General features: G+C 39.4%; 1 protein-coding gene across 1 annotated transcript; it reads right to left on the reverse strand.

The window, feature by feature from the left end:
- Positions 1–12406: 12406 nt before the first annotated feature.
- On the reverse strand, positions 12407–56169 carry hk2 (hexokinase 2). The gene is made up of 18 exons (XM_080895119.1): positions 55890–56169; positions 50622–50784; positions 49088–49236; positions 44442–44561; positions 39941–40036; positions 36724–36823; positions 36038–36221; positions 33595–33756; positions 30436–30669; positions 27512–27816; positions 27249–27397; positions 26931–27050; positions 22896–22991; positions 21276–21375; positions 20944–21127; positions 17205–17360; positions 14004–14240; positions 12407–13632 (listed from the first exon to the last, which is right to left on the reverse strand). Exons 1-18 carry the CDS (start codon positions 55950–55952, stop codon positions 13488–13490), a joined length of 2763 nt encoding a protein of 920 aa, XP_080751245.1. The 5' UTR covers positions 55953–56169; the 3' UTR covers positions 12407–13487.
- Between the last annotated feature and the right edge of the window lie 4779 nt (positions 56170–60948).

Consider the following 60948-nt stretch of genomic DNA (forward strand, 5'->3'; position numbering starts at 1 on the left):
CCAGTCAATTTCTTGTGTAATTTGGCACACCTCAGCCTTATTTTTCTCTGTTCTCCTTCCTTAAGAATGGCTTATTAACAGCCACCCTTCCAACTCAGATAACTTTTGATGAGGTTTCATGAAATGTTTACAGCACTTGAGTTACTCGCCACGGCCATCCTAAATGCTAAAAACACTAAACTTTAATTCTAAATTACGTAATTAACGTTAACCAGAAAAAACAAGCCAAAGTCGAAATGTTGCTGAGCTGACCTGTGGTATGCTATGTCTTCTAAAGCACGTATAATGTAAACAGAACTGGTCTTTGCACAGAAGCCTGTGGAGCTTCATAATTAACCTCAGTGTGTGAAGAGGACTCTCCATTTAATAATAGCTGTAATAAAATGTTATGGCCGACGGTGTTAAACGCTGCACTTGGGTCTAGCAGGGAAGATTTCAACTTTTCAATATGAATGAAGGCTGAAAACTGATTAGATTAATGTCTGATGATCTTTTCTGTGCTTCTTCAAGTTTGTAACACCAAACATATTAAAGGATGATGTAAGGCTCACAGGAAGAGTTTAATTAGACACACATTTACTATTTTTCTTTATACTCTTTCTTTCTTGACATGTTTAATATGATTACTATCAGAGGAGAAAATGAACCTTGTGTAGTCTAAAAACTTTTTTATTTAATCAAACTGTAATGTTGTTGAACTCTGACGGACGTGTCTTTTAATCTTGTCAACAAATCCTTAATCATCTAAATCTGCCATTTATCATCCTGTAAAATGTTCCCTCTGCTTCTGTTGCACATCTCCCCCCGGACACTCTCTGCTTCACCTGTCCTGTGCAGGTGGTCCAACCCCTGCCTGCCTGCCTCCTTAAACTGGGGTGTTTAAATCTCTTTACCTCTGTTGTGAACTTCACACAAAGTTTGTGGTAACAAAATCAAACTGACGAGGATCTCGTTTGAAAAACACACACACACTCACGAGACAAAATAAAAACAGACTGCTCAAAGCAAAAGCAGAGCCCTCACAGCTGGTAGTACAAACACAGTGACAACATGCGTATTAGATACGCTCAGTGCCAAAAGCATAAATATGAAAAAATGTGATCACCAAGAATATCCTAAAAATGGCATTGAGGTGGGTGTTACAGTAAAGAAAAAAAAAAGTAGCCAAATTTTCATCGGAAAATGTTGAATTTTAGTAAAAACAATGCTCTGTAGTTTGATACTGTCGTTACAGACAAAGCAGATGTTTAAAGCCTTTGGACGCACATTTGAAACGCACTCATTCTCCTTATCAGCTGGAAACATTAAAACCGTAAAATGACTTTTTCAAACGGATAAAAACTATTGAACAGCAGCAATGTTGAGCCTGTTCCAAAATCTGAATGTACATGTGTTGAAGGTGAGGGTCTTGTTGAATTATTAAACATACTTTCTTTAATTTTTCGAGCCACAAAAACAACAACTTTTAATTTTCTTCTGCTTGAGTCTCGGCCTCGGGTAGCTCTACTTATCATTGCTCAGTCAGTCGTCTGTTTGCGCTACTTTTTTTCAAGGAGCAGCGGATTATTGGTAAGGGTGACTTTATGTGTTTAGCTACTTAAGTGGAAGTACTGTGGAAAGTTTTACCTTACATACATAGATCTACCAGTACAGCTTCTGAGGTAACTGTTTACAAAATGTTATAATCTATTCAAAGGTTCTTTGCAATTTTACATTGATAAACATTATCCTTAACACATTTGGCCCACATAAAGTACTATGGCCATCACACTGTCATTTAGAATTGTTTAAATAACTCGTGTCTTAAGTCCTTCCATCAAACAGAAAATTAAAAAAAAAAAAAAAACATGGTTCACTTTTATATCACAAAATGTTAGAAATATAAGTCGTTCATAACAAACTGAAAGGCCGGGAGTTTAAAATGCAAACCGATGGAAGCAGAAGTAGAAGACTATAATGTCTCAGAGCACACGGTGTCTATTAATGTGTAGACATGTATAAATAAGAGCTTAATAAAGATGCTTAATTTCTTAAGAAATAAACAGGTGGAGTGATCTTTATCAAAAGTGGATGTTGCATCTGTGGCTAAACCACTGTACCCAAAAAAAAACTTTAAAAATCTACTGTGTGTGAGGCTGTGTAAGTAAAGCTTGCCCTTCACACCTGCGTGTAATAAACCATTTGTTTGGGGTTGTGGATTTGGCACCTCAGCATTGTGAAAGTGGGGAAACATGTTTCTGGCTGTGCATAAGATTCCTCCTTACAACTTAGAATCTCAGTTCTAAATGAAATTCAGATGTTTTTTTAAGTACGGCTAATGTATTATTTGACTTCTAAGGCACACACACACACACACACACACACACACACACACACACACACACACACACACACACACACACACACACACACAAGAACAACACAGAGAAGAAGAAGAGGGGGTCGTTTTACTACACATCATAAAAACGCAATCATTCATCTTCCAACTGTATCTTTCTGTTCTGTCTTTAGAATCATAGGTTGTTTACTGAGCCGTACTTTGGGAGTCATACTATTGTGATACTGGGGAGAAAAGGGTAAGGTTTGATAGACTAAACCCTTACACACACATAACTTGAAAAACCTAAAGAGTGTGTGAGACTGCTAGCTGTGTTGTTCAGCATTAAACTCATCTACAAATGTGTTAGTAAAGAGCGACTTGTACTTCTGTCCCATTAAGCAACGGTTTAACAAATTTCACTCCAAACTATAAAAGGAATCTGGATTTATATAGAACATAGTAGTGATGGATTAAGTGCAGGAAACACTAGTATAAGGTGTCTATTGAACAAATCTCCTTCAGCGTTCAAAATGACCAAAGTGAGGCCTACAGGCGTTTCTCTCGATTGGTTGTGTTCAGGGAAAAAGCAGCTAAATACACTGAGACTGCTCCCCATTGTTAGTGAGTTAACTCTGGATATCTGTAGGTTTTGTCAAACTTGGAGTGAACAAAAGCAGAAAAACAGTAAAAGAAGCAGACGGTGAAAGTCTGGTTTATTTCATGAACACAATGAAACATTTTACAGTCCACAGAGCAAAGTAGCATACATGATAAATAGATACACATAACATGAGAAGTAAAACTCGTCGTCTTACCACATGTTATATTCTGTAAACTTAAAATAACCACAGAAATTAGAGTTTAGTGTTTTAAGTCATCTATTAAAAAACATGAGTCAACATTACTGAAGTGACGCTTTAACGATGCGTCTTATCATCGTGTTTATGATGATAAAACATGTTCTCTCGTTAGTAGATGTCAGCGCTGTCACTTGTCATGAAAATGTCCAGAGCCAGGGTTCCTCTTCAATTACCATTGATCATTAATAGGGTCACAAAAGATTTGTCACATTATCCCCATAAACAAAATGCTTTTATAGAAATCATTGTGATACAAATATTTAGATTCTTGATTCACAATGTGCACGAACTCAAAATCTTTAGAGGTTCATATTTATAAAGTATCGCAAATAATACATTTATACCATTGTATGAGCTACTTCTTGTAAAAACTGATTGAAAAAAGCTCCTGTCGTGACCTTCCTTCTGTGAGGACACACACACACACACACACACACACACACACACACACACACACACACACACACACACACACACACACACACACACACACACACACACACACACACACACAGAGAGAGAGAGAGAGGGGGAGATCATTAGGATTGGAGGCGTTTTTGGATTTTCACTTATTGTTGGCTTTACAGTCACATAAAATTCATTCCAATTTTTTTTTTGCCTTTGCTTCAATTAAGATGTTTCTTTAAATCTACAGCAGCTTCCTTTTCAAAAAGTTTACTGACACAGTAAGGAAGTAGCTAGGGAACTCAGTAAGTATGAGCAACAACAGCTTAGGGACTGTTTCTACAATAAAGAGGAATTCATCATCATCCGCAGTTCATCAAAAAAAAAAAAAGTGCCATTAAAAACAATTCAGCAGATCCTCAAAGTATGGATACAATCTGTTTTCAGCTGTAGAGGTACGCTTCATGTACTTATCAACATGCAGTTTAGAGGCTTGCATTAGAGTGCTTTGGTACTTGGGCCTCTTTTATTTAGCACGGTTATACCATTGTGTATTTAGCTATATAAATATGCTCAAGAGTCTATTGTATGTTTGTCATGCAATTAAAAATTCAAAAATATAATTTTTAAATCAGTAACTTTGCAAATTTAGAGGAAATGTTTTTGGATAACAAATGTGTCACATTTTCAACAGGGTTTGAATAATCAGCGTTAACACAGAGACATTTATGCACTGGGTATAACAGACATCCTTACCTTGGAGCAGAGAAACACGGTGTATTGTTGCTTTTCTCTATTGTATAAGCAGCGCCCGACTGTCAGAAACGCTCTGTGTGGGTAGCAAAGTCGGATCCGACGCACATCCAGGAATCCGTGTGAAAGAAAGGTCTCGCTGCAGCTAGGCTCTCAGGATAGTCAGGCTTTTATTTATATTTGCATTCTGGTGCGTTAAAGCAGTCTCTGTGTCCCGCTTGGATCCTCATTCCGAAAATTCAGATGGTGAATTGGCTAGTGATGAGGAGCCACTTAGATCCGTAAAATGAGGTTTGATTAAATTAAACTCTTATGAACAGCTATGAACTCTACCTCTCTGCTGATGTGTTCCAAACAAGCAATGTTTTCTACACGTCCAAACTGTGTGCTAACTACCTCACACCGCTGTGTCTGGGATCCGAAAAAATAAAAAGTTAAAACGCTATACCTTGCGGCAGTTGTGAAGTGCTGAGGAAACTACTGTGTGTCTGATGGGGTGTTTTTATATAGGTGGACTTGGTTTCAGTTGGCCTCTGACATGATAAGATAAAATAAAGGAAACTGATTGTAATGGAACTACAGTGCTGGGATGCTCTTGATAAGGGAGCCTCTTTTATTGTTTTATGACTTGTTTTGCTGACTGTTGAGGGCCTAACTGTAACCAACTCTGTCTAACTGTTGCAGAGTTAAGAATCTGTAGTTTTTAGAAGTAACACAAGAAAAGTTTATTTCTAAAGGAATACCTGTTGTTTGTGGTGCTCTATTTAAAACTATTAGTGTCATGAACCAAAGTTCAACGCACAAGCTGGACCCAGAAGCAGAGCCAACACACACAGGAGTACGAGAAAATAAACTTTATTTTAACTGAAGGTGTCCCGGGAGGGTAGAAGGAAAACACGCGTGAAACTCGAGAAACCAAGGGACCGGGAGATGAGTCGCGCAGGAACGCCGAAAACGGGACTGTGGGAGGCTGCAACAGAAAAAGGACAAGAATTATTGGGGCGCGGGGAAATAGCAGCATACGTGGGGGAAGAGTATGAGTCTTACGGTGACAGCGGGGCCGTGGGAGCCGGAGGGAGGGGTGAGGGTCCGCGCTAAATTTGCAAAGTTACTGATTTAAAAATTATATTTTTGAATTTTTAATTGCATGACAAACATACAATAGACTCTTGAGCATATTTATATAGCTAAATACACAATGGTATAACCGTGCTAAATAAAAGAGGCCCAAGTACCAAAGCACTCTAATGCAAGCCTCTAAACTGCATGTTGATAAGTACATGAAGCGTACCTCTACAGCTGAAAACAGATTGTATCCATACTTTGAGGATCTGCTGAATTGTTTTTAATGGCACTTTTTTTTTTTTTGATGAACTGCGGATGATGATGAATTCCTCTTTATTGTAGAAACAGTCCCTAAGCTGTTGTTGCTCATACTTACTGAGTTCCCTAGCTACTTCCTTACTGTGTCAGTAAACTTTTTGAAAAGGAAGCTGCTGTAGATTTAAAGAAACATCTTAATTGAAGCAAAGGCAAAAAAAAAATTGGAATGAATTTTATGTGACTGTAAAGCCAACAATAAGTGAAAATCCAAAAACGCCTCCAATCCTAATGATCTCCCCCTCTCTCTCTCTCTCTCTGTGTGTGTGTGTGTGTGTGTGTGTGTGTGTGTGTGTGTGTGTGTGTGTGTGTGTGTGTGTGTGTGTGTGTGTGTGTGTGTGTCCTCACAGAAGGAAGGTCACGACAGGAGCTTTTTTCAATCAGTTTTTACAAGAAGTAGCTCATACAATGGTATAAATGTATTATTTGCGATACTTTATAAATATGAACCTCTAAAGATTTTGAGTTCGTGCACATTGTGAATCAAGAATCTAAATATTTGTATCACAATGATTTCTATAAAAGCATTTTGTTTATGGGGATAATGTGACAAATCTTTTGTGACCCTATTAATGATCAATGGTAATTGAAGAGGAACCCTGGCTCTGGACATTTTCATGACAAGTGACAGCGCTGACATCTACTAACGAGAGAACATGTTTTATCATCATAAACACGATGATAAGACGCATCGTTAAAGCGTCACTTCAGTAATGTTGACTCATGTTTTTTAATAGATGACTTAAAACACTAAACTCTAATTTCTGTGGTTATTTTAAGTTTACAGAATATAACATGTGGTAAGACGACGAGTTTTACTTCTCATGTTATGTGTATCTATTTATCATGTATGCTACTTTGCTCTGTGGACTGTAAAATGTTTCATTGTGTTCATGAAATAAACCAGACTTTCACCGTCTGCTTCTTTTACTGTTTTTCTGCTTTTGTTCACTCCAAGTTTGACAAAACCTACAGATATCCAGAGTTAACTCACTAACAATGGGGAGCAGTCTCAGTGTATTTAGCTGCTTTTTCCCTGAACACAACCAATCGAGAGAAACGCCTGTAGGCCTCACTTTGGTCATTTTGAACGCTGAAGGAGATTTGTTCAATAGACACCTTATACTAGTGTTTCCTGCACTTAATCCATCACTACTATGTTCTATATAAATCCAGATTCCTTTTATAGTTTGGAGTGAAATTTGTTAAACCGTTGCTTAATGGGACAGAAGTACAAGTCGCTCTTTACTAACACATTTGTAGATGAGTTTAATGCTGAACAACACAGCTAGCAGTCTCACACACTCTTTAGGTTTTTCAAGTTATGTGTGTGTAAGGGTTTAGTCTATCAAACCTTACCCTTTTCTCCCCAGTATCACAATAGTATGACTCCCAAAGTACGGCTCAGTAAACAACCTATGATTCTAAAGACAGAACAGAAAGATACAGTTGGAAGATGAATGATTGCGTTTTTATGATGTGTAGTAAAACGACCCCCTCTTCTTCTTCTCTGTGTTGTTCTTGTGTGTGTGTGTGTGTGTGTGTGTGTGTGTGTGTGTGTGTGTGTGTGTGTGTGTGTGTGTGTGTGTGTGTGTGTGTGTGTGCCTTAGAAGTCAAATAATACATTAGCCGTACTTAAAAAAACATCTGAATTTCATTTAGAACTGAGATTCTAAGTTGTAAGGAGGAATCTTATGCACAGCCAGAAACATGTTTCCCCACTTTCACAATGCTGAGGTGCCAAATCCACAACCCCAAACAAATGGTTTATTACACGCAGGTGTGAAGGGCAAGCTTTACTTACACAGCCTCACACACAGTAGATTTTTAAAGTTTTTTTTTGGGTACAGTGGTTTAGCCACAGATGCAACATCCACTTTTGATAAAGATCACTCCACCTGTTTATTTCTTAAGAAATTAAGCATCTTTATTAAGCTCTTATTTATACATGTCTACACATTAATAGACACCGTGTGCTCTGAGACATTATAGTCTTCTACTTCTGCTTCCATCGGTTTGCATTTTAAACTCCCGGCCTTTCAGTTTGTTATGAACGACTTATATTTCTAACATTTTGTGATATAAAAGTGAACCATGTTTTTTTTTTTTTTTTAATTTTCTGTTTGATGGAAGGACTTAAGACACGAGTTATTTAAACAATTCTAAATGACAGTGTGATGGCCATAGTACTTTATGTGGGCCAAATGTGTTAAGGATAATGTTTATCAATGTAAAATTGCAAAGAACCTTTGAATAGATTATAACATTTTGTAAACAGTTACCTCAGAAGCTGTACTGGTAGATCTATGTATGTAAGGTAAAACTTTCCACAGTACTTCCACTTAAGTAGCTAAACACATAAAGTCACCCTTACCAATAATCCGCTGCTCCTTGAAAAAAAGTAGCGCAAACAGACGACTGACTGAGCAATGATAAGTAGAGCTACCCGAGGCCGAGACTCAAGCAGAAGAAAATTAAAAGTTGTTGTTTTTGTGGCTCGAAAAATTAAAGAAAGTATGTTTAATAATTCAACAAGACCCTCACCTTCAACACATGTACATTCAGATTTTGGAACAGGCTCAACATTGCTGCTGTTCAATAGTTTTTATCCGTTTGAAAAAGTCATTTTACGGTTTTAATGTTTCCAGCTGATAAGGAGAATGAGTGCGTTTCAAATGTGCGTCCAAAGGCTTTAAACATCTGCTTTGTCTGTAACGACAGTATCAAACTACAGAGCATTGTTTTTACTAAAATTCAACATTTTCCGATGAAAATTTGGCTACTTTTTTTTTTCTTTACTGTAACACCCACCTCAATGCCATTTTTAGGATATTCTTGGTGATCACATTTTTTCATATTTATGCTTTTGGCACTGAGCGTATCTAATACGCATGTTGTCACTGTGTTTGTACTACCAGCTGTGAGGGCTCTGCTTTTGCTTTGAGCAGTCTGTTTTTATTTTGTCTCGTGAGTGTGTGTGTGTTTTTCAAACGAGATCCTCGTCAGTTTGATTTTGTTACCACAAACTTTGTGTGAAGTTCACAACAGAGGTAAAGAGATTTAAACACCCCAGTTTAAGGAGGCAGGCAGGCAGGGGTTGGACCACCTGCACAGGACAGGTGAAGCAGAGAGTGTCCGGGGGGAGATGTGCAACAGAAGCAGAGGGAACATTTTACAGGATGATAAATGGCAGATTTAGATGATTAAGGATTTGTTGACAAGATTAAAAGACACGTCCGTCAGAGTTCAACAACATTACAGTTTGATTAAATAAAAAAGTTTTTAGACTACACAAGGTTCATTTTCTCCTCTGATAGTAATCATATTAAACATGTCAAGAAAGAAAGAGTATAAAGAAAAATAGTAAATGTGTGTCTAATTAAACTCTTCCTGTGAGCCTTACATCATCCTTTAATATGTTTGGTGTTACAAACTTGAAGAAGCACAGAAAAGATCATCAGACATTAATCTAATCAGTTTTCAGCCTTCATTCATATTGAAAAGTTGAAATCTTCCCTGCTAGACCCAAGTGCAGCGTTTAACACCGTCGGCCATAACATTTTATTACAGCTATTATTAAATGGAGAGTCCTCTTCACACACTGAGGTTAATTATGAAGCTCCACAGGCTTCTGTGCAAAGACCAGTTCTGTTTACATTATACGTGCTTTAGAAGACATAGCATACCACAGGTCAGCTCAGCAACATTTCGACTTTGGCTTGTTTTTTCTGGTTAACGTTAATTACGTAATTTAGAATTAAAGTTTAGTGTTTTTAGCATTTAGGATGGCCGTGGCGAGTAACTCAAGTGCTGTAAACATTTCATGAAACCTCATCAAAAGTTATCTGAGTTGGAAGGGTGGCTGTTAATAAGCCATTCTTAAGGAAGGAGAACAGAGAAAAATAAGGCTGAGGTGTGCCAAATTACACAAGAAATTGACTGGAAAAAGAAATCAGCTGTAATATGTCTTATGGAGTAATGAATCCAAATTTGAAATATGCACGGAAGAGGTCCGAAGAGAGATACAACAGTGAATGTCTATAGCCGTCTTTAACACAGCGTGGATACTCTACCGTGCTTTGAGGCTGGATTTCAGCCAGTGTTGTTGGAGCTCTTATCCAAATTAATCAAATTATGAATGTAGAAAAGTTCCACCAGATTTTGATCGACCATGTAATACCACGTAGTGTCTGATTGGCTTCAACTTCATTTTTCAGTGCGACAATGATCGCAAACATACTGCCAATGTAGTCAAAGTATGCCTGGATGAAACAACGCATCAGTCATGGATTGATCTCTCCAGGGTTAGAACCTCAAGATAATCGAAGCAGTGTGGGATCATCTTGACAGAAAACAAAACAAAAGGCAGCCAGCATCCAAAGAAGAGTCTCGGATGTCTTTCAAGAAGCCTGCAGAACTAAGAAATTACAAGAAAGCTTACCTATTAGAGTTTAAGCTGTGTTGAAGAATGAAAGGCAGCTTTAACTGGACAAAAGGGGGAAAAAAATCCCACATTGACAGCTAACTCAAGAGACAAAAAGCATTAGAACTCAAGTCATTACCTTACTTAAGGATAAATAAGTTAATTAATTACATTAATGCATAAGCAGAAAATAACCTACAGTAACTGCTTTGCGATATGGAAGTGCAAAAGACAACTGAAAGGGAGGATAGTTTCTATATATGTGGTTTCTATTAAGGGACAGAGGAACGATAAGAAATCAAGGACAAGGAGTGTGGTGTAGATAAGTGAGGAAATCCGATCATTACTACAAATTTAGTTGAAATTTAAATATTTTAACTATGGTGCCTCCTGTGAGGGCTGTCTGTTTTCCACATTCTGCAACGGTAAAATACGACTTAGAGGCGGATATTTGTTTTACTTTATGGGCAACAGTTGTTCTTGCTGTTGACAAAACTCGCCTCATGGTTGACTCTGAGAAAAAAACTCTTTCCCACAGAGGGGAATAAACTTATTCGAATATGAGCTTTTTTCCACTAAGACTTGTTTTATGGGGAGATGTACGAAATTATTTACCGGGTTACAAGCAATGATAATATCGGATGTTGACTCCTCAGCGTCATCATTTTCTATCTATTGAGAAACCCCATTGTAAAAGTAATGAAGAAAAAAACTATTCTGCCGTCTCACTCCTCCTTGACCCGCGGTGTGTGTGTGTGTGTGTGTGTGTGTGTGTGTGTGTGTGTGTGTGTGTGTGTGTGTGTGTGTGTGTGTGGGCCTTCTTGCGAACGCCGTCTGTTTTCTGCAACGGTAAAATACGGCTTTGAGACGGATATTTGTTTTGCCAAATGGACAATTGCTGTTGACAAAACTCTCATGGTTGACTCTTTCCCACAGAGGTGTGTGTGTGTGTGTGTGTGTGTGTGTGTGTGTGTGTGTGTGTGTGTGTGTGTGTGTGTGAAACAAGATCGCCTGTCGCTGGTTTGTTTTTTCAGTCTCTTGTAAAAAAAGGACTCTCAAAAGGAAAAGTAGTATTCACTAAGCGATATTTATTCAATTTTTTTTACACATAGGCAGCCTGTAGGTTACAAGCGGATAGAAAGTTCTTCTTTTCATCACAAGCTATGGTGTATCTTAAAGGTTACAAGCGGATAGAAAGTTCTTCTTTTCATCACAGAATCATCTGCTGCATCACCGCTGTGGTTAGGGAACATGATGCAACAGGTCTGAAAATGACTAGACACTTCCGGAGTATTTCCGGTAGGGTCATAAGGTCCGGATCGATGCCTTCCATAGTAAATATGCTGTATTTGAATATGTCATATTCAAAACCTTCTTCTTAGGGAGAGCAGATCTCATCGGACACAGGACCGCTGCGGGGCTGCAGAAGGAAATCCATCTTGTGTCTGTGCCTTAGAAATTGTGATGGACTCCTCTCTCTGCTTTTTTATTCCCCTCCAACAGATGGCGCGCTTCTGGAGGTTTCCCCCTCTCTAAAAACTTTTTTTCCCAACAACAGATGACGCGCTTCCGGAGGTTTTCCCCCTCCCTCTAAAAACTTTTTTTCCCCCAACAACAGATGACGCGCTTCCGGGGGTTCACCCCTCCTTTCTCGGGGTGCAATTCGTTACGGTTAGCAACAGATGGCGCGCTTCCGGGGTCCGCCCCCCTTTCTCAGGATACGATTCGTCACGCGGGGGGTTTCCCACCCCCCTTTCTCCGGATACGATTCGTCACGCTGGGGGTTTCCCACGGAGGGGAGGGGCGGGGGGTCAAAAGGTCGTGATTAGGGCCATCAATCACTTCGGATCAAATTTTGTCATAAGCTGTATGGGATTAACTCTCTCACATTCTTTAAGGTTTAGAGGGATCTTGTGATCTCCTCTTTCACGAACACTAAACTGTGTATATGTATATCCTATTGTTGACCTTTGAGTTTGAAAAGGACGCAACATGGAGGCTGCGTAACAAGAATAATGGAATAAAGGACAATGGAGGAAGAAATGAGAGTGTAAATGCACAATTGTGTACTGATTGTTTCCTGAACTCATCCACAGGCACATTACACGTGCACGTGGCTAAGCTTAAAACTATGAAGCCTGCATGAGCCATGCTGTGATTCACCTGCACCCTCACTGCGACTACAGTATCTGTTTGCTTGAAAGTTGCTCCCAAATGGATCTATTTTAGTACCCATCTGAATAAAAGAAAGAGCAAACGAATACATCAATTGTAATGTGACGGTCTTTAATGGCAGTAAAACCGCAGGATGAATTATGATCTGCCAGACAATCTTAGCAGACAGATTATGAATGAAAAAGCAAAGTGCTGTGGTTCTAAAAATTCACTAAAGCTTGATTTTAGTGATGTTGCTGCTGAATGTTGGGAATTCTGATTTTTTTTTAAAAAAGATTCTTTTTTGCTGAGTTTCGGCTTGACGGGCATTTTCAGAAACATGACTTTTTAACCTTTTTGGTAGCAAAATGAAATATTTAAACATGCAAATAAAGTTAATACAAATAAAAAAGAAAAATAAATTAAAAACATTTTCCCACCAGTGCTGGATTTCAACTTTTTGTCTTTTCTCCTTTATTTTCTGACCTCTATTGTTTGGTAAGAGTCCCTGGGGATGGGTGCAGTGAGAATATTTAATGTTGGTACTTTTCCTACAGCATCAGAATAACCTAATGGTAATCATTAGCCCTCTGCTAGCACTACAAATACAAACACAGTATGAATAAAAATACAGAATGAATAAGATTTGGTTTTCAGCATGTCCAGCAGAACAGAACAGTTCACTTATATAAACGCTGTGTTTAAATATTGGTAAATTCAGTACAACAACCGGCATTTCATTTTTGGTTTCATAACACAGGAGTTACAGTTTAATCTCCCACGTGTTCAGCAATTTTCCAAATAAAGGCAATGGAAATGTTTTTGTGACGGAGGCACTTTGTGACACGTGCTGCCTAAACAAGTTTTTCCAACATTTCTTTTTTCAATCAGTGTATAAACTTATACACACGAGCTGGAAGGCAGCCTGGGATATTCAATATTAAAGACAAAGATGGAGTGTATACAAAACAAGCCCATCAGCTTGTAACAGTCACATTTCACAGGAGGTGCAATTCTTGTAACGCGCTGTCTGAACTTCATTTAAAGACTCCCCCCTTCTCAATATCAGCTACAAAGATTACAAACACAAATCTTAAAACACATTCTTACACACCTTTACACTGGGGGTGGAAAAAAAACATTAAAAATATATATATATAACTATTCATGACATCACAGCAGCCTTTGGGATTTACTGCTGTCCTTCATTTTTGACCCTGCAGGCCACTGCGGTGATCAGTGCTGCTCCCTTTCCACTTCCATCCTCCGACTTCAGGAACGTCACCTCACACTGTGGCGCCAAATCCCGCAGTGTTTCTTGCATAATGGCAGAGAAACTTAATAAGCAAAGGAAAGAGAGAGAGAGGAGAAATAAGTGTCAAAAAGCTGCAAGAAACTCTCTTCCTCTACTATGCAAATAAGAGTATTTTTGCAGCTGATGACTACGTTGTCTTAAATGTAATACACCCAGATGGTCTTTTCTTTCAAGTCCTCAAAGGACTAAAAAGATACATTTCTGCAGCTCTTTGTACAAATCATGAATAGTTTATCCAAAAATCTACAATTCAGAAAAAAATATAATAAATTTGTGAATATAAAAGTGTGCAGTGTAGCTCTGTATCCCAACCACTCAGGGCTTAATAGTGCAGGCTTGTCTGATTCTTACGAACTGAATAAAATGCTGTTTTAGGAGATAACTGCTTCTTACTGAGGATGCGTTTTATAAAGCGTGCCATCCACTCCCACGGTGATGGAGAGTTGATTCAAGTTGCGATTCTGCCGTATCTTGTCGACAACAGCGGCTAAACCAGCGCCAGAGAGCTGAGCGGCACGGCGGGCGACCACGCTGCACACCTCCTTCACCAGCACGCTGTCATCGCACGTGGAGCCGGTGAGGCCCAGGTGCTGCAGGATGGAGCGAACCTGACGCATGGCGAGGCGGTCGCTGCGGGTCGGAGAGAAGAAAGTGTTATGCACGCGCAAAGAGAGTCCACTTATTAGACACACAATCATACAGAGCATTTATAATCAGAAAGAAACGCGGAACTTTAAAGCAGACAAAGTCTTACACGTGCAAATTTAAACCCTATAAAGACTCAGAGAGATTCATGGTTGGATTTTAGAAAGATTGCAGACTCCACATGTTGGTGGATGCAGCAAACATGGACCTGCAGCATTGTGACCTACAGAGAAGCACTATTTTTTTGTTTCATCCATTTTTCTATTTCCACATCCTTTCCTCTAAATGAGATTTGCCACATGATGTTTTCTATCTCGCTTCATAAAAAGCCTTATGGATGATGAGCCGCTGCGAGCTCTCACTCCTCTGCAGAGGACATCTGCAGCTATGGGAAAGTGACAGATGGAGCCCTTTCTGACCAAAGACCTTCTTCCTTCTCAGTCCGTTGCAACGTGCAGCTAAAAGGATCTTAATCACTTCACAATTATTTCAGTTTGTGAACTTTAGTTGATAAGTATCAACATATTTTAATGTTCTCATTCTAAATGACTTTGTGTAGAATCATTAGAATAAATGTCATTTTACCCATTTAAAATATTGTAATTCCACATCAAATGTGCTGAAAGTAAAGAGCACCATTTATGAACACAAAGTAACAGCCTTTCTCTGAAACATCTCTGATCTCACCCATTTCTTTGTACTTTTGCATTGATCTGCTTCTATCAATCTCTTTAAAATCACCCAGCGCGATTTATGTTTCTTTAGATTAATCTGTAATAACACATCTTGGCTCTTTCATGTGCACTGTAGCAGGGGAGGTAAATCCAGGATGATTCAATCAGAATGCTAAACTAAGCTTTCGATAAGACAGAGCCCTCAGGCCCTTAACTGATGCTACTAGCATACAGAACATTTAGAAATCCTGCCATCATCACACAGGTTGCAAAGCCTACTTCAAATACGGTCAAAGGTCTGCTTGTCATTGGTCTGTCACGTCCTCCTTATCACATGCAAACGACACCTTGGTATTATTTGTTCACACTGGATGAGCTGAACTTCTTAGCATGCAGTGTTAATGATGCATACAGTAGATGGACTGGTTCTTAGTAGAGCAGGGCGATATGACCAAAAGTATTTATCACGATATACATTTGAAAATTTGCGATAACGATATAACTGACGATATAATTGACAATAGACAAAACACTTTACAACTCCACAACTTTATTAGTGCAAAAAACCCCATCAATGTATTTTCACTTAAACAAGCAGCTGTTTTTTATGTGCATTAAAGTTATATAAAAATTTAACAGTGCAAATTTCTTGCTGACAGTTTAACCAAAAGGCATTTCCAGTGGAAACTGGCCGACATATCCTCAGCATAACCATGTATAATATCCACAAAACTTAAAAAGAGGTTATACACACACAATACGGTAACATTATGTTGAAGCACAGTACGTATCACTCCGTGAGGCTCCTGCCTACGATAGTCGTAATGATCCGACAATCCATCAAGCGGTGCGGCTTCGTAGCTTAGCAAAGTCACACTAAAACATTTGACAGATTTTCGAGCGCCGTGTACATAAAATCGTTTCGAGGTCAGTAAACACAACTAGAATTCATACATAAGGCACACGGGATTATAAGGCGCACTGTCGATTTTCAGAAAAATCGAAGGATTGATTTTAAGTGTGCCGTATTTTCCACAAACACGGTAATAACGACGGCCTGCTAGCATGCTCTACCAAAAATAGTGCTTTGTTGTGTATCTGACAGACGAAAGCTAAACCAGTTCCACACCACTGAAGTTGCAGCATTTTTACAAACCAATTCTGGTTCATCCGTTTCATTCAACGGTCCGCTTTTGCCTTCTCATTCTCTGCTATGCTTTTTCCGCCATGTGCGTATGAAAACAAAGGCACTGCGCATGCGCGTTTTACCCATATTCTATCGCGAGATTTCATTTTCTTATCGTTGCCCAACATTACCGTGAACGGTATGATATGGCCCAGCCCTAGTTCTTAGGCAGCACTTTTCTGCTCTACTACTCAAGTAGAGTTCTTTGAGTGATACTTGAGCACTCAGCTTTATCCAACATGTTTCATTCACTTTTTCTTTCTTCTAAGTAGAACATCCAAACTCTGATGAATGCACTGGGAGCAACTCCGGGCTCTGGAGCGACTAGGGATCGAACCCCCAAGCCTCTCCGTCCTAAGCCTGATCCTTCCTGATCCTGAGCCACAGCTGCCGCATTCAGGAATATTAAACCCAAGCTAGGATTTTCTGTGAAAACACAAAGCTCCCTAACAAAAAACAAACTGCAGTTTTCCAACTGACAAACGTTCGACCCACTGCCTCCCCTCAAACCTCCAAATATCGGCTTAACTGTTTTTGCTCTGTTTCTTTTCTGTCTTACCTTCTGCACTCGGCTTGACCAGGACACTGGCAGTGCATCTCTATGATACCAGCAGGATCTTACACAATGGCAGCATTTAACACCCTGGGATAACAAGTGGCTTTACTATAGTCTGAGCAGCACATGTATTGGAGAAGCATCGCAGCAGAACAGACTGTGGTGTAAAGTCGAGCTTCCTTTTTGGGCTGCTAACTATCATTGAAAAGGAAAAATGGTTAACTCTGTTAACTTTGTATTATATTTCACTAACATACTTAAATAAATATAAAAATATAAAAGGATAACTGGAAAGTATAAAGGATGGCAACATATTCAGACACTGTGATTTTATGTTATCACATCTAAATAGTCTGTGTTGGTTTCAAAGAACAAAAATGAGTCAGTGATACAAAAAGTATTGACATGCTGCTCATCATTTTATACATAATCATTACACACCTCAGGCTTTAGTATAACAAATGCCAAACATGTGACCAAGATGGTGTGAGCTCAACAGACATGTTGAGACTAGAGCAGTTTGTAATACTCACCTTTCAATCTGCGACAGGAACTTTGTCTCAAAGATGCCTCGCGTCTTCAGTCGTTCTGACACTTTGCCCCTGAACAGCAGGCCCTTAGCGGTAAAATCCAGTAACACGTTCCGCACGATCTCCCCCAGGTACATCCCACTGATCATCTTTTCATACCTTCGAGAGAACACACAAACTTCAAACTTTCCAGATCCATGCACACAGACAACACAGTAGCCACAGTATTTACATTATCACCATTTACAATTTCAGTCCCAAATGTTACTAAAAAGCAATTTAGTGAGCAAGCACCAATTTACTTTGAGAAAGAGGAGACAGAAACATTAATTAAGAGAAGTCAGATAAGTTATTTGTTCCATTAACAAAAACAAATGTCATTACTAAAGCAGATTTTAATGGAATAGTTACCAGAATGTGTAACAGGGACTGAAATGAATTCTGTCTAATGTTATATGCTCGGCATGTACAGGACACACACTGCATGAACTCCCTGACGTGACACTGAGACTTCTTTTTACAGATATTCCAAAAGGCTTCTTTAAAAGAAGAAAAAATAACTTAATAAAGCACTTCTTCTTTTGAAATAATCAATGTATAGTATGCCTGTATAGGTATAGCTCTGCTGTCTTACTCACAGCTACATCTTAATGTTCTCTCATGAATAAGTCAAGAGGAAACCAATGATGTTGCCCGACTTGTCTTTAAAACAACAATGTGTCTTTCATTTCATTTCATCTCCCGGTCAAAGGTGTGACCTCCCTCTTCGGTGGCTTGGTATTTTGTATTTTCTCAGAACAAAGACCACAAAGTGCTTTAAGCCAACAAATTAAATGTTTTGTCTGGATGTGTTCAGATAAACAGAATAAACAAGAGAAAAATGTGATGTGGTGGCAGGCCTGAGCTCCTGTGGACTTGAATACAGAATATATAGATTTCAGGAAAAAAGGCTGAACTTGGATGGTTCTGGGACAGCTTTGAACCCTTTATCTCATTCTCACAGGCAGATGCTCTCAAAGTCAATCAGACTGGATCGACAACTCTCCACAGAGGTCTGGGCTTTTCCTGGAACACTCAAATACAGTCAAGACTCATTTTCAAACATATTCAGACTCACTTGCTCTGGGCTTTTTGAATCTGCCTGTATATATTCTAATTCCACTACAAGCTAAACTAAAGTGCAGCTTTTGCTTTATTGTTGAAATAAAGAAACAACCAATCAACACCATGACTGCTCAGATCTCCAAAGAACTGCAGTAAAGTGATCATAATCACACAAACTCATTTTCACAGATAGTACTGAAACTGAAAAGTAAAGGGAAAACTTTGCTTTTCAGTTTTTTCCATCTTAAGATACATGCAAGTGTGTATGTGTGACTAGTTACTCTGGTAAAATGTCCACCTATCATCTTATATCTATATTAATTAAATAATATATAATGTTATATTGCTTAAATAGTTGCATGCTGATGAGTTTGCATGTGTAGCACATGCACAACATAGAAAACAAAAATACTTTTGCAGTTTTGTGTTGTTTTGTATGCTCTGGGTATTCAGTTCATTGGTATTGTTTTTTGTTATTGTTAGTTTGTTCTTGATGGAGTCTGCTGTTTTTGTTTTGGTAATTAGAAACTGTTAAAAACATGTTGCTAACAAACTGTATTTAACCACCAAGTTAAACTATCCAAAGATTGCACATTTACAGAGATGCTCATCAAATGACCCCAGATTACTTTAGCTCTTCTTCTGTTTGATGTGTTTTTAACATTTGATCTGATGAAGCTGATGAATTTATTTTTCCTTAATCTAATTCTATTTATAAGAACAAAATGAAACCTGAACCCCAAGTGGAAATCACTCTGCATCGTTTTAGTTTAAGAGTGTCTCTGTAACAGATGTTCCTGCAGACACAATTCTGCTGTTTTGTAGTCCATCCAGTAGTTTGATAAACAATCATACAAGAACTGTGCTTTTAAAAAAAGATAAAACATGTATCTTATCCAGACAGCTGTATAAACAGCTCTTTAGGTGAATAAAATAGCTGGCAGCTATGCTGAGTCTCTATCATTCAGCCAAAGGTACTGAGTGATCGACTGTGTGCAAAGAGCCAAGAGACAAATGTGATCAGACTTAATTCTCAGCATTTAGACTTATAATCCACGGCCCCCTCACATCTGCAGGGAGAGCAGGACAGGCTACATTCTTCAGTAGTCTTTCTACAGCATCGAACTGCATTTTTCAGTTCTTTTAATGTTCTTAGATATATTTGATCACATAGAAATATTTTACATTTTATCATTGGAATAGGTGACACTCATAGGGATCATTCTGTGGGGGAAAACAAGAGTTATAAGATTGGTGAAATGCCCCTTTTGGATTGGTAAGATGCTGCCAGCACCACCACTTTAATGTGAACACACAGGGTAGCCCCCTGGGTTAACTTAGCGAGTTGATAACCTGCTTTATGCAATCACTTATCCTGATCACTGATGCTAGGATAAGTGAATCCAGATAACAGGAAGGTAATTTGGGTGCACTGAAGGTCATAGTACAGGGCGCTGAGGTCTAAGCCTACAAATATAATAACAGTCACCAACATAGTTGTTTAAAGAATATACATTTGTTATTCAGATTAACTCTTGCTTTTGACTTGTTGGATTTTAAATGATGTGTACTTTCAAAAGGGCCTGATGTGAAGTTTAAGAATTTGGTGAATAATGGCCTGTTTGTTATGAAGTGCAGAATGCTGCAGCGGCAATGTTTTTTTGTAGGCCAACTTGAAAGTTAGCATCACTCTGGCTCACTAGACAAAAAGCCACTGCCAGTTTGTTGGTAAACATTTGGACTATACAGAAATTAAGCTTTGTGAGAATTAAAGATTCATAAATTGTTCAGCAAGATAATCATCACAAACCAACATCAACCATAACACCTAACCATAAACCTTATCTTAGGCATTAAAGAAAAAAAAAAAAATACTGACGTCGATGCAGAGAAACTCATGTCTGGGTATCAGGACAGAGTGTTGCAGTGTCACATTACAGAGGGAAAGAAACGTGAAATTTTAAGAAATAAAATAGTGCAAATTGAGTTTAAAGCACAACAGGGTTAAATTTATTCTCAACATGTTTGTCTGTAGTCTAAAAATGCTGAGTAAGACAAACTTGTTCCTCCTTTTGTAACAAATGTTTCCGATTATTCCTTCATAGTTTTTGTTTACAGAATTCGGATTGAGTATTTGACAATGGTAAGATTATCTGACTTGTGACCATAAATATCTTAAAGGTCTAGTTTATACGGAGCACTTCTGGAGCCTGATATTTCTAAAAGACTAATGTCAGTAATTTATAAAAAAATAAATAAATAAATCTGTGATTCCAGTTTTCGACACTGAAACTTTGTCATTGTGGGAAATGTCAGAACTGACTGCTGGAATTGCTTTACTGCCACAGAGAGCTCTTGATGTGTGACACTATGAGTTATCTATTCAAACAACTGTCACAGTGGTGACTTGCAGTGTAGTGCACTCTCCATGTGTCTTTTAATTGGCAGCATTATTATTTCATGATAGACTCCCTGACTCTTCTGTGTTTCTTGAGCCAGTGTGTCTTTCTCTCAGTCAGTCCTTGTCTTGTTTTTCCCTTATGTGTTCATAATGGTAACTACATGTGATGCTGTTTGTTGTGAATCTTGGCTCTGAGAATCCACGCTGTGGATTTTTCATTTATTACCGATCCAGTACCTCTGTTTCCCAGGGTAGTTAGAGCAGGCATCGACGAGGCGATCGAACTCTGTGCAAAACTCCTCTAGTTCCCCATTTTCACCAAATGCTCCCCACTCGACATTGACACACATGCGGCCATTGTCGCCCTCCACCAGTTCGATGTTATGCATTTCCTCCATGTAGCAGGCATTGGTCCCTGTGCCTGAAATTAATCAGACAAAATACGAGGACTTTCATAGAACAGCTTGACTACAAAGATGATGAATAAATAGAAATATACCAGACAATGTTTGCAAACAATAAATAAACTTTGCAAGACTTCAAAGAAGGAGGGAGGTGGCCAAACTTACCGACGATGAGTCCCACCTCACATTTGGGGTCCTCGTATCCGCAAGTCATCATGGTTCCCACTGTGTCATTAACTACTGCCACAAAGTTCAAATCAAATTCCTGGAAGCAAAGTAAACAAACGTATTCATATCTATGAACTGGAACTGAGCATCCATTCATCCATTCGCTTCCGCTTATCCTTTTCAGGGTCGCGGGGGGCGCTGGAGCCTATCCCAGCTGTCATAGGGCGAGAGGCAGGGTACACCCTGGACAGGTCGCCAGTCTGTCGCAGGGCCAACACACAGGGACAGACAACCATTCACACTCACATTCACACCTAGTGGCAATTTGGATTATCCAATTAACCTATCCCCACAAGCTGCATGTCTTTGGACGGTGGGAGGAAGCCGGAGTACCCGGAGGGAACCCACGCAAACACGGGGAGAACATAATGATAATAATAATAATAATAATAATAATAATAATGGATACTTTATTGATCCCCATGGGGAAATTACTTGTTTTTCTCTGCATTTGACCCATTCACTCTGTGAAGCAGTGGGCAGCCCACTAAGCAGGCGCCCGGGGAGCAGTGTGTAGGGACGGTACCTTGCTCAGGGGTACCTCAGGGTAGCCGTTAAGTGGATTCGAACCGCCGACCTTCCGATCATGGGGCGACCACTTTACCTACTGAGCTATCCCTGCCCCATGCCCCATGCAAACACAGAAAGACCTGATGGTGGAATTGAACTCAGGACCTTCTTGCTGTGCGGCAACAGTGCTAACCACCGTGCCACCGTGCCGCCTGAGCATAAGCATAAATATTAATATTATCCATAGCACTAGAAAGACATTATTCGCTTATCTACACTCTTCACTCAACTGCAGTTCTAATGGTTGCGGGTCTGAGAATCCTCATATTGCTTTAGTGCATCATCTAACGCTGTGAGCACCGGAAAACAGAAGATATAAATCATAGTTTGGTAAATTGTCAGATTATATAATAAGATTCTGTGCTTTTATAACAAGCACTACTTACATTACTTTATCTTACATTTCAGCCACACACACACACACACACACACACACACACACACACACACACACACACACACACACACACACACACACACACACACACACACACACACGTAAATATATATAAATATCTACATATAGACACATGTATATATCTCTCTGTGTGTGTACATATACACTCAGCCATTTCAGAAAATAACTCAAACACAAATTCAAAGAATCACACAAGACCATTTTAATCTATTTGTTAAATCTCATGCAATTAAACTGATGTACTTGTTATTCAATCAGAAATGAAAGTCGTAACTAAAAGCATTGGAGAGAAAATTCAGACATTCACTGACAAGTGTAGGTGGATCTCTTAGAGTGCTGCTCTCCTGGGTCTTACATGTGACTGTATAACATCATGGTACAGTCTAGCCACTTTGGCTCTTTTTATTACATGAATCAAGGGTTAATATTCAAGGCCACAATTCTGTAATATTGTTGGGTCTTTGCTTTACATATAAAACACCTTGAGGCAACTTATGCTGTGCTTTGGCAGATGAAAAAAAGTGAAGTGACTTTAAAATTGTATTTAAGACTGTGATTGATGTACTGACCCCTCTGCTGCGGACAGCTTCTTTAAGCAACGCGACAACATCTTTCCCCTCACAGCCGCTGGCTTTAAACCCCTTCGTCCACTTCAGGAGTATGCCCTAGACAAATTACAGAGTCACGATCAGAATCCTTTGTATTTAGCCACGTTTGTGCACACAAACATTTGACTTTGGTTCACGTTACTCTTTGCATGCAAAGAAAATAAACATTTTTTTGTAGTCAGGGTGTCATTAGAGCTGAAAATTTAAGCACACACAGAAAGAAAAAACAACAACAACTCAGGTCTCAATTAGAAAAACAAAACACAAACAAAAACAAGAAGCAGTCAAGGAAGACAAACGTCCATTGTCTCCATTTGGAAATGTTAGCTCTTTATAAAGTAAAGTTACAGCGGGATACAAATAATATCAGGCTGATCCTGCCACACTTTGTGTCCCCTGTCTAAATCACGGACAAACAGTATCCCACAGTTGTTTATGTTTTTGAACCTATTTTGCACAGAGAGGCATTTTTGAAAAAATGTATTGATAACAATGTTGAATATTATTACACAGGAAAAAAACAACTAAAATAATCACACCGTGACGCCTCTGCCTTTCTAAATAGAGGGACAGTAACTGCGTGTGTGTAAGCGTGTAAAACCTGAAGATAGAGACAAAATACTGTTAATCTGCCATTCTGCAATTCATCTCCTGTAAACAATAACGTGGCGCACAGCGTGACGTGAAAAAAGGCACATACCTTTGACGTTGCCTGACCAACTCTGTATTCCTCGTCCACACGTAAACGCAAAAAAGGAGTTTTAAAAAAAAATCACAGTTTTCAGTGATTCGAAACGCCGTCTACGTGTGGACGAAACAGCTGCGTTTTCAAAAATACCCGTGTAGGTGTGGACGTAGCGTTAAAGAGTTAGTAGTTTATTTTCTTACAACCTGTAATTTATTGCAGATTACTTGCATTTGCTTAATTGTTCACTAAATGTTTGAGGTGTGAAATAAACCGCAATGGAGCAAAATATGGGTGTGTGTGGTTGGAGGATGTGTTTGCGCGTGTGCGTGCACGTGCGAGAAGGAGGCATGGGGCGCGAACATTTTTCTTGTAAAAAAAAAGGGGGGCCTGGCAAAAAAAGTTTGGGAACCACTGGCTTAACACATGTGGCAGGTTGTTGTCATCAATTGTCGCTCCTTGTTTTCAAGTTCAACAACCGAGCCCACTTATACAATCACATTCACAGATCACCAAAATATCTTTCTTTATGCAACTCTGTCTGCATGACACCCTATTCCAGGTATTTTGTTTGGGGCGATGATTCAGAGTTCAAATTTATTCTGCAGGGCTTCTTATTTTCATCATCATCCAAACAACACTCCCTATAGTTCACTGATTGTTCAAACTTCAAGCTGCTGGGAACATTTGATTGTTATTATTTGTTGGGGTTTTTTTTTTTTTTCTGACAATGCAAAAGGCTATGATTGCTATATCCAAGGTACAGCGGCTTGCAAAAGTATTCGGCCCCCTTGAACTTTCCCACATTTTGTCACATTACAGCCATAAACATGAATCAATTTTATTGGAATTCCACGTGAAAGACCAACACAAAGTGGTGCACACGTGAGAAGTGGAACGAAAATCATACATGATTCCAAACATTTTTAGAAATAAATAACTGAAAAGTGGGGTGTGTGTAATTATTCTGCCTCCTGAGTCTTTGTAGAACCACCTTTTGCTGCAGTTCCAGCTGCCAGTCTTTTAGGGTCTGTCTCTACCAGCTTTGCACATCTACAGACTGAAATCCTTGCCCATTCTTCTTTGCAAAACAGCTCCAGCTCAGTCAGATTAGATGGACAGCGTTTGTGAACAGCAGTTTTCAGATCTTGCCACAGATTCTCAATTGGATTTAGATCTGGACTTTGATTGGGCCATTCTAACACATGGATATGTTTTGTTTTAAACCGTTCCATTGTTGCCCTGGCTTTATGTTTAGGGTCGTTGTCCTGCTGGAAGGTGAACCACCGCCCCAGTCTCAAGTCTTTTGCAGACTCCAAGAGGTTTTCTTCCAAGATTGCCCTGTATTTGGCTCCATCCATCTTCCCATCAACTCTGACCAGCTTCCCTGTCCCCGCTGAAGAGAAGCACCCCCAGAGCATGATGCTGCCACCACCATATTTGACAGTGGGGATGGTGTGTTCAGAGTGATGTGCAGTCTTAGTTTTCCCGCCACACATAGCGTTTTGCCAAAAAGTTCCATTTTGGTCTCATCTGACCAGAGCACCTTCTTCCACATGTTTGCTGTGTCCCCCACATGGCTTGTGGCAAACTGCAAACAGGACTTGTGGTTTTTTGTTAACAATGGCTTTCTTCTTGCCACTCTTCCATAAAGGCCAACTTTGTGCAGTGCACGACTAATAGTTGTCCTATGGACAGATTCCCCCACCTGAGCTGTAGATCTGTGCAGCTCATCCAGAGTCACCATGGGCCTCTTGGCTGCATTTCTGATCAGCGCTCTCCTTGTTCGGCCTGTGAGTTTAGGTGGACGGCCTTGTCTTGGTAGGTTTACAGTTGTGCTATACTCCTTCCATTTCTGAATGATCGCTTGAACAGTGCTCCGTGGGATGTTCAAGGCTTGGGAAATCTTTTTGTAGCCTAAGCCTGCTTTAAATTTCTCAATAACTTTATCCCTGACCTGTCTGGTGTGTTCTTTGGACTTCATGGTGTTGTTGCTCCCAATATTCTCTTAGACAACCTCTGAGGCCGTCACAGAGCAGCTGTATTTGTACTGACATTAGATTACACATAGGTGCACTCTATTTAGTCATTAGCGCTCATCAGGCAACGTCTATGGGCAACTGGCTGCACTCAGACCAAAGGGGGCTCAATAATTACGCACACCCCACTTTGCAGTTATTTATTTGTAAAAAATGTTTGGAATCATGTATGATTTTTGTTCCACTTCTCACGTGTGCACCACTTTGTGTCGGTCTTTCACGTGGAATTCCAATAAAATCGATTCATGTTTGTGGCTGTAATGTGACAAAATGTGGGAAAGTTCAAGGGGGCCGAATACTTTTGCAAGCCACTGTAGCTTGTGTACTCCCCACCAGAGTGTCCCAGCAAGTTTAGAAAACAGAGTATAGTTTAGACCAGTTTCTCTACCTGACACACTCCTGTGCTCACATACAGCGTGAAGAAGAAAGTTTTAAGTATAAGAAGATATAAATGAAATAACCTGATCCGTAGCAGGTCTGGCAATTAGATAAATACAACCTCCGAGCAACCACAAAACATGACATCCTGCACCGCATCATTATTTATTTAACAAAAACAAAACCAACTAAGCTAAACCAGAGTACAGTGCAAGTAGCAACCAGGTGCTGTTAATCAAATGCACTTGATGAACTGATCCATCAGCAAGTGTGAGCACCTCTATAAAAGCAGAAGTTTGGGCACTTTGCTGATCTGGGGCATTTGGGCGTCCTATCTACAAAAAGGACTACATCTCAGTCTCATCAAGCCTAAATTATCAAAGTTTTATGACAGAGTAATTAGAAAAAAAAACAGAATTAAATGTAAGGCCATTTGTCTGACAGCTAAAACTTGACAAAAACTGGTTCATGCAACAAAACGCTGGTTTTAAGACAGCCAGCAAATCTACAACTGAATGGCTGTAAAAGAAAATAATTAAGGTGTTGCAATGGCCCAGTCAAAGCCCAGATGCTGCAGTGGGACCTCACGAGAACTACAAATGAAGCAACTACCTGCAAAGCTCAATGAACTGAAGCAATGCTGTAAAGAGGGGTGGGCAAAACAATGATGATGTGGAAATTGATACAAGTGATTCAGAAAATGATTACATCAAGTTACAAACTACTGAATCATGAAGTTTACTTCAGTCTAAACTGAAACTGACGTAGACCAAGGGTGGGTCTTTGCTGGGGTAAAAAGTATAAACGTTTTTGGTGAAAGGCACCAAGAGAAAGATGTAACCAGTCTGAACTCATATAGTTTATAGGTCATTTTACACAAACACAGAAAATTACCTCATCAAGTTTGGTTTGATCGCAGGGGAAGGAGAACGTAAAACCCAAAGGTAAAGATGCTCCTTTCATGCCCATGTATTCCAAAAAGTCAGCTATGCAGTCCACAATATGGTTGAACAGCTAGAAAAAAAACCAAACAAAAAAACAAAATTAAAAGGAATATTATAAGGTATAAGTACAAATAAGTACAAAGCATCACTTTTGCAAACATCCACAGTACTGTGCTTTGACATGGCAAGTTTTTAACCAACATTTGGCCTTAATTTAGCTCTTAATCACAAGTAGCTTCCTGTTAGTCAGTTTCAGTTGAAGCACTACCTCTTCCCCTGTGCCTTGCATGATTTCCTGTGGGATACTGTAGATCTTCTGTTGCATATCCACACTGCGTTTTGTTCCACTTCTCACTCGCACCAGAAGCACTCGAAAGCTGGAGCCTCCAAGGTCCAAAGCCAAGAAATCGCCATGTTCTGTCCAGGTATAAAAGACATTAACTCATTATATTTAAAAAAAAAAGAAAAAAGAAAAAAGAAACCTTGTGTCAAAAGCAAGCCAGAGCTTGGGGGAGGTGGGGTTAAACCTACCTGATCCGTCGGGAGTGGATCGGACATAAGTGGGAAGCATCTTGATGCTGGCCTGCTTGTGGGTTTGCTTTGACAGACCTCGGGTCATCTCCTCGCTGAATCGCCTCTTTACCTCCAGCAGCTGTTCGCGACTCAAGCGCAGCGTGTCGAGGATGTGCTGCCGGTCAGCATTTTGGTTGGCAAGTCGGAAGGCCACCGCAGTCACCATAGCTGCACCCTTCCCACTACCATCCTGTGACTGCAAAAAACGCACATCGCAGTCGGGTACAAGTCGACGAACCATTTTGTTGAGCCTCCTGGAAAACCTAGAAAAGACACACATTTGGTTAAGTCCCCATGGTTTCTGTCTTCTGTTGTTCCTTTTTCGCTTGTACACATGATACCCAAACAACTTGCTCTGTTGTGTTTTGATCTTTTTTTTTTTTTTTTTTTTTACATTGAAGCTGCTCTACACCAGACAATAATCAGGAACATCATCTATGGGCATTTCCTTCTTCAGAGATTAACATTGTGTAGCCACTTCTTATACCTGAGTATATCATGCTTATGATTTTTGCCAAGGAACACACACACACACACACACACACACACACACAGAATCATTTTTTTCATACACACTGTGCACTTTAACTGATGAACCTGGTGATATTTCCACTAGATATATTTGATCAGCAAACCTTTTAAATTTAAAATGAACATCTTTTGACCCTGTTTCGCACAAATACAATCAGCTGTGCCCATTAACGTCTTGAACACACCCTCCTTGTCAGTTAACCCCCCCCCCCCACACACACACACACACACACACACACAATGACAAGCTGTATATTTTATAGATTATCATTTTCAGTTACACTAAAAGCAGCGCATAATCAAGCCAGCTAGGAAACCTGGAAAAGGTAAGTGGCAGGCAATTCAGCTTGCAGCAATTTTCCTTTAAGAAAAAAGGGGGGCAGAAAGATAAGGACTCAGTTTAAGAGCACAATTTCTTATAGATGGATTTTTCTCTGCTATAAGTGAACTTGATGATGCTCCTTTATCATGTATACATCCTTCCAGCATTCAGTCTTTAAACTGTTTGTCTGACTTATTTATATAATCACACAGAGCAAATACAGTGGGGCAAAAGTATTTAGTCAGCCACCGATTGTGCAAGTTCCCCCACTTAAAATGATGACAGAGGTCAGTAATTTGCACCAGAGGTACACTTCAACTGTGAGAGACAGAATGTGAAAAAAAAATCCATGAATCCACATGGTAGGATTTGTAAAGAATTTATTCGTAAATCAGGGTGGAAAATAAGTATTTGGTCAATAACAAAAATACAACTCAATACTTTGTAACATAACCTTTGTTGGCAATAACAGAGGTCAAACGTTTACTATAGGTCTTTACCAGGTTTGCACACACAGTAGCTGGTATTTTGGCCCATTCCTCCATGCAGATCTTCTCGAGAGCAGTGATGTTTTGGGGCTGTCGCCGAGCAACACGGACTTTCAACTCCCGCCACAGATTTTCTATGGGGTTGAGGTCTGGAGACTGGCTAGGCCACTCCAGGACTTTCAAATGCTTCTTACGGAGCCACTCCTTTGTTGCCCGGGCGGTGTGTTTTGGATCATTGTCATGTTGGAAGACCCAGCCTCGTTTCATCTTCAAAGTTCTCACTGATGGAAGGAGGTTTTGGCTCAAAATCTCACGATACATGGCCCCATTCATTCTGTCCTTAACACGGATCAGTCGTCCTGTCCCCTTGGCAGAAAAACAGCCCCATAGCATGATGTTTCCACCCCCATGCTTCACAGTAGGTATGGTGTTCTTGGGATGCAACTCAGTATTCTTCTTCCTCCAAACACGACGAGTTGAGTTTATACCAAAAAGTTCTACTTTGGTTTCATCTGACCACATGACATTCTCCCAATCCTCTGCTGTATCATCCATGTGCTCTCTGGCAAACTTCAGACGGGCCTGGACATGCACTGGCTTCAGCAGCGGAACACGTCTGGCACTGCGGGATTTGATTCCCTGCCGTTGTAGTGTGTTACTGATGGTGACCTTTGTTACTTTGGTCCCAGCTCTCTGCAGGTCATTCACCAGGTCCCCCCGTGTGGTTCTGGGATCTTTGCTCACCGTTCTCATGATCATTTTGACCCCACGGGATGAGATCTTGCGTGGAGCCCCAGATCGAGGGAGATTATCAGTGGTCTTGTATGTCTTCCATTTTCTGATGATTGCTCCCACAGTTGATTTTTTCACACCAAGCTGCTTGCCTATTGTAGATTCACTCTTCCCAGTCTGGTGCAGGTCTACAATACTTTTCCTGGTGTCCTTCGAAAGCTCTTTGGTCTTGGCCATGGCGGAGTTTGGAGTCTGACTGTTTGAGGCTGTGGACAGGTGTCTTTTATACAGATGATGAGTTCAAACAGGTAACGAGTGGGGGACAGAAAAGCTTCTTACAGAAGACGTTACAGGTCTGTGAGAGCCAGAGATTTTCCTTGTTTGAGGTGACCAAATACTTATTTTCCACCCTGATTTACGAATAAATTCTTTACAAATCCTACCATGTGAATTCATGGATTTTTTTTTCACATTCTGTCTCTCACAGTTGAAGTGTACCTCTGGTGCAAATTACTGACCTCTGTCATCATTTTAAGTGGGGGAACTTGCACAATCGGTGGCTGACTAAATACTTTTTTGCCCCACTGTATGTGGCTGTTCACTGAGATCACCTCCCTGAGACTTGCCTTTATGCTCTTATATTCTTTGTCTCAGGGACATGCAGGCACACAGAATGAGTAGTAAAAATGTGATTTGAAGTGACAAACACAGCCACAGTCACTCCACAGCTACAGTAAAAGGTGCCAGTGACACAGATCAAAGTCATGAATGTGTTGGCGAGACCAACATAACAGAAGTGATTCACTTACTCTGGATGATTCTTGTAAACAGAGCCATCCACTCCAATAGTGACACGCAACTTCTCAGCAGCTTTGTTATCCCGGATCTGTCGCAGCACTGATGCTAGAGAGGAAGCGCACAGGTGTGCGGCCCGTGTGGATACAATCTGACACACCCTCCGAGTTGCTATGCAGTCCTCAACCGACGGGTCCAGCCCCAGGCCACGAAGTATCTTCTCAGCACTAGCAATACCTTCCTCATCTCTGCAGGAAGGAAAGTGAAGAAATTAATGTGAAGAATAGAAGAAGAGCTTGAGGACAGAATTCTTACCCTCCCCCATAAAAACGTCGTTTTATTTTAAGTACGTGCCAAGTGTTTTTTAAAAGGGCAAGACATTTTTAACACAGCTGTTCCAAACAGCCTAGATTATTATAGATGCTCACATTATTTTACTTTGCATACGGAAACATAATGATTTCACAAAAAAACAAAAACTAACAGCTTCAAAATTATTAGCCTCCATGCTAATAGCTAGTTGCATATACAACTACATATTTCCTTTGCAAATCTTTTAAGCTCCTCCACATTTTATGTTTTTCTGGCATGGATCTTAGTCTTTAGTTCATCCCACAGATTTTCAATTTTGATTCAGCTCAGGGCTTTATGTAGGCCAGTCAGGAAGAGTCACTTTGTTTGTCTGGAGGTAGTTCTCCAACAGGAGAGATGTGTGTTTTGGGTTGTGGTGTTTGGAGACAAAGGGAGGATCTCAGCTTTGGTGCTCGCTGCTACAGGTTTGTTTTTTCCAAAATCTGCAGATATCCTTCTTCATGATTCCTTCCACCTTGATGAGATTCTCAGTTCCAGACAAACGAAACAATCACAAGCATAACACTCCCACCATCGTGTTTCAGTGTGGGGAAGGTGTTCTTTGGGTTGTACGCCTCTTCCTTCTCTATCCTCAACCTTCACAGCACATTTTTAATTACTAGCATATAATCTCTGCCCACTGCTTTTGAACATTCAAACTCAGAATTTAACTTATTAATGAAGACCTATTAATAGATTATTTACCAGAAAGCAATAAAGGAATAATAAACTTTCAGGAAATGGACTGTGCGTTCTGTGAGATGGTCTGGGTTTCTCTTCCCTGCATGCTGTACTTCTACTTTGCTGTTGGGGAAGATTTCTGTTCAAGAATCTTTGAAAGACCCACTAAACATGTATTTGGTGTTAAACATCACTTGTTCACCTCTTTAGCTATAAATAACTAATATTTTGACTCAATCCACCCAAAAAATAAACATAAAAATAAAAAATCTAGCAAATCAGGAGCGATGGCAATTATATGCAAATAGAGCCATGTGAGGACGTTTACACAAGACTTTATGCAGTTCACCCCATTATTTAGTGATGTCTGAAACAACTTTCAGCCACAATAACTTGAAGCAGGGTTCCACAGTTAAACAAATTATAATCTCAAGTTTGGCTTCCTACAATTAAATGAATATGAGTGATCATGCATTAAAATGTATATAAAGTAATGCCCTGTTGATTTCATTTTGTTGAAAGTTTTGGTGAATAAGAAGGACTACTTTGATACAAATATGTGAACAGATGTGAAAGGAGTGTGAATTATAATATTATTGTTCACTAAATACTCGTGATTGTCATTTTGGCCCTAACTTGAATTAATTGTGTTGTGTGTGACTTTATCACTCTCTCTTGTCATTGTGTCATTTTGGCTCTTCTTTAAAATGTTGCTTCAGTTCATTGCAGTGTGGGAGCACTCATTTATGCAACACTTTCTTAGCGTCTTGATGCATTCTCAATCATCCAGGAAAGTAAATCTCCAAAAGTTGATTCTGTTCATCTGGACGTAGCGTTTTGTGGGAGAAACGTTTCGTCACTCATCCAAGTGACTTCTTCAGTCTCAGCTGACTGCAGGTTTGCCCAATCTTATAAACAGTACATTTTGCAGTACAGTAAATTTGAATACATTTGCATAATGACATTATGCAAACGTACTGTTTATAAGATTGGGGAACCTGCAGTCAGCCGAGACTGAAGAAGTCACTTGGATGAGTGACGAAACGTTTCTCCCACAAAACGCTACGTCCAGATGAACAGAATCAACTTTTGGAGATTTACTTTCTTTCAGTCAGATTTACAGAATTTCAGTCAGGCTGAGGTCTGGGCCATTACAACACCTTGATTCTTTGCCTTTTTCACCATTCTGTTAGAGATTTTTTGCTGTGATTGGGCTCCTGTTGCATGAATGAGTTTCATCCGAATGGTGAATGGACTGGTTATTATCTATCCATCCATCCATCCATTCGCTTCCGCTTATCCTTTTCAGGGTCGCGGGGGGTGCTGGAGCCTATCCCAGCTGTCATAGGGCGAGAGGCAGGGTACACCCTGGACAGGTCACCAGTCTGTCACAGGGCCAACACACAGGGACAGACAACCATTCACACTCACTCGCACATTCACACCTAGTGGCAATTTGTATTATCCAATTAACCTATCCCCACAAGCTGCATATCTTTGGACGGTGGGAGGAAGCCGGAGTACCCGGAGAGAACCCACGCAGTCACGGGGAGAACATGCAAACTCCACACAGAAAGACCCCGGCCTGATGGTGGAATTGAACTCAGGACCTTCTTGCTGTGAGGCAACAGTGCTAACCACCATGCCACCGTGCTGCCCCTGGTTATTATCTACTGCTTATATAATGCATACATTCACACTCCGATGCATCGGAGAGCAATTTGGAGTTTGTGATGCAGAAGGCAGGATGCAGTCAGGGATCGAACCATCAACCTTCCAATTAGTACATGACCTGCTCTACCTCCTGACTACAGCCAGCCCACCCAACCTATGCAACTTTAAAAACGTCAGCAGTGTTGCCATGTTATTTTTAGACTGACGTCCAATGGAGCTATAATTGTTCAGCCTTTTTTTTGTGCTGTCATGAACTTTAACATTTAACAGACTAATTCAGGTCTGCAGAGTGTCAGATGTAGCTCTTGGTTGTTCGGCAGTTTCGATGAGCATCTTAATTCCTGGCATAGCTCGTTGCTACTAACATAATGTTCAACAGGTTTGCACTTAATCCGCCATCTGAGAGATATCACAGAATGCAGTGTCAAGGTGCAGATGTGCACACACACACACAAAGAAAAACTAACTTGTCATTCTCGATTGCATAGATGTGGCTGGTACTGAAGTGTCCGGTGGTGAGGAGCTCTGACGTAGTCTTGCCCTGAAACAGCAGCTGTGATCTGGCCATCTTTACCAAGATGAGACGTACCAGTTCCCCCATGTACATCCCACTAATCATCTTCTCAAACCTGCATGCAACATGAAAAAAAGAGAAGCAAAACAATGTGATATACATATATTTATAAAATATGATGAGCTCTATTTATGTACATCTACACACAGTGTTGGGGAGTAACGGAACACATGTACCGCCGTTACGTATTTAACATACAAAATATGAGTAACTGTATTCTGTTACAGTTACCGTTTAAAAAGGTGGTATTTAGAATACAGTTACTTTGCTGAAATTAAGGGATTACATGGCGGTATTTTCCTGTTTCATATGTTCGGCTATGCTCTCTCTATTTTTGGTTTCCACGCCCCAAACAAAACACGCATTAAGAGGCTCTAATGCCTGTGTCTCAATCTCGCGGCCCATGTCACCCCTACTTGCGGCCCGCATAATGACGTAAAGAAATATTTTAAAAAATGATTCACAAAAATGATTTAATATGCAGGCAGAGTGTTACAGGCATAGCCCTAAAGAATGTAGCCTCATGGGCAGTGTAGTCTGTGCTGCACGGAGAATGCACTGCCATACCCGTTATGTGTCTGTGAGCGTGAGGAGGGAGAAAAAGGAGAGTGGAAAAGTACAAGTTGTCACCGAGCAGAAACGGGAGCTGGAAGCATGTAAATATAATAATAACCACTGCAGCCAAAAAGAGAGCCTGACGAGCCCAGTTGTGAGTAAGCTATTAAGACTCGACTGTACACTGTGTTCGTGTTTTCCTCAGAAACAAAAAGTTCCGTTGGAGCAGTCTTTCAACGCCTCTCTCTGTCTCTCGCTAGCAAACTTGAACCACACAATAAAGTAAAGCTAGTTTTCAGCTACGAGCCCGACACGGAACCCGACGTAATAGCCAGAGGTCCCTTTACTACGGTTTGGAGCCGCGGACCTGTTTTATATACGAGATCACTGCAAAAGGTGCAGCCTTACCTAATGTCCACCTTACTGTTACTCATTTTATATTAAGATTTAAACATCTAGTTGGTATTGGTATGGCGAGTAACCTTCAGTAATAGTAATAAATCACACAGCAATCATACAGGTCTCTCTTGGAAATGAGATTTTTAATCTCAATGAGATTTTTTTACCTGGATAAATAAAGGATTAATAAAGCAATAGTACATTCATGTAGTTGTAAAAAAGCATGATAATATATTAAGTAATCCAAAGTATTCAGAATACATTACTCTCATTGAGTAAGCAGCACATAACAAAGCTGTTCCCAAATTAAATGCTGAGGTAAACTGCCTTTCCAGCAGAGTATTATTTTTATGTTTTTAGACAAACAAATAACAATGTTTGACAAGTGTGAGACAGTCAGAACTACAAAGATTTTAATAAATAAACTGTCAAAAGTTTGATTTTTGTTTTAGAATTACATGGTAATAATGATCCACCAATTAGGCATTAAAGTCATTCGTTGAAGTATATAAACTGTTTAATCTCTCTGTGACGCACTGCATGCTTTATTGTGACTGGAAATTAAGGTCACGCAAACTTAAATCCGTCACCTAACTCTATTAAACCCTGTCTGGGCCCAGACCTCTTATTGAGGTTTCTCATGTGATATCAAGAGCTGTCCACTATACTGGATGTGATACAACCACTGGTTGCTAGGGAAAAATGTGCTTTTCTGACAGGTTGCCAATGGTTCCTGCAGGTTGATGGCTGTCGCTGGGTGAAATCAGTTGCAAAGAAGGTGCTGCACCAAAAACCTCCCTGCAGGTCACCTTTAGTTTTTCATGTTTGTCTGCAAATACTCCAACAACTAGCCAAGCAGCAGTAAAACTTAAAGAAACATAAACCAGAAATAGTTAGCTGTGCCTTTTGAAATTTGCCGGCTGCAGTGCTGAAGGGCTCCATTTCCAGTTTGCATCGCATTTTTCATTTTCACTGATACTCTGAAAGCAGCTGGCCAGTATTAGCAGAGCCGAATATTCATTTTTCCCTCACGACCGGTGGTTGCCAGATGGTCATGGACCAATCTCTAGGCCTGTGTGACTGAAGCCTTATTCACTTGAACCTACATGATTGTCACATGTCCACATGTCTGCAAAACCGCAAATGTTCCAGGACATACTGACTTTTTTGACAGAACTCTGAATTAGTATATGAAAAAGGTTATTTACATAATATCAGCAACAACATCAACAAAGGTGAAGCAGTCAGACAAAGTATTTCAATATGCCCACATGAATGGAAATCAGAGAGAGTCGCTTCTAATTCAAACCCGCCTGCCTGTGAAGCCACCAGCGTGGGATGTTTTATCTAATACCAAGTCGTGTGAGAACAAACACACTCACAGCTGCTTGCCAGGGTTGAATGAGCCTGCGTCCAGCTCCCGGTCAATGTCAGTGCGTAGGTCCTCCAGGGCCCCGTCGTCCCCAAAAGCACCCCACTCAGTATTTACACACATCCGCCCCTCGTCACCATCCAGAACACCAATGTTCCTCATCTGCTCCATGTAGCAAGCGTTGGTCCCCGTTCCTTGAGAAAAGAGATTTCACTGCAACAACTCTGTCAGTAACTATATAACGACTAACTGAGAGGTCGGCTGGGCTTAGTGGGCACATTTAAGATTACACTTACAAGATGAGTGTGAAAGCACCTGTGCTCACTTCTCTCCTCTAGTTTGTATATATTTTTACAATACAAGTTACAAATATAATACTATAACAATAATATCACACTTTGCAGCAGAAACTGCATCTGAATGAAATCCATTAAAGGAAAAATTAAATAGAGATGAATAAGAAACTTCAGCAGGGAAATTTCTTTTTTTGAGTGCAACAGTGAGGTGCCACATGTTCTGGCCTTCAGCATTAAAAGATTTTTTTTTCATGAACATCGATATTTTTACCCAAGAAGAAAACAGATGGAGCAGTTCATCCATTAGGATGCAGTTTAATGGGTGTTACATCACTGTTGTGTGGTAGAAGTCTCACTGAGCCTCATAATCCATTTATAGTCACTGTTACATTAGACTTACCTACAATGAGGCCAACTTCACAGTGACGGTCATCAAAGCCACAGGTCATCATGGTTCCCACTGTGTCATTGACCACAGACACAATGTCAATGTCAAAGTCCTGCAATGAGAATCTGTTTATTAAAACAAGCTTTCATTTGAATTCACTACTTCTTGCATCACAGTATTTTGGATTTACTTCAGCACTTCATTTTGTTTAATTTACTACACTGAAATCAATCTTTAAGTTTTTATGAGGACATTATGCAGGTGTTTTATCTAAACGTGTTTTCTTGCTGAGGTTTGCTGAGGACATTTGTTTAGTTATTGTGGATGACCTTCCATACTTATAGCTGGAAGTATCATTGATATCTTTAATAGGCACAATGCAGCAGCTCATGCTGTCATTACCCCAGGTCACCTGCACAAGACGCATGTAGTGTTAGCCTGCACAAAAAGATCTTTTCTTCCAAGTTATTAGAGCCTGAGCATTCACATTGCGAAGGCTCTATTGTATCTGCTCCATTTATTTAATATCAGTCCTCCCTTAGAGTACACGATTTGCATACGAGCTCCAACCAGGATGCTCTTTGGCACTGTGTGTTCACGTAGAAACCAAAGCAAACTCTCACATTGTACCATTTGTACTTTTTTACCATTTGCTGCTCCAAAAGAGCCAGTGTGAATTACTTGTAAGTTTGTTGTCAACAGACACTAAATATCTTGTTTGAGGTGAGCCAAGCCTCGCGTATACTCAGAATTCACCATAAACTCTAGTTTTGGCACTGGGTTCAGTCCTTACTCCTTTTCCCCATGTATGCATGCTCATGAAGATGATTCATAAAGCCCCTGGATACATGAAAATTATCAACTTGCATGGACATGTTTGCATTGTGGCAGATGTATAGCAGAACAAGTCAGGCTGGTGGTTTGCATTTGTCTACTCATGTTGTTCTGAGTCTTTCCAATACTTCAGCCAGCTTACTGAAGAAATTAGAAAGGCTTTGAGAAGTGATGGTTGATCTGCTCATCTGCTCTGTTATATGCTCTTCATCATCCAACCAATGACAAGGAGTCAGTGGTTGAATGATTTTGACCACTGCCAAGATGGGCATGCTTCTTCTTGACTTGTGGGATTTAACGATTAGAACGATTTGGTCATGAAACAGTGGAGTAAAACGAGCACGCTTGCCTTGTGGTGTCAGGCGTGTTTTGAGATCATGTTGCAAAGTTTCCTCACACTATAATCAGACAGGATGAGAGAAACAACACCTCTACACTGAGTTTCTCATGTGTGCCCAAGTCTATCTTTTCCTGCAGGTTGAGGAATAAGCACTGATGAACCACATTATTAGGTACACCTGTTCAAACTCCTGTTAATGCAAATATTCAGTGTGCCAACGATGCTAATGTATTAGCTGCTTAACCATAGCATAGTTGTGCCAGGCTGACTGGTCAGAGGTTACAGTTTACACAGCAAAGCTTAAAATCTGATATATTGTCTAATGGTTTGGGTTTTTTCCCGGGACATGAAACATAAAAAGATTTTTCTACTATGTGTTACGTGTAATTATTTAGCAGTCCTCACTTAATTAGTGAATTAATTACATCTACAGCAGTGTTTCCCAACCACTGTGCTGCGGCAAATAGGATTGCCGTGAGAAATGATCAGGTGTGCTGTGGAAGATTATCTGGTTCCACCTGATTAGTACACCGAGCGGCTGGTGTGAGTCACGGGCAGAACAACTACAATGTCTTCCACTAGAGGGCAGTACAACGACCTGCTCTAATTAATCGGTTGCCAACTGCCAGTAAAACAGAAGAAGAAGAAGAAGAAGACAAAGAAGAAATTGCATAAAGTCACACTGTGAGTGAGACAACGCAGCGTGTAATAGCAATAAATAAATATTTGAAAAGAAAAAGTAGTCATTCTGACCTGGTCCTGGAGAAAATTCAGACCCAGATGAAGGCCCTAGCATGAGTAGTGGTCAGATGAAAGCAAAAAAGGTATACTGGGGACAAAGCAAGCCAATTCCACTATCCCTGGTGCGCAGGGAAAAATGATCAATATGCTTTTTGTGACATTTTTGTTTGGTGGTGTGCCATGTGATTTTTCTAATGTGAAATATGTGCTGTGGCTCCAAAAGGTTGAGAAACACTGATCTACAGCAGTGGTCCCCATGCATTTTAGCACCACGGACCAGTTTATGTCCGATAATATTTTCACGGACCGGACTTTAAGGCGTTGCGGATAAATACAACAACAACAAAAAAACAAAAAAAAAAAAACAAACCGGTACCGGTACCGAAAAACAAAGATTTCTTCATAACACACGGGCAAAGATCCAGGGAAACAGAGCTAACGATAAATATGATTTAAAAACATAAATAAATAACGTTAAAAACCCTGAAAACCATACATTTCACACCCGAGCCTCAACTCTTGCAGCCCGGTAATAAACGACTCACGGACCAGTGGTTGGGGACCACTGATCTACAGTATATCTGTCTCAACTTTCTGTTGTATTCCTGCTGTTTCAAAAATGATACAAACAGGAACGCTGCACAGTGCCCTCTGGTGGACAAAGTATGAAAAACCAACATTCATAACATGGTTGAAGGGTGTTTCTCCCATCTTGTCCTTACAACCTTTCATAAAGAGTTGTAAATGAGTTTAAAGAAGGGTGGAGTTTTCTGCTCTACACACTGTGGGCCTCTTGTTACTTGCTAGTTAAACTTCCTTTAAACACCACAGTAGCTGAGGTATTGTTGCTGATCCCTGATCCATCCCTGTATGAACACAGTATGCCCACCTTCTGATGGCTGCTTCCCACACATTAACATGTCATGTTTCAAAGCTCAGATCATCCTAAATTCGTTTTCTTGAATATGACACTGATTTCACTGTACCCAAATGGCCTCCACAGTCGCAGATCTCAATCGAATAGAGTAACTATGGGAATGCAGGAGAACAGAACTTTGCATTACAGATATGTAGCCGGGAAATCTGGAGAAACTGTGATGATATCACGGGAGTGCAGACCAAAATGTTTCCTGACGATTGCTGAATCTATGCCATCAAGAATTAAGTTCTGAAAGCAAAAGGACGTCCAAACTAGTACTACTAAGGTGTGCCTAACACAGTGGCAAGCCAGTGAATGTAACTGCAGCTACACTTAATTAGCACTGTTTCAATACCTTTCCAAATGTTCAAGTGTTTATAAATTTGGATAATTACCCCTCTTTTCTTGATGGATTTTCTCAGAAGGCTGACCACGTCCTGTCCTTCCACCCCACTTGACCTGAAGCCTTTAGTCCAAGACATCAAAACAGCCTGCAGATGGAAAAAAACAACAACAGGACAAGTCAATTAAAAAATAATTTCATGATATATTGCTCAGAGTTGTTACACACCTCATCAACTCACAGAATGCTTGAGTGAATCAACCAAGTGATTTACAAATCACCTAAAATCTGAAACATACTTCACCACTGGCTGTAAGAGTCCCCAACTCAGGTGGCAACGCACACTGTGTTAATAATAACTGAACCTGACAACGACTAAATGCTAACTCTTCCCTGTAAAATATGGACATTTAAAACAGCAAAGTAAATAAACAGCCGGTGGTAATTACTCTATAAATCAAAGATAAACATTTATCTTTTTATAAAGTTCCACAACACAGCCTGGTCTGGGACATGAAAGCTGCTCATTCTAACCAGCATTCATTCAGAGAAAAATTAATGAGTATTATCAATAAGAAATTTCAAGCTGGAAGGATTATATTCAGCCCAGAGAGAGTCCACCATGAAGACTTTTAAAATATGTTCACAGTCCAAGCTGATGATGGATCAGTTTGATTTGTGTTGAGGTCATGTGTGAACATGACAGTGAACATGTTACCTCAGGTGACACATTCAGAGCAGGGCTGTGTGCATCACAGGCAAAAGGAGACTGTGACCTTTCTATTGATGGCATGATTTCAGATTTTGAACTCAGCACAACACTGTGAAACTTCGTGTTTCCCATTTATTTTTTTATCTGTTAGTCATCAAGTACAAACTACAGACGAATACGAAACAGGAAAGGTCACTCAGCAACTGGCAGCTAGTAATAGAAAAAAAGCCAGAGTAATTATCTGCTAACTAATAATTTCTCTTTTAAAATGTATGAACTTTGTAAATCTTGTAAAAAAATTAATAAAATGAAATGAAAAACAGAAGACTGAATGCCTCCTCTGTCTGCTGTAACCAGTTTTACTGCATATTTTTAAAACAGCCACAAAAACTTGTGACCATCTTCACTGTAAAAACAGGTTTGTACATCAAATCTAAAATAATATAACAGACAGCATTAAAGTACCAAGTCTCAGCTGTAATATATGCAAAACTGTGTCTGAAAGTACTGGAACAGTTTGGTCACTAAAACCTTAGGAAGCTGCGTGTCGTTTCAACATATGTTTATGGACAAAGGTGCTCACCTGTGGGTTCAAGCTGAGTGAGTGTTGGATATTAGGCTGTGGTGGAGTTATCTGTCAATTTGAGAAGTGTAAAAAAAAAAAAAAAGTAAAAATGTGAAGAACAAATTGTCTAAAAAAATGTAAAAAAATTTATAAATAAATAAAAACAAATAAAAACCAAGAAAAAAAAAGAAAAATCTACAAGAAACATCAGTTTGTGTCATCTGTTGCACAAGGGTGCACAGACAAAGTAGAAAATAGCAAAAAGCTGAGGAAGTCTTCTCCATGGTGGACAAAAAAAAAACCCAAAAAAAAAAAAAAAACCTTTTGAGTACACGGGGGGAAAAAAGCTCCTGAAGATGTACACTTAGGGCCAATTTACAAAAACATCCACCCTCCATAAACCGAATTTCTACTGATGAATTAAAATGAGCTTCCTTTAAAAAGATGGAAAGAGAAAAAACTGAATTGAAGGGGAAAAAAGTCTCATAACCCAAACCATTATTTTAAGTATAGAAGTGGTTTTGGAAAAGCATAGGAGGTTGGCTGTATGTCAAATTAGAACTGTGATATTGTCATTTATTGAATATTTCACTGCTGATGGAAGCAACAGGTAAAATGCACAATGACACAAAAGCATCGTGCGTGCTAAGAATCAGCTAGATTCTTTAAATATTATACAATTAAGCATTAAAAACATGTGGCCAGAGCAAACAAAGGGCTTTTTAGCATGATTGCTTTAAATTGCAGCACTTGCTGCTCAATTTAGAAACAAGGATGGAAACTCCAATATCAGTAAATGTTGAAGATGTTTGCAACTTATTGAGTGAAGTGAGCTGTCATAATAATGGCAAATGTGTTGTGTTAAAACTGTTACATATATCACACAGCTGTTCCCTTACTTACACAAACTGAGACTTGGCACTTTAATGTAGTAAAATAAAGAAATAAATCAACAAGAACACAAAGAGCAAGTGTCCAGATACTCACAGACTGGACCGCATCACTTTTTGCACAGGAAAAGAAGAGTTAGAAAGAATGCCAACGTAATAACCCAAGAAAAACAGCAGTGTGATGAAGCCCTCACTGACTGCTGCAAGTAAAAGCTGACAGCAGAGGACCATTAGAGAAACTTCACGCTATTTTCAATACCCTGAAAGAACAAAAAATAAAGGCCCAGTTCATGCAACAGCAGAGCAATGCTGCTCTCCGCATCCCCTTCTTCGTCCAGACAAGAAAGGTTATCAGATGACCAACCAAGCGTACAGACAAGACGTTTCTAAAAACCAGATATCTCCCTGCTACAGATAGGAGCCACAGATCTGGAAAGGCAACACTTTAAAGGAGATATCTAGGGGTGACCGTGGCTCAGGGGATTGGGAAGTTCTGTAACCGGAAGGTTGCCGGTTCGATCCCCCTGCTCTCTGGTCGTTGTGGCCAGAGGGGCCGATGGCGCAATATGGCAGCCTCGCTTCTGTCAGTCTGCCCCAGGTGTGGCTAAAACTGTAGCTTGCCTCCACCAGTGTGTGAATGTGAGAGTGAATGAATAGTGGAATTGTAAAGCGCTTTGGGTGCCTAGAAAAGCGCTATATAAATGCTAGATTTGGCACGATACCACTTTTTTATGTCCGATACCGATATCATAAATTTGGATATCTGCCGATACCGATATGAATCCGATATAGTGTGTTTTTTAATCATTTAAAACTTTTTTTTTTATATCTTGCTGCTTTTTGTATAAGTTAATACTCAAGTTAAAAAAAACAAAACAAAAACACTAAAGCTATTCTGTTATACCTGTATGCAAAAAATACACTGCACCCAAAATATTTCATAGTTCAGCAAAACTGATCAATCTAATAAACTTAAACCTACACCATCCTCCCTATTCTGGTATTTTAAAGAGTACTTAGCAGAAATATTAAGCAACCTAACCAATAGGGTTTTAAAACTCCCAGCAAAAAAAAAAAAAAAAGGGGGAACCCACCTCATGATGCTTAATCGACGTAATCAACTTTAATTTGATGCAGTGTGAAAAAAAAAAATGCACAGAAATCAATTATTTTTCAAGAATAATTAAATAGATTCAACATCTTTCTTCAACAGAATTGCAGACTGCACAGATGGTACCTTCCCAAAGGAAAAAGTACTATAGCTTACTAGGGTATATTAGACTTAACAGTTACTATATACAGTAATGGACTTCTATATATTTTACATCAAATTAAAACTTTGGGTGTAAGATTCAGATAATTATTTATTAAAAGCTAGACATTTTAAATGAGAATAAGAAAGAAAAGTATGTTTCTGTGCCCCCTTTTCCCTGTTCATGGCCTATCGGCCCCCCTGGCTAAACTTTGCTAGATCCGCCCCTGCACAGTTACCAGCCGTCAGCTACATAGAAAAAGATCCTGGTGTAGAAAGTAATATTAAATGAATTCTAACAACAGCTTATCAAGGTTAAGCGTGCTGCTGTTGTTCAGCCACTGGTTTCCTCTTTCTGGAGCGAAGTGGGCCAAAAACAAACAAGAGAGACGGACTCTCGACAGAAAAGCCGATCAGCTGATCATTAATCAGTTTCACGATTGAAGTAGCAGCAAGAAGAGGCAGTCGCTCCATATATCGGTTGTTTAGCTTAACGTGGGAATGCTTTACAAACATTCAGAGATGAACTTACACACTTGCTTTACTTCTCTGTGGGATAACTTCATCGGAGATGAAATGCTGGTTTGGTAGGGAGGCTACAAATACACACAGCCGCTCTATCACGTGACCACACTGCTCAGATGTGCTACAGTTATGAGCCGAGTTACGCCGTGTTGCAAGTTTTGTGAGGTGCTTTTTTGATATTTAATGGATCGATTACATTTTTTATTTCTCTCCGATATCCGATCCAGTAATTTACGTCAGTATCGGACCGATACGATACGTAATATTGGATCGGTCCATCTCTAATAAATGCAATCCATTAATCCATTAATATATCTGCTACCATACTTTAGATATAAAGTATGGTAGCAGTTTGAACTTCTGAAGAGGTCAAAAACAAAAATCTGACTCATTCAGAAACAACTAAAATGCCAAACTTGAAATGGTAACAGTAATTGTGTTATTTTATCATTAATTTATTTTAAACAATTTCAACTCTTTATATATCTAAACACAGAAAAAAAAGAGTTCTACTTAAACAGAAATACAAGAAAGAAATTAACTGAATTGAATCTTTATTGAAATCCATCCAAATCTGTGATTTGAGGGCAGAACTTTTAAATCACTCACCTCATCCAACTTAGTCTGCTGGCAGGGAAACGAGAAGGTGAAGCCCAGAGGAAGCTTTTTGTCCTTCATGCCCATCTTGTCCAGATAGTTAGCCAGACAAGCAGCTATGTGGTCAAAAAACTACAAGAGAAGAAAGGTCAATTTTCTTATTAACTGCAAGATAAAAAATTGCATCTTTAATTTTCCATACATGTGTGCATTGTTCATCCAACTAGCAATGCTGCTGGTGTAACGAACCATGTGATACATTATTACGAGTCCTGAAGCCGTTTAAATCCTACTAACATCACTATACATCACTTCATCACATCTTTGCTATGGCAATTGTAAACAACATCTCAACTCAGGCATGCAATAAAGAAAGCTTTCAAAGGACTTTACAGTTCAACACCTTGAATTAAGTAGCTTGTAGAAGCACAAGTAGGAGCAATAAGCTGAAGTAATAGTTTCCTGTGTGACTTTATCAACATTTTTGTGGAGGAATTTCGTCCCACTCTACTTTACATTGGCATTCCTTTATGCACAGCTCAAGACTACAGTTTGGTCCATTTCAAAACCTTGACTCTTTTTCAGGCATTTTGTTGGAAATTTCCAGCTGTTTGTGGGATCATTGTCCTGCTGCAAGTTTCAGCCGAGCTTTAGCTGTCAGACAGATGGCCTCACTTTTGACTCTTGAATACTTTGGTATACGGAGGAGTTCATGGCTAACTCAATGACTGGAAAGTGCCCAGGTCCTGTTGCTGCAAAACAAGCCCACATCAAGCCCAATGCTTGACAGTGGTATAATGGTGTTATTGCTGATATGTCTGGTTTTTGCCAAACGTGGCACTGTGTATTATGGCAGAACTTCTCCTTTTTTGTTTTCATCGGACCAAAGGACATTGCTACGCATTTACAAATACCTGCATGGAAAAGTTCTTAATCTGCACAAAAAATGGCTTAACACGCAAAACCACTGTGAGATTTTGACAAGTGAGCAACATCCAATTTTGCTCTTGCAACCATGTTAAACTCATTCTAATACAACAGCTTTGTGTTTGTTGCCTGCAGTCTGCATCATTTTAAAGACTTTTGTTCAAATTTCCTAAAGAAAAACACATCCATTCATTTGTTTGTACACATAGTTAGAGGCACTTTTAAATGTAATCATAAAGTACAAACAAATCCAGGTACAAGTATATTTATAAACACCAGGTTTATTTATGATTTATCTACAGTTTTGTGCGAACACACATGAGTAAATATGTTTTATTGCTCCATGTTTGTTTTAAACAGAAGAGCTTTTCTACTGATAATCTTTCCAAAGAAGTCATACTTGTTCAGTCTTTTTCTAACTGTACTGACACAAACTTTAACATTTAACATGCTAAATGAGCCCTGCAGAGTCTGGCATGTAGCTCTTAATAAACAGTGGCATGAATCTGCTAGGAAACCCACTCCTGGGAAGATTGTGGCCCTGTGTTAACACACACCTGGTTCCTCCACAGCAGAAAATTCTCAAAACTTCTGCTTTTATGGAGAAACAATTAAATAAGCACATTTGATTGGTTTGCAGTAATGCTCTCCTTTAATGCTCAGTAGTATGATGTTAAATGCAAAGCAAAATTACACAACATTAAAATAAAACGCGAGGATTTTTTTGTCACTCTAAAACAAACAAAGGATAATTATACATGCCTAACTGTTATTGCAATATTATTAAGTTCAGTTCAGTTCAGTTTATTTTTATTTCAAACATTTCAAACATGTGCCTTCACAATCATTACAAAATATCATTCCATTATTTGTTTGAAAAGGAGTAGGCTGAAGTATTTACTTATTTGTCCCTACCCCCTCAAGTTATTTATAAACCAAGCATTTGATCTCTTTCATGCACTGAGTTCAGTTCAACAGTCTTAAAAGAGCGACACTGAGGTTGTTAATTAGTGTGTTGTTTTGGTTTTCATGTTGAGCTACATCAGTGGTTCCCAAACTTTTTTGCTAGGCACCCCTTTGTTTTACAAGAAAAAATGGCTTTGGCTTAGAATGAAGTTGGTTTGGAAACATATTCAGCTATGCTTGATCTCCTGCTTTGCGTTTGTGTAGGCGCCCCGTGCTAGCAGTGTCCAAGCGTTGTTTTTGTTTTTTTCTGCTGTGGCAAATGGGTGCAAGCCTTTGACCACAAACTTACTGCTCGGTGACATTCGTCTATCCTGGCCTGAAAGGAGACGCTACCGGTAGACTGCAGTGAGAACTGCCAGCATCTGAGCCAGCCAGACTCTGTCTGTCTCTCTCATCATGGTCACCTAAATGCACAGTAATGGCAGGTTTTGTAATAAGGCAGATCGCGCTAACATAATATGCACTGTTAGTTGATTATTTACCTGCCGCATTAACGGGAGAGGACGTGCAAACGTTACCGCTGCTGTTGGGTTGAGATTCACGAGTCGAGCGGAATTAAAAACACGACATTCATTTAAGGTCATCGCGTGTTTTGTGAGCAAATGCTTTTGCATATTCGTAGTGTTTCCTCCCTTAAATGAAATATCTACTTTGCAAGTATTGCAAGTTGCCCTGTTGTCAGCCGTTCTCGTAAAGTATAATCAAACTTTTGAGCGTTAGGCGCCGCGTTTCCTGCCAGTTAAATGACGCTCCGCAACGTGGTGACGTCATCCGGGGCGACTGGAATCGATAAGGGAATCATTTGCAAAAATGGCAAACAATTCCAAGGAATTGAAACAGTGGGAACCAGTTCTCAACAAGAACCAGTTTTCAATACCCATCCCTAGTGGTGATATACAGTGGGGCAAAAAAGTATTTAGTCATTTTAAGTGGGGGAACTTGCAAAAGTATTCGGCCCCCTTGAACATTCCCACATTTTGTCACATTACTGTACTGTAACAAAAAATAATTTCCCCCAGGGATCAATAAAGTATTCTGATTCTGATTCTGATCCTGATTACAGCCACAAACATGAATTAATCTTATTGGAATTCCACATGAAAGACCAACACAAAGTGGTGTACACGTGAGAAGTGGAACGAAAATCATACATTATTCCAAACATTTTTTTACAAATAAATAACTGCAAAGTGGGGTGTGCGTAATTATTCAGCCCCCTGAGTCAATACTTTGTAGAACCACCTTTTGCTGCAATTACAGCTGCCAGTCTTTTATGTCTCTACCAGCTTTGCACATCTAGAGACTGAAATTCTTGCCCATTCTTCTTTGCAAACAGCTCCAGCTCAGTCAGATTAGATGGACAGCGTTTGTGAACAGCAGTTTTCAGATCTTGCCACAGATTCTCGATTGGATTTAGATCTGGACTTTGACTGGACCATTCTAACACATGGATATGTTTTGTTTTAAACCGTTCCATTGTTGCCCTGGCTTTATGTTTAGTGTCGTTGTAAAAAATGTTTGGAATCATGTATGATTTTCGTTCCACTTCTCACGTGTGCACTACTTTGTGTTGGTCTGTCACGTGGAATTCCAATAAGATTAATTCATGTTTGTGGCTGTAATGTGACAAAATGTGGGAAAGTTCAAGGGGGCCGAATACTTTTGCAAGCCACTGTAACTGATCATCAGCAAGTGTGAGCCTGTCTATAAAAGCAGAGGTTTTCAGTAGCTTGCTGTCCATTAGTTTGGGAAGGGTTGGAAGGGCATTTCCAAACAATGTGAACTCCTTTTTCTTTCTACAGTGAAAAAGATTATTCACATGGGAAAAACATTCAAGGCAGCTGCCACGCTTCCCAGGGAACATCATAGTAAATTTAATGCTCAGACAAAACACAAAACATTTTAGAATCTACAGACCTCAGGTGAGCATGTTCAATGTTAAAGGTCATGACAGCACTATTCGAAAAAGACTGAACAAATATGGCTTGCTTGGAAAGGTTGCCAGGAGAAACATCTCTCTGAAAAGAACATGTGAGCAAACATTAATTTGGCAGAGTTGCAAAGTCAAGGCCATTGCATCAACCATGAACTCCTCTGTATCCAAAAGTTTTCTAAAGTCAACTATAAGGTCATCTGTTAACTACTAGAGCTTGGTCACGGTTGGGTTCTGCAACAGAACAGTGATCCCAAAAACAGTAGCATGTCTACAAGAGAACAGCTGAAAGAGAAAAGAATCAAGGTGTCCCAGTCAAAGTCCAGTCCTCAACCTTAAGAGAGCGGTTAAGAAATGAACGCCTGCAAAGAGTGGGCCTAAATTCCTCCACAATAATTTGAGAGACTGAAAAGTATTATTTTAAGTTATTAATTGGTGGTCCTATAAGTTACTGAATGATGCAGAGTGTGTAGTTTTGCGTAGTTTTGCACATGCTGCTTCTGCATTTTGGCTTTGAGCATAAATAATGACAGTATAAAATCTCATGTGTAATTGTTCATCTGAGGTTGTATTTACCTCATTCTAGCACACTGTAGGGATCAGAGTTTATTTCATTAGAACTAAAAGACAGTCTTTTCTTTTTGCCTGTATAGATGTACTTCAAATAAACTAATGATAATTTAATTGTCATTTTTGGGTTGATGAGGCCAATTTCTCCTGTCAATGTGCGTGCTTCGTTCTTCGTACATGGCTCGTAAACCTCAGCGATAGCAAAGCACACGGTAAAAGAAAAAACATAAATTAGCTTTCCATAATGTGGAACGCGTCTTACCTCAGACCCGCTGCCTCTCATGATGTGTTCAGGAATGTCGTAAATCTGACTTTCCATCTCCACTTTTTGCTCGCCATTACCCATGACTTTGACCAGAAGCACTCGGAAGTTTGATCCACCAAGGTCGAGGGCCAGGAATTGTCCTTGTTCTTTTCAACAAAAGAATAAACCCAGAGTTACATACAGCACAACACTCACAATATTATATATATATATATATATATATATATATATATATATATATATATATATATATATATATATATATATATATATATATATACATACACATATTCTATACACACACACACACACACACACACACACACACACACACACACACACACACAGGTGGCTGCCAGTGTTACTCCTCACTCCTCACCCTTGTAGTAGATACTCTCATGGTAAAGAGGATATATAGGATAAATTTGAACATGTTATGTGTGAATGAATTATCTAAATAGTTTTTGGTTTGAGATGAGAACATCTTGCCTCAAGACAAAATCCACTTTTTTCAAGGAACACATTTTCACTGGACACGTCATTTACACCAACTCTTTACAGTCTCATATGAACAGTAGAGCAGGGCGATATGACCAAAAGTATTTATCACGATATACATTTGAAAATTTGCGATAACGATATAACTGACGATATAATTGACACTAGACAAAACACTTTACAACTTCACAACTTTATTAGTGCAAAAAAACCCCATCAATGTATTTTCACTTAAACAAGCAGCTGTTTTTTATGTGCATTAAAGTTATATAAAAATTTAACAGTGCAAATGCAAATTCCTTGCTGACAGTTTAACCAAAAGGCATTTCCAGTGGAAACTGGCCGACATATCCTCAGCATAACCATGTATAATATCCACAAAACTTAAAAAGAGGTTATACACAAAATACGGTAATATTATGTTGAAGCACAGTACGCATCACTCCGCGAGGCTCCTGCCTACGATAGCCGTAATGCTCCAACAACCCATCAAGCGGTGCGGCTTCATAGCTTAGCAAAGTCGCACTAAAACATTTGACAGATTTTCGAGCGCCGTGTACATAAAATAGTTTCGAGGTCAGTAAACACAACCAGAATTCATACATAAGGCACACGGGATTATAAGGGGCTCTGTTGATTTTCAGAAAAATCAAAGGATTGATTTTAAGTGCGCCGTATTTTCCAAAAAACACGGTAATAACGACGGCCCGCTAGCATGCGCTACCGAAAATAGTGCTTTGTTGTGTATTTGACGGACGAAAGCTAAACCAGTTCCACACCACTGAAGTTGCAGCATTTTCACAAACCAATTCTGGTTCATCCGTTTCATTCAACGATCCACTTTTGCCTTCTCATTCTGTGTCGCCGCCATGTGCGTATGTAAACAAAGGCACTGCGCATGCGCGTTTTACCCATATTCTATCCCGATATTTCATTTTCCTCTCGTTGCCCAAAATTACACCGGTATTACCGTGAATGGTATGATATAGCCCAGCCTTAATGAACATTATCCTGTACGTGAAACGGGTATTACCTGTTCCGTCAGGAGTGGAGCGCACAAATGTGGGCAGCATCTTGACAGCAGCGGTGGGGTTGGTGTCTCTACACAGGCCTTTGTCCATCTCTCGACGAAATCGTAGTGACACGTCCATCAAAGTCTTATCTGACAGCTGGAGGTTGTGAAGGTATTTGTCCACCTAGATAAATAAATAAGTAATTAATTAACAAAGTTAGTATTTCCTAAGTACTAGATTAGTCTGCATCAGAAAATATAACATGCATTACAGTCTTCCTTGGCAGGGTTCAAAAGGATAATTGCTTAATAGCATGTAGCTTCCTTTCAAGTGTTGAAAAAAAAACAAAAAAACCCCCCCCAAAAAACCACACAAACTCAAATAGAAACACAGAGTAAACAGCATCATCATGTTAAAGTTAAAAATAAATGCCAAATGACTTCTTCTAGTTTCCCCAACTGGTAACTGAAGACGTTGACATTGTGTAGCTTGATATTTAAAACTCCCAACACAAGGTGTGCTCCAGCTGCTTCAATACGTGACTGTTAGACTCTTTGTTCTTCACTTCTATACATTTTGTATAGAAGATGTTACTTTTTGCACCAAACTTGTGTCCATACTGTGGTATCCTACACCTGAGGGCATGGAAGTGAGCCAGACCAGTGAAAGGCCCCTTCTGTCAGTGTGTAGTTTAACTTTACACTCACTTAATCCATGAGATGGGAAAATATAAGAAAAAGAAGTGTAATTTCAACATGTCTCAGTTTCTCTACGTGATTAAGTACTGCTGCTGCATTAAATGAAAGAAATCTGTCACCAGAACTAATACTGGGCTTAAAGTGGAAGAAATTTGCCCACACTGTCCTGTAGTTATAATGCAGAATGTTTTTGTTAATTCACATAAAATGTCCTGTTGTATTCATTTATTTTACTGTGGACATATTAAAAAAAAAAAGACTTCTAAAAGAACTGGAACTTTCCTGTCATTTAACAGTTTCTACTATTACTTTATTACTTCCGTGTAGCATGAATGTCCACGGGGGAGGTCTTTATGGGTGGGACAAACAGTGAAAATTATGAGAACAGCTAAAAGTCCAAAATCCTTCAAATTTTCCAAAACCATCTAGTGGGCCGCACTGGAGTCTTTACCAGGCCAATTCTGCCCCCCAGGTCTTATGTTTGACACCCCGCCTAAGACGTCCCAACAAAGAAAGAAATTAAAATTATTCTGAAAATCCTTACAAGATTTTGTAGGCAAACTTAACAGTCTGGAGCAAGGCTAAAGCAAGAAGGTAACAAAAAATTTCACGTATTGTTCAAGATTTGAGAGAAAAAACAGCTATAACAGAAATTAATGAAAATAAGCCCATTTCAACAACTCAACTCTGGTACTAGGTCACCGTGGTCCTCGGGTTGGACCGTGTATCTAGGGAACACAATGGATTGAATGTTGTAGTCCTTGTACATCAGTACTATGAAAGTGGAAATTACACTTTCTGAAAGGAAGAGACTAAGATTCGGCAGGAAAATAGGCTGATACCACACACAGACACACACACACACACACAGTGATATTACATAAGTACATAGTACATAAAAATACACCTGCAGATTCTTCACATGGCTTATATAACGCGTCTCTGTTCCAGTGAGTTAAAAGAGCAAATTTCTCAATGAATATGGCATTTTCTCTTATTAATAAAGTATAATGCATGTACTGCATGTAACCCAGATCTCTCCAATACCTAATTTAAAAAAAAAAAAAAAAAAAAAAGGACACTTTTGTTAAAAATAGATTTTCTTTTTTCAGTGCGAGGGTCTTTCTCAGTATTATCCATCTCCTCTCGGACTCTTCAGGCCCACAGGTATTAGTTTTGCTGGAGCGTGGAAACAGCTTTTGATAGAGTAAAATGGAGATATTTATTCTATACTTTGAAGGGATTTGACAAGGGGCGAAACATTATCCAAAGCTCCAGTCTCTATTCCAACCTGTTCAGCGTTGGTAGAGGCAGAGGTACCCTCTTTGACCGCTTATTTGCAATTGCTATTGAGAGTATTTCATTAGCCTTTCACTAACCTTAACTCTCTTTATTGACCTCAAGAGAGGATCAATAGCAGGTGTAATTCAGAGCTTTCCCATGTCTGGGGTGTTGCCTCAGGAAGGGCAGCTGGTGCAAAAATCTGCCAGATCAAATACGTGGAGCTGCCTGCTGTGGCGACCCCTTGTGAATGAGGGAGCTGTATGAACTGTTGACACTGACTGGATTAGGACCCAGGAGGAGCGCTATCATCTTGATAGATGCAAGAATCTTTATCTTATCAACCATTTTCTCTGTCAACTTTAATTTTCTCTCCAACTGCTACACCACAGGAAGACTACACTATTAGAATAATAAAATCAACGCTTCTTTAAACTCCTCAATACGCGCAAATTATCTTGAAAATTGTCTTTACTTACTTTGAAAGTGAAAAAAGGCATATGTGTTAGGTTAACCAGTGATTCTAAACTGGCAGTAGGGATGAATGTGAGCGTGAATGGCTGTTTATGGCGCCCTGCAGCAGCAACTTGCTCATTGGGAGTCCTGCTATCCTACTACCTCCCCTTTGACAGCTGGGCCGGGCTACAGCAGCATTTAACCTCTTGTAGACAGCGCTTCCTATCCTTCTCAAGAGGAGAGCTACACATCTCATACGAGTCACGAGCTATCAGGACTCATTATCTGCTCCTAGAACAGTTCTGAACCATGATCGTGACTGTCCCGTCCTCCACAATATAACTGTATGTGTTCTTCACAGGCGCCTTGTACCGTTTTCTTTTGTGGAAAGTGACAGACTATGCTAAGCTTATGCTTCAGAAGAAAAAACAAACAAACAAACAAACAAACAAACAAAAAAAAACAAAAAACCACACTGTACAGTATGTTACCAAAGCCTGAAATTACACACACACACACACACACACACACACACACACACACACACACACCAGCTGGACACTATAGGGGGCTACTACAAAGCTTTATTGTAAGTTTCTTGCTATAATTTCTAAAAGCAGGTTTTTACTTTGTTATTAAGGGATTATTAAGTCTAAAGGAATGGGAATTTATACTTCATTCATTCATTTAAAATTTAATTTAGAAAGAGAAGAGGTCTGATTCTTTAAATATTCCCCTCAGCAGGAGTATCTGACAGACCAATTCACGTTTTGTAATTATAAGCTGAGTGTGAGTAAACAGCCTCACAGCAAGAGAAGCTGTTAAAGGTTTCGTAGATGAATGGTAGCGTCAATGAACAAGCAAAATCATCAATTCATACAATTCCCCGTTTAAATGACAGCAATGACTGGAGTGCAACAATAGGAGAAAAAAGCAAAACAACAGAACAAAAGGCCAAATGAGTTCCATTCAGCCATTAATCAAAAAGAATCAGCTCAAAAGGTCCAAGGGCAATACTGCTGTAATTTCGTTTTGGCTATTTTGACAAATTGCATAAGATTACCACCAGAAACACTGAATAAGAAGTCAAACCGTAGGTAATGAAATGAAAAAGCAATGAAAAGATTGTTCAAAATGGAATACAAAAGGAATTACACTGTCTGAAATGGCAGTAAATTCAAGTTTTATTACGCTATTATTTAATAGTAATTATCAGGCATGTGCATTTTCACCCATACAGTTTAACTTGCTTACATAAGCTGATCACTAAGCACCCATCTTTCGCATACAGTCTCGTAGGCAATGTACAGATTATATCTATTAGTATGCAAGGGCTAGCCTAGAAAGAAGGCTCTATCATGTAAATGTTACAGTCCTGTGACTTGCAGGCTTTTAATTTGAAGCAGTCACAGGAAGTGTTTGTACTAGGGTTGCTAATCATCCCTGTGTTTTCACGAATGATGACGTGTGTTTTAACTGTGAGCCTCTGGGCATCGTGAAAAGGACAAGTTGTGCAGAAGACTGTAGCTATCTGCCTGATCTCAGTCAAGACAGATTTTCCCATCTCTACCGTGTTAACAGCATAACACAGTCCCTTCACCAAAGCATGTCACTAACTTATCAAACAGAACGTGTTCGAATTAAGGGGCTGGCCTTGAAGCCTGTGTCAATAATGATAAAAACAAAAATTCCTGCAATGAATTTTCTTTTACAAATTTAAATATTTTTGAAAATATTATGTATAATGACAATATAATAATACTGTAAACTTGTATTGTATGGTGTCATGTCATTAAGTAACCTGTCCCAAGCCTGAATAAATAGAAGGGTTGCATCAGGAAGGGTCGCAGCATAAAAACTGCACCAAATCAAACTTCTGCACACATCCGCTGTGACAATCCCTTGGGAAAGCTGTAAATACCACGTCATTAAGTAACCTTCCTATTGTGGATGATTTTATTTTCCCATTAATCCATTTTCTTACACTTATCCAAATCAGGTTTGCAGGGGGCTGGAGCCAAGCCGAGGTATCTGAAGAGAACCCACACACACATGCAGAATCCAAGCAACAAGGCTCCAGTCAGATGGGGGACTCAGACCCAGGGTGTTCTTGCTGTGGTGCAACAGTGCTAATCGCTTTTCCACTGTGTCACCCTGGGTTTGTTTTATTGTTATTAAGTGTTTTCTTTTGTTTTGGGCACACTGCAAATTTCTTAAATAAAATCTGGAGCTTTCTGCAGCAATGATGGCTTTTTCCTGTTATAAATGAACCATCAAGAACATAAAATTCAAGTCGTAGCAGTTAAAACCCAGGTTTATTGATGATATGGGACGGTGCTATAAGTATATCCCCACTGAGCTTAATGGGACACAAATGACAGGAACTACTAAAGTTTTTAACATTACTGTGCTTTTACTTCCCTGAACAAGTTTTCCACACTTTACCGTTTCTTCCAAGAAAAGGGCGTTAATGATTTCCCCATACAGAGAGTAAGAAAGGGACACACACACACACACACACACACACACACACACACTGCATTGACGAAACCTGATATGACATTACCTTCTCTATAGAGTGCGTAATAAGCTTTATTGAATCCTGTTACCCAATGCATTGCTCATACCTCCTCTAGTGTGAGCAATGAAGTGGGGTTAATTAAGTTAACGGCAGATTTTTTGGCCAAAGAGGAAGAAGTAATAACACGCAAACAATACATGCTAACAGCCTAGCGACCTGTTTGACCCCGGTTTCACGTCCTCCCTGAGACGTATCAAGTTCAAATGTCACGTCACCATACTGGAGATAGCTACCAAAACATAACTAGCGGAGTGTTGAACGCCAGTACTCACTTTATCTGCTTGGTCATCGTGGAGTTCCGTGCTGTAATTAGCCAGAGGGTTCGAGGTTGACATCTTTAGTCAGGGATGTGTGGCGAATTTACGTCCTTCCCGTCCTCCTACTCTACAGACTTACAGAGAAATTAAATACAAACACAGCCCCCTTAAATAACAAACACACAACAGTGCTAACTTGTCTTAAATTCGTAAGTTAAACTCGTCTTTAAAAACAGAGTTGTGCAAAAAAAAAAAAGTCTAGTGAAACTTCCAGCTTCCTGGACCTGGTAGTGTGGTGACGTCAGAGAGAAAGAAGGGCGCCGATTGGCTGCAGAGATGTCGCGGTGATATCACTTTTCTCCAAAAAATTACAGAACAACAGTGCTGAGGTACTACAAAATTTGGTATCGAAGTGATACAAAGTGAATACAGGGCCAGTATTAAAGATACCAATATCAATACTGATACTGTTACTTTTAAGACAGCCGATATTGGGTAGGGCAGTGTGTTATGATGAATCATCATCAGTTTCCAAATTCATAACAGAATTTAATGACCGCTAAATCACTACGATTTTTTACTTTCCACAATACTTAACACAACAAAGGACACCATTCAGCCTTTCATGTGTTTTGAAAGTTGAATTTAAACGTTGTTTAAATGTGCTATAGGCTATAGATATAATACATGTGACAGTCAACACAAAAAGGTTTTTTCAAAAAGGACATTTTTTATGGTGCATGTTTGAGGAGGAGGATTTTTTTCATTTGCATAAAATAATGCAATAAACACAATTCAGTGAGCTACACACTGAACTTAGAGCAGGGGTGTCCAACTCCAGGCCTCAAGGGCCAGTGTAATGCAGGTTTTAGGTGTGTCCTTGATCCAACACAACTTCTTTAAATGGCTAAATTACCTCTTCAATATGTCTTGAAGTTCTCCTGAGGCCTGGTAATGAACTAATCATTTGATTTAGGTGAGCTGACCCAGGGTGATATCTAAAACCTGCAGGACACTGGGCCTTGAGGCCTGGAGTTGGACACCTCTGACTTAGAGGATAGAGACAACATATCAATCCTAGTATTAATCTGTTACCAAAACCAGCGTTTTAATCGATGCTATCAATATTTGGATTCATCCGCCTATTTCTACAGTACAGAGATGTTTCAGATATGAACCAAACAATAGGAACGCAATTTCTCAGCCGTTTGTTGATACTTTGCAGATTGTGATTTTTATACAAGGTACAATAGTGTATAAAATTCACTTCAGGCAGGTTCCAAATTTTATCCAATACCTCAATAATAAACAACTCAAACAAGGAAATAAACAAAAGGAAATAAACAAAAGGAAGGAAATTAAAAAAAAAAGAAACAAATGAAACAAAACAAAAAAAACACACATTTTCAAAGATGCTTGGAACATCCTGGCACTTATAATCCAAATTTCTCTCATTAAACGACTTGTAAACAGTATTGGTGTATGTATGCCCACACTTGATAGCATCGAAGGCCCCCTCTTCTGAGTGATCCTTGCATCACGTGAACATCTATTTATAGAATGATTTCGAAAGTTATGTTTGGTCACGGCGGTATGTGACCAGAGGGATTTGATTGAAGGGCATAGATCAAATGGAAAGACGTGTGGGCAGGTACTGTTATAAGCAGAAATAATATGTTGCTTTTCACATTCTTTTGTTCTGAAACTGCTCAGACAAAAACTCAGTAAGTCTGGTTCCTATATTTAAACAATGTTACCACTAGCAACAATAACAAAATATATGATAAGATCAAAACTTCCAAGAGTATATCTGAAGGGAAGAAGTTCCTGTGGTCTCCATTAAAATGATGGAACAATATCTTACACAGAACTATCACCATGCAAATCTAACTCACATTAACCCAGTTCGAAACTTCATAACACATCTTTTTTTCACTTACTCAGTGCAGATCAGCACCAAAAACTATTTCACATATAAATCTTCTTCGCACATGACCACACATGCACAGACAGACACACACATCCACATATGTGCAATACCACTAAGTGTAATTTTTCTAACAAAACATAGTATGTACATTTTATTTTACATAGTATGTTATTCTTTTTATCTTATTCTATTCCACTGTTTTCCTTAATTTTTAGTGCTTGTAACTTCGCACTGTCCACCCAACAAATTTCCCACGTGTGGGGCTAATAAATGCTTAAAAATTCAGACCTTCCTTACACAAGTGGCACTCATTCAATCCTACACAAAGAAAGCAACAAATGTAAGTGCAGTAAAAGCAGTAAGTAACCACCACATGCCCTATATAGTTTATAAAAAGCAATGTACACAGATGTTTCAGTACAACACAGGGCAACCTGATTATGCTGAAGTAGGGTTGTGCTCTTTATCCTGCATGCCTCATTATCATTCAATGAAGAAGAACATCTGGAAGTACTGTCCTTTGTTTTGCTCTTGTCTTCCTCCTCCTCTTCCTCCTCTGCACCTTAGATTGTTCGCAAACAACCATCCGTCTTCCATCACCACATTAGCAACACTTGTTGAGTTTTTGCCTACAAGTGAATTGTTGTGAAAATACATTTGAGAGTGTTTGAAGCAGTTTTGCATCAGGAGCATATATACTGTTTTAGTGTTTACTTACATAACTTGGTCAGCTTTCGGAGCTTTGTTGCTAAAGAACTAACTCTGGCTCTCTATACCATGCGTTCAGTGTCCTAAGACAACTTTATGAATCTCATTATTCTGGGAAAAACTTTTCTCGATTTCATCTCATTAAAACAGATTTTGTATCATGAAACACTTTTGATGCACCGCAGATGGCAAAAGTAAACATTACCACAGCACAGATGTTATATCTTAGACCCAACAACTCAGAGTAGTTAATGAATCTCACAGTAGTTACATTTTATTGACCTCCATCTCCGTGATATGTGAGTTTTATTGTTGAATCGAGGATTTTAGTGTCAGATGTTTGCTGCCTTTATAATGCCGTGTAGTATATTTTATCACGAATTTGCTGTGGTGTGACTTTTTGTTTAAAATTCACCTTTCTGCAAATTAACTGGTGTACGAAGGAATTCAATTTTCTGTGTGTTGCCAAATACAAGATAGTTTTTCCACAGAAACAGTTGTACCAGTGAAACAAGATGTTCAAGTCGTTCGGCAAACAACTCTGTTGTTTATTTCAAAAAATGATATTCCTAGAAGTGATTGATGGTTTCCAAACATTTCCTGAAACAATGGGTGTGTGCGGAGATCAGCTTAGGTAAAATGAAAATCTGTAATGCGCCAGGCAGCTACTGTTGTGTAAGGAGGCGTGTTGCGTCATGCGTCAAGTTATGTGAATACTCAGTAACCTCCCCTTTAAGGAACACCGTCGGTTTGTATGCGTTGGTTCTCGCTGCTCATTACGGGAATGGGAGGGATACGTACGAGACAGCAGTTATCTCTCTGCCTGAGAGACTAGTGTGAACGTCTGATGTGTTCCAAAATTTACATTTTTAGTTTAAACTATGAAATTAAATTGCAAAGCGTTACATTGAAAGTAGAAAATACATCATACGTTTTCATTATGCAAACTGTTTTACAAATGGTGAGGCTAATGTGGATGGGAAATGTGGCACTGATTTGAGACTGCGTTAAGAGTGGTGACAATGAAGTCTCATTCACCCATTAACACACACACACACACATTCATATAGTGATTTTATCTATACCCAAACACTTTTTAAATAACAGTCAACACACACAAATGTATGTGCCAGGAGCAACCCAGAGTTTATTATCTTGTCCAAGGTCACTTCAAGGGTCACTCTACCACCTGAACCACAGCCTCCACAGATAACTTTTACTTCAGAATAAGAAATATTTGTGTGATTGACTAAGACTGAATTTTTCCTGTTTTGTTGGTCTGAACACAAATGTCATCCACTTGAAATTTGTCACGTAGTGCTGTCTGGAGTTGGCATGGTAGAAACCTGAAGAGCCAAATGCCACATAAAGACATAACTCACAGCATGACCCCTGATCGATATCCCCACATGCCTCTACAAACAATTTGCAGATTGTTTTTTAAATTTTCTTCAAAATCCTAAACACATTCTCACAGACCAACATGATACACCTGTGATTCATAATAATAATAATGAATGGAGGCTTAAGCGTAACAATTACAATGATATTTCCTAAACGGGACAACTGGCAATTGGTCACGCTCGTTGCTATTGCTTTAATTTAACCAATATAAGTCAATTATGAATTCACAGGCAGCAAGAGTGATCAGAAAGTTGTTAAAAGCATTGAATGGAAATGGAGGCAGAGGAATAAGAGCCTGTAAGAAGAGCTGTAGGTGGAGGCAGAGGAGAACAGACATTTCAGATGGCGTGTGAGAAACCACAATTTTTTCTAAGTTTGCTGATTTTTTTTTATCCTTATTTTATGTTTTGTTGCACTGGAAAAATCCGAAAGGGGGAAATCTGCTTAATAAATCACAGTATATGTCAGATATGTCTGATGGACTGCTGTAGAGAGGACACAAAAATAGGACTCTTTGGTGAGTTTAGTCAATGAAAGGCATTTAGTCAAAAGTCTTAGAATAAACCAAGGCCAAAATGAAAAAAGAAAAAAAAACATAAAATAAAATCCCATAAAAGAGAAGGAGATATGCCGGGGACAAACAAACAATCTGACAAATGGATGAAGCACTGCAGGCTTTCTTCCTTTCTCTTGTTTGTGCCTCTTTTCGCAACCCAAAGCAGGGAGAGGACTCTTTAAACAACTTGTGCTTTTTATTCAGTTATTTGAGACCTTCAGACATTCTACCTTTTGCTTTTGTCTGTGTGATTAAATAAAAGTATATTTCATTTTCATGGCCTGAGGCAAAAGAGCTTTGACTTTTCATGGACATGTATTTGTTTCTTAGTTAGTTTATTGTTTATATTTGACTTTCATGTACATTTATATCTAGAGGTCTTTATTTCAGTTCAAGCTGACATTAGTATTCTGGGTTCGGTTTACTTTGTGTAGTCGCCTATGTTATTTTCCAAACCTTTAGCCTCACATCTCTGT

Source organism: Rhamphochromis sp. 'chilingali' (genome assembly GCF_963969265.1).
Source record: "Rhamphochromis sp. 'chilingali' genome assembly, chromosome: 10".
In the NCBI taxonomy this organism is placed as follows: Eukaryota; Metazoa; Chordata; class Actinopteri; order Cichliformes; family Cichlidae; genus Rhamphochromis; species Rhamphochromis sp. 'chilingali'.

What these genes read in the sequence shown, in the direction of transcription:
- hk2 (XM_080895119.1), bottom strand. Translation starts at nt 55,952, where the DNA reads ATGTCAACCTCGAACCCTCTGGCTAATTACAGCACGGAACTCCACGAT. An exon ending in ATCCACTCCCGACGGATCAG is followed by an intron (nt 27,398 to 27,511) that starts GTAGGTTTAACC and finishes ATACCTGGACAG; the next exon opens with AACATGGCGATTTCTTGGCT. An exon ending in AACTACCCTGGGAAACAGAG is followed by an intron (nt 17,361 to 20,943) that starts GTACTGGATCGG and finishes GTTCTCTCGAAG; the next exon opens with GTATGAAAAGATGATCAGTG.